This window comes from Amblyomma mixtum, chromosome 10, assembly GCF_055824585.1.
Source record: "Amblyomma mixtum isolate Tamu chromosome 10, ASM5582458v1, whole genome shotgun sequence".
NCBI lineage: Eukaryota > Metazoa > Arthropoda > Arachnida > Ixodida > Ixodidae > Amblyomma > Amblyomma mixtum.
The window spans coordinates 149,567,719-149,637,567 of NC_143021.1; the positions used below are offsets into that span (position 1 = coordinate 149,567,719).

General features: G+C 48.3%; 2 protein-coding genes across 2 annotated transcripts; one reads left to right on the forward strand and one right to left on the reverse strand.

The window, feature by feature from the left end:
* The first annotated feature begins 29,767 nt into the window (after nucleotides 1-29,767).
* Nucleotides 29,768-48,139, forward strand: LOC149327336 (putative serine carboxypeptidase CPVL). Its single transcript, XM_089564845.1, has 5 exons — nucleotides 29,768-30,010; nucleotides 30,355-30,453; nucleotides 37,979-38,195; nucleotides 42,827-43,150; nucleotides 47,298-48,139. The coding sequence occupies exons 1-5, from the start codon at nucleotides 29,768-29,770 to the stop codon at nucleotides 48,137-48,139; spliced, it is 1,725 nt and encodes a 574-aa protein (XP_089420971.1).
* Nucleotides 48,140-49,960: 1,821 nt separating this feature from the next.
* Nucleotides 49,961-57,366, reverse strand: LOC149327337 (uncharacterized). Its single transcript, XM_089564846.1, has 2 exons — nucleotides 53,493-57,366; nucleotides 49,961-49,983 (listed from the first exon to the last, which is right to left on the reverse strand). Exons 1-2 carry the CDS (start codon nucleotides 56,782-56,784, stop codon nucleotides 49,961-49,963), a joined length of 3,315 nt encoding a protein of 1,104 aa, XP_089420972.1. The 5' UTR covers nucleotides 56,785-57,366.
* Nucleotides 57,367-69,849: the final 12,483 nt, after the last annotated feature.

A 69,849-nucleotide genomic window follows, 5' to 3' on the forward strand; every position in this document is an offset into this window, starting at 1 on the left:
GATAAAAACGCGGGGGTACCATTTGTTTGGCAGGCAAGTAGTCGCATTCCAAACGAAAGAAAAAGAAGGTAGAAAGCAAAACAAGAACCTAGCCTACTCTTAAGCCCGTCCAGGCGTCGTGAGCGTGGCGGCCCTTTTTTAAGTGCGACAACTGGAATACCCTACAATCCCGTTCTTAATGTATCGGCTCACCCATTCAGCCCAGTCTTTGTTCAGCACATTCTCACACAGCATTTTGATACTCGTATATATATGTACGACTACAGCAATGCTTGTTCGTTTCAGACGATTTCCAGGAAAAACATTTCCTAGTAAATTTCCAGACCTGTCGCTGCTCTTCTTGGAAAAACGTAACATGTGCTTCTGACAGCTGTAATAAATGAGGACATGTTATGTAGAAAACCAGCGAAAAGGTCGCATTCACAAGGAGAAGTACACAGGACAACGCTGGAAACAGAACTGAAAATTCTTTACTTCTCCAACATCAGAACAGGGCGCACATGCGCGAGAGCACCACAAACTCTATCAAAACAGCAAACACAAAACTGATTAAACGAGCGAAGAAACATGTGGCAACCTATGCCCCATTCATGAAAGTGTACTCTTTTGCCGTGAACCTGACAGAGCTGTCGCTGACGCATTCAGTTCCTAACTGCTTGATTTTAAAAGCTTCTAATATTTCTCGTTCTATCTGTGTTTTGCCGCGGCCGATGATTTTGACATTATGGAACAGAGGGGTGCAGTCTTTGCAGTGGTTGCAGTGTCTTGGAAGATTTGTTGTGTTGCCTGGCTGCAGCGAACTGCGGTGCTGCCTCATACGGTCGTTGACTCATTGACCCGTTTGACCTATGTAGGCCTTGCCACAGGACAGTGGGAGCGAGTAAACAACATCGGTTGTGTATTTGGAGAACATGCTCTGGTGTTTAACATTACATTTCTTTTTTGTGCTGATTTTGGAGATACGTGAACAAAGCGACGACAGTTTGGTGGGCGCAGAAAAGACAACCTTAACACCGTATTTCATGGCTACCTTTTTAACGTTGTGAGACTTTATGCACGTATGGCATTTCAGCAGGTCTGGATTCCTCACTAGGTGTTTCATTTCTTTTATACTGTGACTTAAATTTACTTGCCAAGGTCTCAGCAATAGAAACGAGGACGTCCTCAGGGTAGCCCGCTGACCTCAAGCGGTCAAGTTGCGCTAAGAAACTCTTTTGCATATTGTGTGCACAAGACCTGCGCAGAGCATTGCCGAGGCAAAGGTTGTCAATGCCTCTCTTCACAAGTTTGGAATGTGAAGAGGAGTAGGGCAGCAGGCTTTTCTTGGTCCGTGGAGAGTAGCTCCAGCAAACATGGCTTTCATCAGAGAAGGTGAGAGTCAAATCTAAAAACTTAATTGAATCATCAAGGGGCACTTCAAGAGTAAAACTCAAGTCAGGACAGGTATCGGTAAAGAAGGTCAAAATGTCATTTGCGGCCGCTTCGACACAGTCACGGGAAGTTAGTTTCAAGAAAATTAAGAAATCGTCTACATACCTAAAAAACTTTCACTACTCGATCGTCAATAAGCGTATCATGCAACAAATTGTCAAAATGAGATAAAAATATGTGGAACAAAATAGGAGGTACACACGAGCCAATGGGAACGCCCTGCTTCTGTATGTACCTGCAGTTTTCATGTTCTACCACAGTGGAAGAAAGGTAGCAAGTCAAAAGTTCCAAAAAGGAATTCACCGATATGCCCGAGCTGTTCTGGAAGGCCACTGCACCTCGGTTTTCGATGAGATCCCGCACAGTAACTAACAAGTCCTTTTGGGGAACTGAATAGAAGAGGTCTTCGATGTCCACGGAAAAGGTGGAATTGGCACTCACACTGGTATCGGATAAGTCGTCCACGACGTCCATCGAGGTCCGAGCGCTAAAAGGGTCGTCAGGTGCCAAGGGGTCCAAGGATCGTTTCAGAAACTGGCCCACTAATTTCTGCCACGAACTGTCCTCTGTGACAATGGCCCTAACAGGGCAGCCAGTTTTATGCGTTTTTGTTGAGAAAAACATTCTCAGCACGTCGGTATTAACTTTCTTATTAACTTCTTTAAGCAAGCCATTAAGATTGAGGTTCTCCAGGAGCTGTAGGGCGTGCCTTTTTATCTGAGAAGGCTTTGTGTTGGCAGGCTTGAAATTATTGTTGATAGCCTCGTGGGACTTATTGGATAGAAGGCTGTTAGGCATAACCACGAAACCACCCTCCTTATCCGATTGGGTTAGGCTTAGGTCGTGGCTCTGGAAATAATCGCTGACATAACGTAGCTTAGCTTGGCTGGAAGCAAGATTAGGCCGAATTTTTGAAGACAGTGAACGCTTTCTGCGAGGCAAACATCTCTTTCTTCGGAGGGTGCTTTTCTTGCAAAGCGGCGGAGTGAAGCCAGTAGCTCGTGCTTTCTGATGGAAGGTTCGAGGGCATACTTAGGGCCTTTCCTCAACAAGGCGTCAATCTTCGGAGGAACCGCAGCGCCTTGCAGGTACGTCACAGCAGTGCCAGTGCCTCGGGTGTCCTTCTTTCTTGGCAAACATTTCCGAACAGAAGACCAATAAGTTTCGCTAAGTTGAGCTGCAAGGTGACGATGTTGTCGGAGTTGCTGGTAGCGATCTGTCCACTCCCATGCTGAAGGCAAATGATGGTAAGCATTTCCTGCAGGTGACCCACCTGTCTCCCCATTTCAGCCGTGAGGACGCGGCAGATTCGTTTCCGGTGTCCTATGGAAGGCTTCTGAAGACCAAACAAAGCAATAACATCCTGCGGCGGAAGATTGTTTTTTATGCAGTGGGAATAAAACCGGGCTTTGCAGGAGAGGTAGGCAATGGTGCTGACGCAGAAGGCAGCCTGGTCTGATGGAGGCTGGACATGTAGAAAGATGCCCAGAAAGGATGCATAGTATTGAAGAAGCGTAGTATTGAAGAAATGAGGACAGCGCCGATAGCATGCCACGCAAATGGTAAGGGTAATATTAAGGATAAGAAGAGGGCAGCAAAGGTTAGGGAACAGTCACGAGTTAATCACATCAAGGCCAAGAGGGAGAAGAGGAAACGTTGATTGCCCATGGTAGATAATCGCTATCCAATGGTCGGTTGGGTTGCTGATATGTGTTTTGAGTGTGGGAGAACGTAGTAAGAGGATTGTCTATGGTTTATGCGGGTTTAACGTCCCAAAGCAACTCGGGCTATGAGGGACACCGTAGTGAAGGGCTCCGGAAATTTCGACCACCTGGGGTTCTTTTACGTGCACTGACATCGCCCAGTACAGGGGCCTTTGGAATTTCGCGTTCATTGAAATGCGACTACCGCGGCCGGGATCGAACCCGCGTCTTCGTCTCTCGGGTCAGCAGCCAAACGCCATAACCACGGAGCCACCGCGGCGGCGCCATATTGCCGTGAATCTTTGCAGTGTAAGTTGTTTGCATAGCCCTTATAAGGAAATGCCGCCGTGGACGGTGGATCAGCGATCTGAAGCTACTTCTAAATGAAGTATTTATTGGGCTAACTTGCACCAGAAACAGTTGAAAAACTTGGCGTCGGCGATAGCAACAAACGTGGCTCGTTCTTGTCGAAGAAAAAAATCGCCGCTGTTCTCAGCTGCGCTGAGTTTAATGCTGACAAAGAACTTCCGAAATAAAGCGGAAAAAGCAACCACAACATTCTCGGTCAACATAAAGGTAGTTGTGCGTGCCCGCGATCATTCGAAATGATTCTCGTTGCATCTTTCCTCCCAATCAAAGCGATAAAGCCGCTTGTCGGCATCATTGAACAAGAACAAACAGATATTACAAGCTTCAGCGGCAGTACGAATGCACCAGATTTTTCTGTCTTCCGATGTGAAAGAAAATGAGCCACGCTGCTAATGCCTTGTAAGCATTGCACTCCCACCCTCTGCTATTGCGAAGTTTTTAGTGACAGTGACCGCCAGTCGAGATACGGGTTTTCATTGAAATAGGGAACCCCGACATTAATGCCCACCTTGCAGTTCAGTGTGGAAATGTTTGAACGCTGGGCGCTGCCCACAAGTGGCACGTGGCAAATTGGCTTTGTGCAACCACTTCGTGGTGAACTTGGGTACTGCAAGCAGCGCACGATACAGATTATACAAAGTACTTTGGGCATTTGTCATGTTAATCCAATTTCTCCTTTAAAAATTCATGAAAGATATGGGGTCACTCGCGTGCAGCCGGCCGGGAAGGCGCGCTTCCGTGCCAGCTATGCGCGGGCGTTCTCGTGTCCCCAACCCGTGGCGCAAAGTCACAGCCACGGCGGGTTCGGACGAAGTAGGCAACGAACAGAGTACGCTAGGAAACCGTTTATTAACCTAGCGCCAGGCAGAGCACACTGCGGAAGAATGTTCTATCCGATAATAGATGGTTCAGCAGCTTACCAGGTCGTCGTCGACCGGCGTAGGATAGTCCGGGCAGGCGCGGGCAGAGCGGGGTCGGAGGGGCAGAGCGGCAGTAGCACCGCGGCGAGAGAGACCGCTTGGAGAGCCTTTGTTCCCGCGCGAGCTCTCCTTAAACCCCTACGACAGTGCACCCCCTTGAGCAACCGGTTGCAATCAAGAGTCGTTCACCCCGTCCCTAAGGCGCCAGGGCGTAGGCGTGATGTCACGTCGAGCTGGGAGTGAGGAGAGTTGCCGGGTGCCCCCCTCTCTCCATTCCCTGCGGCGCGCGCTCTCGTCTCGTGACTCGGCGCGAGGGCGATGAAGGATATCTGTATATCCCACAAAGTGCGCACGCAAAAATTCGCTTGAAGTCGCGTACAGTAAACAAAATGGCACCGACCATCGAGACTAAAGGGTCCTCTATTCAATGATAAATGAGTCATGTCTGAGAAGAAATATTGAAATATGCAAGTGAAGTTCGCGGTGCTGTTTTTTGTTTGCCGCATCCGGTCGCGTGAGTGGAATGCCCATTACGTCCTTTTTCTTGGACCCTCCGCACAACCGCACAGAAAGGGGTCAGCAACCCAGCGGGAGAACGGGGGGGGGGGGGGGGGCGCCGAATGGCGGGGGATTACGGGAGACGTCAAACTCTCCTCATGGACGGAGTCGTTAGGTCGCATCCTGGGTGCACGTGTTTACGGAGAGGCGAACCCGCGTCACAGTGCATGGCTTTGTGCCATGCCTGCAGCGACGTGCTTTGACATATTGTCACGATAGCTGCAGGCATGAGGAGCGACGATGAGAAACAGATGGATTGAAGTGGCTTTCCTTGAACTTGGGGCAACCGGACGTTGGGAAAGCGAGTGTTCGCGATGCTCGCAGCAGGAAAGCGTAATTCTTAAATCGTGATGGTGGAAAGTGTACATATGTGTATGGTGTCGCGATAAGCTACCTTCTTTCCCCAATCATTGATTGGTTGTGTTTTCCTTTACCCAATAAGTTATTGGGTGGATGTTTGTACAGTACCTGCTTGGTTATTCTCCCCACCGAGGGCGGGGACATAGGGTTTAAAACCAGCTGCTTCAGCAAGAACAGGGGCTGGTTTCGTCACGTAGAATTACGAGCCAGTCAAGTGTAAATATGTTCTCTCCTTGCTTGTATCTTCCTTTGTGCTTTTAATTGTTCTAAAAAGTTAACCTCTCCAGAAGTGTCCTCTTGCAATGTGATTGAGCAATTCGAATCCGCAAGACGTCAAGAATCCTACAATTATCATCTTCAACAGCAATTCCCCTCTACGAGATCTTAAGAGAGGATTTTAATTGGCGCAGCCGTAAGAGGGGACATTTTTAACTATGAACTTTCACAAACAATATTGTTCTTCTGATATATCGACCAAATCTCCTTTGAGCGAAAAACGATAAGTCCAAGGTAAAACCCAGCATCGGACCTCAGGAGAAATCCGGGGGAAGAAAGGAGCCGCGGTGAACAATATCGTTCAGTCAGCGTAGAAAGGAATGTAAAAAAAAATTGCTAGCGATACAGCACGCGGGCTCTCTAAAAAATAAAAATAAAAACAAGAGGGCAGAAAGAAAGTAGAAGTACTAGCACATTCTAAGCCAATCTAGGCATTGTGACAGGGACGGCACATTCTTGAGAGCTTGTTCCTTTCTTCTATTTTCTATATGCAACAGGCGTACTCAGGAAACCCTGTTTTCGATCATCGAGTTTGCACACGACTTTTCCGCGCTGACATAGATTTATGAGGACGGCGATACGCGTTCCCTCCAGACAAATGCCATCTTACAGTTGCCATTGTAGAGCATTCCGACTTGTCGCCGTTCTTCGGCGAAAAATAACAAAGTTGTTACCAACATAACAGTTTTAATAAGAGGACAGGGCCGCTGGGCGTGCTATGAAAATGTTAAAGGTACACTTAAAAATAAGAAGAGAGCTTCAGGGGTTAGGGAACAGCCACAAGGTATGTGACATGATAGCTAATATGTTGAAGAAGAAAATGGGCCATATTCGCAGCAGACCTACCCCCCTCGTGGATATGGGCTACGCCACTAAGGGAACAGCAACAACACTCTCGCAATAATGGTCGGTTAGGGCGTCCATGTTGATTCTCAGTTATTGGTATAGTTAGGTATGTATGTCAGATTAGGAAATGTGCGTGGATATGGCGGCTGCAATTTGTGCCCAAAAAGGCTAATTGGAGTGCAATAGGAGAGACAATTTGCATGCAGCGAACGTAGTGGTGCTGCCGGTGATGATATCTGAGGGTCAAAATTTTTCTTCGAAGGGATCGTGCAAGCAATGGGACTCTCATTGCCTATCGGTAATCAAATCAAATCAAATCAAATCAAATCAAATCAAAAATTTATTTTCAACATTGATACAATGTTGATGGCTTCCGTGACAAAAAGCTGTGAGGACAGCTTGACTAGGTCAGGGAACCATTTTGGCAGCAGCGACTTCATATACACTTCAATAATTCAAATACAAATGAAATGTGCAACAGAATACATACATTGTCCTACTTACTGAGTACAATAGTTAAAATGCAAGTGAATATTGTAATGGAATACACGGACTTCATTCATCAACTTAACTACGCCACAAAAGAACAATGTGCCCTACAATAAAACTACGCAACAAACGAATAAAAATTAGTACCATAAAGCGTTTTACACGTGAGACCCCGATGAGAAGGCAAACACACACACTCACTCTGTATGCCCAATTTCACAATCACCACTCAAAATCATAAAACACTCTTAGAAAATTGCCCAGAAACAAACATGCTGCGCAATGCGGTGCGCGTTAGGCCAATGGAACCAGAAAATTGTGTTTTAATCTTGTTTAATAGAAATGGTACGTTGTACGTTAATGTTTGCAGAAGATAATTAGTGCGTGGCCGCGGTACAAACCATTCCTCAGACGCTCTGGTTCGATATGTGCGAGTTTGCAAAGTAAGAGTACACAGCTCCTTCAGGAACTGCTGGTAAGATACACTTGAGAAGTACAGCAGGTATAGTAGACGGTAATCGTAAATCTGTTGTATACTGACCAACTTGAGCTGAGTAAAGAGGTCATGAGTGTGGTGAAAGTATGAAACATTAGCAATGCAACGAACAGCTTTCTTTTCGAGCCTATGTAGTATAGTTATGTTTTTTTTAGTAGTCGTGGCCCAAATTAATGTGCAGTAGTTAATGTGGGACCGAAAGACGGAGTGAAAAACTTGAAGTTTAATGTTAGTTGGAAAAATATCTCGAGATCGACGTATTAAGCCAACAGCGGAAGAGAGTTTTTTCACCAGTTGCTGTATATGCGCATCCCAAGTCATACGGTGCGATAGTACCACTCCTAAAACCTTGTGCTCTTTGACTATATCGATTGTAGAGCTGCCCAAGCGGAGCCCGCCAATCAAACTGACTGGTTTGTTTTTTGAAGCAAACAGAATGGCTTTTGATTTTTTAGGGTTTATTCTTAAACAGTTTTTGCTCGACCAATCAAGCAATTTGGAGAGAGTTTCATTAGCGGTATGCAGTAGGTGAAAACTATTGTCTGATGTGAAAAACAAGCTGGTATCATCAGCGTACAAAACAAACTTGACATGCTTATCAATACGAACCACATCGTTCACATAGATATTAAACAAAAACGGTCCCAAAACGCTGCCTTGAGGGACGCCGCCTTGAGTGTCCACTATTGGATACTTATGTGTCGCTGTGGGCTCAGACCAATATCGATATCAGTTTGCTTACCCAAAACAAACCTTGAAAGTTTTGGGTTACGGTTTACTGTAGTCAAGCTGACTCAGCATACAGACCAGGTGATTCGTCACAAAAACAATGCTGAGTGACGATTGATAGCGGGGTACTGTAAGTGGTAAGAGAATACGGGCAGGTAGTGACCGCAGGTCCGGATGACGTGAGTGAAAAACTAGAGGGATAAGAATTGGGTGGAGCATATTTCGCAGGTTCTCTCAAATCATGAATCGAAGTTTACCAATATGCCTAAACTGAAAAGTCTACAGCAGCTGTATCTTACCAGTATTTAGCTATGGAAGAGAAACCTGCAGGCTAACGAAAAGGATTCAACTCAAGGGCAGCACAGCAAGCTATGGAATGAAAAATGATAGGTGTAACGTTGAGAGATTGGAAGAGGGCGGAGTGGGTGAGGGAACAAACGCAGGTTAATGACATCCTAACCGAAATCAAGAGGAATTAGTTGGCTTCGGTAGGGCATGTAATGCGAAGGCAAGATAACCGATGGTGGTTGAGGGTAACAGACTGGATTCCATGGGAAGGCAAGCGTAGCAGGGGCCTGCAGAATGTTAGGTGGCCGGATAAGACTAAGAAGTTTGCGTGGATAGGGTGGCTGCAGCGGGCAGAGTACTGTTCTGTCGTAAGAAGGGTTAATTAGAAATTAAGAAGCAGTACACGCGGTATACGGTCGAGCCGATCTGTATTCTCTCTACTTCCTCCTCTTCTCTCATGCGCGCGATTGCATCAGCGGACTTCGTCCTCATCATGTTTCCGCCGCACTTTAAAATAAAATTCTAGTGAATGTTGAATGTCCTAACCAGTAGTCTAATATTGAACATATTCTTTAAACTTTGCGGCCGCTTCTTTTGACGTGTACTTCTGCGAGAAGCGCAGGCAATGAAGCCGCAGTTGCCGCTGTTGATGTAAACGAGGGTTGAGGAGTGGCTGCTGGTTCTGGAGCGGGCGAAGCCAGCTGCGGTGAAGGGCCCGGGCTAACATTAGCGGCTGACATCAGCTGGGTTGAAGGCGCGTCCCAAGGTGACATTAAGCGTAGAAAGTTGGGCTGGTTGGTTGGTAGTACTATTGTGAGACATTCCAGCGGCTAAAAAGACAGGGACGAAGGTAGACGAGACAGGACGAACGCCAAGATGAGCCCTGACCACGGTTCCGGAATGTGGACTCGTCGGCGGCACTCAGGTGCAGTCGATAGACGGCGAAATGTCAGCGAAAAGGGCCGCTGGAGCTGGGGGGGGGGGGAGGGGGAGGGGTAGTTGCTGCTGAACCACTTCTGGACGAACCGCAGAAAACTTTGACGAGTGCCACACTCGTCTATCATCCGGCAGATATGATGCGGGTCCACGTTGCTCCTCGGGTTGCCATCTGCGCGAGCGCCTACTCATGGAAGGCTCCTGCTTGACTGTCGCTCGCCGTGCTCCTTGCTGGACAGTGCGAGCAAGCTTCCCGTGAAGCCAGGGAATTGGATGAGGAGGTCGCTTCAGTACAGCGTGTTGGATGGGAGCGCGGATCGGGACAAGCACTACCTCAGGCCCAGTGCTGCAAGTGCCAAAGCCACTCATCGCAACCTTCTTCTGCAACACCAGAGCGAATGTGGTACCGTTGCGGTTCTACGGTCCACCTGACGAACAACCCCCCCATGCCAAGCTCGCGACCGCAAGTGTCGTGGGTGCAGCAAGGTGGGCCATTTAGACTCTCTCTGCAAGTCATCCGAGCGTCGGGTTCAAGTTCAGCTAGTCGCAGATACTACTGACACAACGTCGATGCCGGATGACTCTAGCAGTGCGTCTGTTCTCAAGGTTGAATGTCAAAAACGGAATTTCTGCCTTGGTGTTGATTGAAGGCAATTCCATCCGCTTCCTGACTGACACCGGCTCATCCGTGTCTATTCTTTCTGGAGACCTATACCACCGATTCTTCGCCGATACTTTCCCGCTTAAATCAACCGCAGTTCCACTCTTGGACTATTATAAGTCTCAGATTATAGTCCAAAAGTTGTTTTATTGCCACAACAAAGTTCCACGACCGTATCGCCTGCATCATGTTGTACGTGTTGTACGCTGCTGGGTCGGGATTCCATTGCGTCCCTACAAATGAAGATCAAAGAGGCATCGTTGGAATGTCTATCCATGACACCTGATACGCCTCTGTTACCTCCTGAGCTACGTCCACACTTCGAACATCTTTTCTCCAAGGAACTCGGAGTTGTCCGTGGCTACGTGCACAAAGTCAGAGTACAGGATTCCGTTTCTCCTGTTGCTTGCAAGCTCCGACGGATGCCGTGTGCCACTCGACAGCAAGTGTCCGAGGAACCCCAGGAGCGTGAAGCTCAAGACATCATTGAACGGGTCGACGCTCCCAAGTGGATTTTTCCAATAGTCGTTGCTCGGAAAAAGGACGGCACCATCGGAACGTGCGTGGATTTGCGGGGGGCCGAACAAGACTATTGTAGTTGACAGTTTTTCCTTGCCTCAAACGGATGAACTTCCACATAGCTAGGGGCGGGTCACAGCGTTTTCGAAGCTGGACGTCGCCTCGGCTTACCAACAAGTACCGCTCAGCCCTGAGAGTCGGAATTTGACCACATTCATTACCTATGATGGCCTCTTCCGCTTGAAGTGAGTTTGTTTCGGCCTTGCTTCGGCGCCATCGGCTTTTCAGAAGATGATGCACTTAATTCTAAAAGGGTGCAAGGGTGTCCCCTCTACACCGGCGACATCATAGTCCATGGCACCACCCGACAGGAGCACCTGACGAACTTTCGTGCTGTTCTCGAGCGCCTGTCACTAGCCGGACTCAAGCTCAAACAAAAATGTATCTTCGTTGTTCAGAAGCTCACTTTCTTGGGGCACGTTGTCAGCGGTGAAGGACTGTTTCCGCTTTCTTCTGCCATCGAAGCAATTGCGAAGGCTCCGGCTCCCTCTAACATCGGTGAGCTTCGCTCCCTTCTTGGACTTGCGGGTTTCTACTCCAAGTTTATCCCGCATTACTCCGAGGTCGTTGAGCCTATGCGCGCCATACTTCGTGGAAGCGACTCAGCCTTCGCTTGGCCCGGAACTGCAGATTCAAGCTTCAAGCTACTGAAGTCCATGTTGACGTCATGCGACGTGTTGCACTTTTTTGACCCTGCCCTTCCCGTGGTCGTAACCACTGAGACTTCCGGATATGGCCTTGGGGCGGTGCTTCAGCAAGACAACGGCCATTCCCTGCAAAGTGTTGCGTTTGCCTCCCGTACCTTGACACCCCAAGAAAGAAAGTAATCTGCTGCGAACGTGAGGCCCTAGCTTGCGTTTGGGCGTGCGAACGCTGGCACGTGTACTTGTGGGGCTAGCCTTTTGTTCTACGCACCGACCATAGTGGACTTGTCACTTTGGTGTCGTCGAAAGGAACGGGACATCGGCCGTTGTGTATTTCACGTCGGGCGGCTCGCCTGTTGTGCTACAACTATACTGTAGAGTACCGTAAAGGTAGGAAGGAAGGAAAAATGTTTGTTTCAAGTATGTGTACATACTTGAGGGGGAGGGCAAAAGGCCTACAAGCCTGACGAGGCCCATCCCCCTTGGTGCGCCTGGCGTAGTAACACAGCGTAACATGTGCAACAGTAATAGAACATGTGAAATGAACACGCACGAATTTCAAAGGCAAGTTACCCTAGGCACATCAAGATATGATAACAGAAGTATAAAAGACACTTTAAACATTCAATAGACACGTTTTCATCAGTGTACGAATATGAGGGTTCTGCTAAAAGCATGTCTGCTTATTGTTTCCTGAATAAGCACTCATTTCTGCATTTATGGATAAGATCTTTTATTTCTTTGCTAGAATTAAGAAGAGCTGTTGTCTGGTACAACGTAGCTTGAGAGCCATAATTTGTTCTTATTCTGGATGGACTGACAGAATAATTTCTTAGTTGGTAGTTCTGGTGTTCGACAGTGTGCATGATGTGTGGAAGTGTCCCCCTGTAAAACAAGTGGTGAGCATGACTGGCAAGCCGCAGTGTGATTAGTTTATAAATACTTAATATCTTTAAGCTACTCCAATGTGGAACTGTGGTCTCTAGATATGGAATACGAGACACCACTCTAATTGCTCTTTTTTGTAACAGAAAGAGTGATTTAAATTTTTGTCAGCTGTGCTACCCCTAACCAGAAGGCAGTAATGAAGATGAGATTGTAGAAGCGCAAAATAAAGTCGTTTTTTCAACCAGATTGGGAGAATAGACCTAAATTTATTGATGATACCAATGGCGCGTGCGACGTTCAACCACACAGAATTTATGTGGTCATTCCACAACAACTTTTCATTAAATATGACTCCGATGAAACACAAAGATTCAGCACGTTGGATGACATTATTTCGAAACATAATACTTTGTTCCATGTCTATGACTGTTTTTAGGTTTAAAGGTTACAAATTTTGTTTTGTTTACATTTAATTCTAATCTATTAACGTTTAACCGAACAGAGCTCGTCCAGCCAAAGATGGCATTTGTTAACTATAGTTTCAATATGTTCCCCACTAAAAAACAGGTTTGTGTCGTCTGCGTATAGTATTATTTCAGGAGTGTTGGGTATGTTAACAATGTCATTTATATGTACCAGAAAGAGGAGTGGCCCAAGAATGGAACTCTGCGGTACGCCAGTACGTGTTAGGCCATATTCCGAAGGAACACCGTTAACAATAGTACATTGCTGTCTTGATTTTAGATAACTGGTAATTAATTGGAGTGGTGTACCACGTACTCCATAAAACTGAAGTTTGCTAAGTAATATGCTGTGATCAACTGAATCAAATGCTTTCCTGAAGTCTAAGAACAAGCCGAGCGTGACCAATTTATTTTCAATATTACTCAGTAATATTTAATAAAGCAGACTCTGTTGATTTTCCTTTCTGCTTCGAGCAGCTTACTGCTTCGTCAGCGCCACGTGTGCCCTCTTCCACCCTGCTCATCTTATCACACAGCGTCACGGCCAAGCACAGCTTTCCTTTCCCTTACCATCTTAGCAGGCGCCTGAGGATTCGGAGGACGTCGCGGAGTACGTATTGGCCTTGGGCGCACAGGACGTGCCTCTAAAGGAGCTGCAAGCCCTCACCCAAGCAGACAGAGTGCTCTCAAACGTCTGTAGGTATGTCTTGGAGGGTTGGCCGAGGCACGCGGTTGTGGAAGGGAAGGAGATGCCGGAGTACACGAAAAGGCGCCACGAGCTGTCCGTTAGTCAGAACGCCCTCCATTGGGGCCACCGTGTTGTGACTCCGGTAGCAGCCAGAGAAAGATTTTTGAAGTTGTTACACGCTGCGCACCAAGGTGTTTCGTCAATGAAGACCATTGCGCGGTCTACGTTCTGGTGAGCCAGTCTCGAAAAATATATTCAACGGGTAGCTGCTCGGTGTCAAAGCTGCGTGCAAGCGCTTCCAATGCCGCCTAAGCACGCACCTGTTAGCTGGCTAGAGACTCGGAAAAGATGGTCGCGGTTGCACATCGATTTTGCGGGAGCAATTCAAAGGATGATCCTGGTCATCGTAGACTCACACAGCAAGTGGATCGAGGCCATACCCCTATCCAACGCCACCTCCCGCACCACGGTCGAGGCACTTCGGACGATTTTCAGTCAGTTTGGCCTGCCCCGCACAGCGGTCTCGGACAATGGGACGCCTTTTACGGGTTGGGAGCTCGTGCAATTTATGGAGCGGAACTGCGTGACGCATCTTCGAACGCCGCCATACCACCTACAAAGCAGCGGTTTGGCTGAACTGGCTGTGAGAACCATTAAGGACGGACTAAAATAGTTAAATGGCGTTGAGCTGGTCAAGGATGAGATGACCGTGCTTGGGTCTGGAGAGCCGATGAATTTGGGCTCTCTTGTGTGCCTCTGCAATTTTTGTTAAAGTGTTCTCAGTGCCGTGTTGGAGGAGACTTTATGTGCTGGCATATTAGGGACAACTTTAGTCTCAAAGATTCGTATCTGGGCCTCATCCTTTATTCCCACGGCGCGCACGGCGACACCATCCAAGCCCTCCAGACCCAAATTAAGCAAGTCACCCGTCTTATGTGGCGCGTGGCGAACCGGCGCACAGGTCTGCGAGAGCGGAACTCTCTTCGCCTCACACAAGCTTACATCACGAGCCGCACGGCCTTCCTACCTCCCTCAAAACAGAAGGAGCGGGACCGCATCAACGCGTTCCTCAGGAGCTGCGCGAAGGTCGCCCTCCGCCTACTCCCCAGCACCTCTACTGCCCGGCTCCTCAACCCCGGTACACACAACATATTTGGGGAGCTGGCAGACGCCACTATAACAGCACAGCCGACTCGCCTGTCGGGTACCGCGACAGGCCGCACTCGGATCTGTCAGGTAGACATCGCCATCCTACCGAGGAGGCCCTCTACCTCCATTTCATCATCCATCCCATCCCTAAGATTATGCACCCCGAGCACGACGGAGTACGCGGGGCAGCCCGCGACAAAGCCCGGCGCAAGCTGTACAGCGACAGTTGCGAGGTAGCCTAAGTGGACGTGGCAGCGTACTGCGGCTCGCGTATGGTCCTCGCCGTCGCTAACAATCAGGCCCGATTACTCGCATCAGGCTCCATCACCACACACTCATCAGAAATTGCAGAGGAAGCAGCCACTCCGCTCGCTCTCATCTCCACCTTTGCCACCAACATTCTCTCCGATTCAAAATCCACCCTGTCAAATTTCTATAAAGGCCTGATGTCCCGCACGTGGCTCGGCTTCAACGCTTATTGCACCCCGCCTGCCCCGTAGCTTTTATCTGAACCCCCGCACACGCAGGCCACCCGGGTAACGAGGAGGTGCACTCCCCCACCCGAGGTCTCACTTTCCGGGCTGGAGTTAGACCTCCTCCGTCATCCCAGGAGTGTCTGCTTACCTTCAGAGATATTCTTGCCCACTACCGGGATACCCACCGCGTCTACGCACCGCCGGTTTCCTCCCTAACCCAGGCCTCTCACTGAAGCCGGATCCAGACTCATACTGCTCCCTACCCTATTCTTCATGCCCGCTACCCCCCCCCCCCCCCCCCCCTCCCGTTCTTTTCTTCCTGTAAGCTCTGCGGAAAACCGGGAGACTTTATTCACATCCTCCTCATATGCCCTACCTTCCCACACCCTCCATCCCCAACCACGGCGGAGCCATACTCGTAGACTTTCCTAGCCAGCTCCGCTGCTGCTGACCAGCGCCGGATAATTACCGACGCCTTGAAGCAGATAGCCCTCCATGGGCTGTCCTTTGCCCTTTAAGAGCAGCCTCCTAAGGGTGACCTCGTGCCACGTAAGGGTAGGCAGGGTGGCCCCCGGTGCATTGCTTGGCAATAAATGTTTCCACCCCCATCACCTAGGCAGCCTTGTACACCGAGCGAATAATGCTATTGATTGCCTCATCATATTTTCAGGATGAGAAATGCCTCTGTTAGCCGGCAGAGGTCGTCTTTCTTTATGCCTGCACGCGGTTGGAGATGCGGCAGATAATGCCAATTAATCGGTGAGCTGTGGTGCGGAGGTGTTGTATTGGTTCTGAGTTATGTATACTTTCTCTACCAGCATGCCCTGCACCCGATTGGTCTGGATGGAGGTATGGAGTGTGTGTCGGTGCGGAGCGTGATGACATCGCTTGTTTCGAGGGCGGGTCAGCGCACTCTCTTGTCACCGATTACAAGTAGTGTTGGGGGACACGTGAGGCTGTTCGCCTGTACAAAGGTGTGGATGGTGTCAAATGCTTTCTGGAGGGACCTCTGGATCTCCCCGTCTTAGCCAGAGTTGGTCCAGAGAGAGAGACACTTTAATGAATAAAGGAGAGGCCTGCCTGGTTACAAGCCTAGCATGCTACTCCAGATGAATGTGAATGAGTTGGGTGAAAAAGAGAGAAAAAGAGAAAAAATAATGTTGACGCCAAGCTTACTCAACACACATGCACTCACAAACACACATGATTATCAAAGTATGTCCACTAAACCCATGTCCGTAAGAAAAACTAATAAAGCTTTTGGCCGTCCCGCAGCCAAAGCCGCATCACGCTAGGTTCCAAGAACATGCTCCAGGTGCACGGGGCCATCCTGGCGAAGTCCTAAAGTGCTTCACAGTGCCTTGCAACGGGGATTAAAGATTTGGCAGCGGCAGATCAATTGCTGAAGATCTTCGCGCACACGAAATGTCAAGCACAGAGGGCTGCTCGCTGCACCAATTTTATAAAGATAGAATTTAGTGAAAGGAAGATCCAGACGAATTCGATGCAGGCAATTACGGTCACGTCTATATAAATTGCGTGCAATGCGGAATTCACAAGTGGGGTCGATGCGAAGAAGGGGTCTCTATTGACGCTGCTGATCAAACAACAAAGATCGTTGGGTCTGCCAGGGTTAAGTGGCCAGAAGTCTCACGCCATCACTACGCGAAATGGGCATGAACAGGAGCAAGGAGGTGTCGCCATACGCCGACCTCGCTGCACCGTCTACACGATCGTTGCCTGCGAGCCCGCAGTGACCGGGTAACCACTGAAGCACAACACGGTGACGTAGCTCACAGGTATTGGTGTGTAATCTGTTCAAGACAAATTACATACCGTTCAAGGCTGGTGCCTTTCCATCTCCCAGCTCGGTCACGTGCGTCTTTAGTTTGCTCTTTCCAATACTCCTCGCTATCGCGATAAGCATCGAGCGGAACGCCCAAATACTTGCTCGGGGTCGTCGCCCACGGTACGTTGGCGAAATGGTCCGGGTGGGATGGCCACCATCCATGCCAGAGCCCAAGGCACTTGGACCAGTTAACCCCGCTACCTGTGACTTCGCTGAACGCGCGTACACATCCGACAGCTTCACTTATGCTCCCCTGATCAACCGTAAATACTGCAACGTAATCTGCATAGGCCAGCAGCTTAACTTCAGCTGCTTGTAACCTAAAGCCATTAATACTATTGTTTTCTATGATTTTCATGCACAGCGTTTCGATGTAAATACAAAACAAGAGAGGGATGAGGGGGCAGCCCTGACGCACCGAACGCTGCACGCTAATGGGGGCCCCCAGACTCTTGTTAACAATCAGTCTTGTCGTGCAGTTTCGATACACCAGGGCTACACCCTTACGGATAACTGAACCAACGTTCACATGGTCTAAAACGGTAAACAAAAATTCATGGGAAACACAATCAAATGCCTTTTCAAGATCAATCTGAAGCATCGCTACTCGCCCATTGATGTCGTCACAGCTTTCAAGCTCGGTGGTTTGGAATGAACGAAGGTGCGTCTAGTGAATACGGTGTCTTCGTTCACTCTCATCTTCCTCCCTTCCCGTTACGGCGAGGTTTAGGTGTCCAACGAGATATGAGATCCAGATACATTTCCTTTCCTCAAAAACCAATTTACCAACAAGCAAGGCGTATTTGTCCGCGTTTCAGATTGGTCCAAATTGTCGTGACGTCACCGCGCGCGAATTTTGACGGGTGTCCACCGAAATATGTGAGACAGTTACTGCGCAACTTCCTTTCCTCAAATATAATTTTCGACTAGTGTCTACTGAGATATGCGAGACAGTTAATGCGTAATTTCCTTTCCTCAAATACAATTGTCATTTTCTTCATTACGGCCCCTCTTTCTTCTTTCACTCACACTTCCTCCCTTCCTGTACTGTGCGGCTCAGGTGTCCACCGAGATGACAGAGAATTACAGCCCCATTTCCTTTCCTCAAAAAGCGTTGCGTTCAAAGGGCAAAGCATCCCGCCGAACGGGTGGTGGCGTTCCTTGGACTCCGTGGCAGCGCTACAACACGCTGTCGCGTTCCACTCCTACAGGCGAAGCTTAAGCGTCATTAATTGGCAGTTAATTAATGCAACAACAGAATGTGAAGTGAACAATCGCGTAGCAGAATGCAACTCTCAGGCTTTCGCCTTTCAACACTTTAGCCGCTAAAGTTCCTCGTAATTTTGAGTGAGGCTGGGTACCGAGGTGCTGTAAGTGGCAAGAGAATACTGGCAGGTAGTGACCGCTGGTCCGAATGACGAGAGTGAAAAACTAGATGAATAAGAATAGGGTGCAGCAGATTTGGCAGGTTCTCTCAGATCATGAAAGGCAGTTTACCGAAATGGCTCAAGAGTAAAGTACATACCAGTTGTGTGTCTTACCAGTACTTAAAAGATTCAACTTAAGTTAAGGGCAGCGCAGTGAGCATTGGACAGAAAAATTTTAGATGTAACGTTAAGAAGCAGGAAGAGGGCAGAATGTGTGAAGGATCAAATGCGGGTTAATGACATCCTAGTCGAAATAAAGAGGAAGAATGGCTTCGGCAGGACATGTAATGCGAAGGCAAGATAACCACTTGTCCTTATAGGTAACAGACTGGATTTCAAGGGAAGGGAAGCGTAGCAGGGGGCGGCACAAAACTAGGTGGGCGGATGAGATAAGATTTCGGGGCTAGGGTGGCTGCAGCTGGCACAGAACATGGTTAATTGGAGACATATGAATAGGCCTTTGCCCTGCAGTGGGCGTAGTAAGGCTGATGACGATTCTGATGAAACTTCGCAGCCACTATCAAAGAAATAAGTGTCGCTATTGAAGCCCATTTGAAGGGGTACTTCCTTCCATTTGTTCTTCTTCTAGCTTAGATATGCCCTTAAAAAGATTTCGAGCCGAATTCTCTGCGTTTTAATTTTATGATATTCCTTACCACCTGCTCTCTATTCCCTTCTGCTGTGTTATTGTTTTACTCGATTGCGTATAGAGCTCGTTCGGTCAAAAAGCTGTCGCCGTGACCTAGGATTGAGAGGAAGGCCTCAGAAACGTGACGGAAATATTCCCAGCAGCTGCAAGTGAAAAACAAATGCAGCGGCATTGGGATTTTAACCCATGCCCTCTGCGTGCCAGACGGCCACGAAGCGCATATGCCACAATGGGTTCCTTTTAAACGTAGCATTTATTAGAGTGAAGCTGTGTGCTATGTGCATGAACAATGTGCAAACCCTGAAGAAAGCAAGCCCAAATGAACACAATGCATAATACAACACACACCTAAACAAACACGCACGGGAAATGACGCAACACAAGGCGCATTACTAATGCGTCATAATAAGACATACCTAAGCAACGATGCACTAGAAAAAAGAGGAAATGAAGAGCACAGCACGAATAGTGGTTGCCATTCTGGTTCAAACTCAGTCTGGGCATACAGTTTCTTTAGATGAACAATAGTTCTGCTGAAGTGGTCTTTCGTAGGAACAACATATTGGCAATGTCGGCCCGTTCTGCGCATTTTCCAGAGGCAGGGTAGTCCGATTGGACAGAACATGTTCAAAGGCTCACCAACAAATGGCAATACAGTGAGACACCGCACATAACGCGCCGTCAAAATGTATTTTATTCAATGTCTGTTGCAGGATATCCCGAAAGGGTAACACATCTTTGCAAACCAATGTAACAATGCTCAATCGTTTCTGGAGCACCACAAAGGTGGCAATTTAGCCCGGACAAAAAATGCCTTGTTTTTCTAACCATGCTTTTAAGGGCCATACCTCGATATGTAGCTTTAAAGAAAACTGTCCTAGTACACAGCGAGATGTGCATTTTATGTACTCTTCTCAGTACGTCGTGTCCCGATGAGCCGAAATACACAGAACGGTATATGGGCGGAGGGAAGAGCACGCAGATTAAATCCTTGTGCAAGCTTTCCCTCGACACTGAAAACAGGAACTCAGTGGAGAAACGAACAAGCACGAAACGAACAACCAAATACACTTCGATCATTAACACCTCTTTTTGGGCTAGTTGGTGCGTACTTGCAATACAGAAAAAAAAAAATAGCGCCAAACCATGCACACCACACGAGAAGAACGAAGACGAGACAAAAGCGCTAACTCACTACTGGATATTTATTGAAGCCAGAAAGCACCTTATATAAGGTGAAGTTTTAAGGAGAAAGAAGGCTGACAAGGAGGGGAGGTGAACAAAGGCAACCGTCTGGGAACGCAGAAACAGGCAGGCAGCCAAAAATCACAAGAGAAAAATAGCAGTTACTTGATAGCTGAATCTAAATATTTGAACACGGGGGCAAAAGAGATAAACATGGAGTGCTGACACACCTACAGCCAAATTTATTTATGTAAAAAGCCTCCAGACTAACATGTGCAGATTTATCTGTGCTCTTGCCAAGAATCTTGGTCTCATTTAACGGCGCCTGCAAAAGTCGCATCTCATTATGTGCGCAACCAAATGCGCGTACTTATCTTTCAAATCTGATAAATTTCGAGCATGGTTCCTCAAACACTCTTTGACGCAGCGGCCAGCCTGGCCGATATGAAACTTCCCGCACGTTAAGGGGATAGCGTAGACCACTCCTGCGCAACATTTGGTAAACGGAGTATCGTGCTTCATCTGGTAACCCCGCTTTCTTGAGTTGCAGATTCAGGGCCAGAACTTTTTTAGTTTGCTAGGGGCCGAAAAGACGACACAAACGCCATGCCTATTGGCCGCTTTCCGCAAGTTGTGCGAGGTTTTTTGTACGTAAGGCACAACTAGCGGTTTATGTGTCCTGCAATGATCCTCTCCCATATTTCTTCGTGTTCCGTGCTTAAGTGCTTGAACGAGGGTCTCGCAAGCATCAATCAAAACAGAGCAGCGGAACTCCTGGCCGTGGTGGTCGAATTTCGATGGAGGCGAACTTCCAGAGGCCCGTGTACTGTGCGATGTAAGTGCACATTAAAGAATCACAGATGGCCGAAATTTCCGGAACCCTTCACTGCGGCGTCTCTCATAGCCTGAGTTGCTTTGGGACGTAAACCCCCATGAACCAAACCATACGTTCAAAACTTGGCGGCTTATGTTGGGACCCAGCGCGCTCTGCTAAGTTTGTGGGTAACTAAATTACGACATTATTTAGAAAAAAATTAGAAAGGTGACGTCATAGCCACGTAATGTTTGACGGGAGAAGTGTATGTTCGAACGTCTCGAGGTTCAAGACAGCACACGAGTCAAGGACGAAGAAAGAAGACAGGATGACCCCAGACTGCCGAGCCTCTTTTTAGTCGTCCGCGCTCGCTGTGTCTTCTCCCTTTGTCTTTGCGTCGTATGTTGCGCTGAAGCTGAAGGCGTTAATATACGAACAGGTCTAACTATTTGCCTTCAATGCTGAGAGATAGAGCTATAGGTACGGGGATGGCTCCTGGTTCGAGAGCCGTTCTTGAGCACCCAAGTTTGTGAGCAATAGGTTGTGACGGAATTGTGGCGATTGAGTTTGGCTCAGATAAGAGAAAACTGCGCAGATTTTTAACGACAGTCAATTTATTAGGTGAAAATTCTAAGACACAAAACTTGGAATCAACAAGAGATTGGTGAACTAACTCACGAGACAAGTTTAAACTTTGCACAAACAGAGAACGAGCTAATTGCCTCCTGTGGCATAAGAGTGTTGTAAATTTCCCTGCGCTTTCCAGGTGAAGTCAGGGCTGCGTTTCAGGACAAATGGTGGACAGACAATTTTGGTTGGCATAGGCACTCAGCTCACATGGCATACCATATAACCAAAGCGACTTTAAAACCTTACCGTTGCATATGTGATGCCAAGAAAACAGTTCTCACTTGACATGTTCTTACGTATCACCAGTTCTCACTCTGCGCCCTTCGTCTCTTACCTATCATCAGTTCTCACTCTCAGCCCTTCGTCTCGAACCGCGCAATATTCTGAAGGCAGCAGCGTCAGAACCGCACGAATAGAACTGTTGGAGGTATGGCAGAAAACACGCTGCACACGTACAGGAAAGAACATGGCACGAGGAAAAAAGTAACCAAGCGCTTGAAGTACACGCTGATAAAAGGTAAGCAGCCACACGCAGCGAAGTCACGAGATGCCGAGATACGCCAGCCAAGGCCGGCAGCTAGCGGTACGGTCCCTTGAAAGTATTTCTAGGGACCCTACTAGCGGCTAGCAAGCCGCCGATTAGTCAAGGTGGATGGCATAACAGTCGGTGGCCGCTTCTTTGAGGGAATGCGAACATGCATATTATTTTGCTGAAAAATCGTCTGACTTGCCAATGAAATGCGCAAATTAAAACTTTTTTATCGAGCACCTAAAATTGTTAGAAAACTTTATAAATTATAAATAATTCGCCAGTTGTTTTCGCCTGTTTACGTTGTGCGCACACTTCATTTTGACTCATTAGTTTCGCAGCTTCACTGATATCGCTGGCGCTTGGTTTCAGAGTGCATTCAAGCTCCGCCTTCGCGAACTTTATTATTTGACCTTGTCCTCACCGCCTTGGTTTTAGCGCGAAAGCAATATTTCATTAGCAATCCTGAAAAATGCGAAGTTTTTCTGCAGTCCATCAGAGCCCATCAGAAAAAAAAAATATTGCCGCGCCTGCGCGTACAGTCAGCATCACTGGCCACTGCTCGAACGCACTATGCTGTCACCGCAGTTTTTTTTCTTTCGTGGTATTTATTATACATGGTTACGTACAGAGAGGATATACATAACTGGCCCCCTGGAACAGCGGACACCTCGGCCGCACTTTAAGCTACGTGGAGGTAATGACACAGTGCACTGACGTTGAGAACGTTGCGGCAGAAATTCGGGGGGGACCGCTAGGGGGCCGGTGAGTGCGAACGCGCTACGCATCGGCTCCGTACAAACACGGCGATTTCTTCGAAGTACGAGCCCCGCAGTGCCCACCTCTTCACTACACCGTTCATAAAGGTGAGCACTACGATCAGCTCTACTTTGGTGGCCGACGGTCTCTCCTACGTGGGCCCACGGGCCGCAAACCACCCCTAACCGACCAGCTGCCGCACTAGGCCTCGCGCCACCGTGCGTTCACCTACCACCTCACCCACAGCGAGAGCATGGAGGTCCAGGTGCTCGGGGAGACCATCAACCCCAAGGACTACAATCCCAGGGACTGGACTCATATCCTGAACCTACCCACCCGCCAAAAAGATGCGCCGAAGATCCAGGACAAGGCGAACGCCAGCGCCGGCTCACGACCGACACATTCCATACACCAATCATTCCAGCTGCGAGCGGCGCGTCTCGCGGCGCAAAGGTCGCAACGCCAGCCACCGTTACCTGCGGGCGATTACAAGATTGTCTTCCGCTCGAACGGAGGCCTTTCTTTAACCGACCTTCAACCGCGCCAGCTTCGCCTCGCCCTGATAGCTGCGGCCAAGGACATCCAAGATCCAGACGCCACCCAGTTGCGCATTCACCCCATAAACAACACATGCATCATGAGCACCCCTCACCAAGCTGACGCGCTTCGCCTGGTCGCCATTCAACAGCTCAAAATTCGAAACCAACCCTACGCTGTCAGTGCCTACATCGCCCCCCCGGATGGTGCAGTAAGGGGAGTTATTACCAACGCCTACTGGGAGGAAACCCCGACACAGGTTCTAGAAGACCTCATCGTGGGCAACCCTACGGCCCCCATCATTGATGCACGCCGCATGGGACAGACCCATTCAATCCTCATTACTTTCCGGGGGGGCCCGGTGCCCAGAACCATCTCCTACGGAGGCGGCCTCCACAACTGCACCCCTACAGAGGACACCTCGACGCATGTACAAACTGCCGTCAACCTGGACACCGTTCGGACGTGTGCACCCTTCAGCGCACACACAACTGTCCAAGGTGTGGCGTCCCCCACCCACGAGAGGACACTCCGACATGCACCCCAGCCTGCATACTATGTGGAGGCGCCCACATGACCGGCACTAGAGGATGCAAAGGCAGGGGACGCCGCTCTCCACCCGCCTCACTGCAACAGCACATCTCCCGCACACCGGACCGAGACGCGGACCGCACCGACGTGCGTCGGTCCAGCAAGTCGCGTTCATCATCTCGCCGCCGCCAAGACCAACAGGCTCTTCAACTTTCCTGGGCGGACAGAGTGGCCGACAGAGTCAACAATGCCAGCAAGCCCCCGGCCCCTCCGCCCACACAGGTGGATCCCCGTGACCGGGAGCTCCAGGCCCTGCGAGACGAGGTGAGTCGTCTTACCTCTCTTATCCAGACCCCCACCTCCGTCCTTCCACAGCTTACACCAACCGTCCCTCCCGCCCAGCACACTCCACTACCTCAAACAACAACAGAAAACGTGGAAGAGTCCGTCTCCCAATCCCCACCCTCACCCCCACCCAAGAAAAAACGAACAACAGAGCCCACACCCGTTACCCAGACCGACCTGACATCCCTCGAGGCCCGCCTGGATGCTAAACTCGCTGAGATGGACGCGCGTCTAGAGGCAAAATTCAATCACCTCATCGACCACCTCTCCCAGCGGTTCGAGCAACAAATTGAAGCGGCATTTACGCGCATGGTGCACACCCTAGAGATGAGCCTTGCACAGTACGACGCCCGCCTCCAAACAATAGAGCAGGCCCTTCCCTCGCTACACCTCAATCCGCCGCATCAATCCAGCCCACCTACCCCACAGAACTCCCCAACCAACCCACTTGCCCTCACCCCACCAAAGCTCCAGTACGGCGGGGCTCCCTCCTAATTCCTTATCAATTCTTCAGTGGAACTGCCGCCGCTTCCGGGGCAAGCGCGCACCCCTCCAACTCCTCCTCCCCACACTTCCCACGCCCCACATCCTTCTCCTTCAGGACACACATAGCCCTGCCACACTTCCTAGCTACACATCTGTTCACTCGGACGCCACGAATACACCCAGGGCGTCCACACTCATACATCGCTCCATTACACACCAAACCCATTACATCACCTCCCAGACGCCCTGCGTAATTACAGAAATCATACAAGATACACACTCACTACCATCGATGTTTGTCGCCAATATATACCACCCAACATCTCACCCGATGGCTTCATTGGAAACGCTACTGCGAGATCTCCACCGTCTTGCAGGCAAGCATCCATTGATTATCGGAGGAGACTTCAACAGTCAGCATACTGACTGGGGCTACCGCACCACCACTGGACGAGGCCGGCGTCTCTGGTCCTTGGTACAAGAGCTCCGCCTCACAATACACAACAACTTTAACACCCCCACGAGGATTGGTAACAGTGTCAGCGCGGACACCAGCCCGGATTTGACACTGAGCCGCAACCTTGTTGGTATTACGTGGGCCACAACGCGTCATACATTAGGAAGCGATCATTACATCCTCTCCGTTACAGTACCGTACAAGCAAAGACAGGCCCGTCACCTAACACGCAAAATCACCAACTGGGATGCTGTACGCTCCGCACGGGCGGCCCTCCCTGACGCTTCCATTATAGACATCGACCAGTGGGTGGCATCACTCATGAACGATGTCTCCACACACACGCGAACCCTTGTCACAACAACAGATACGCCCACCCTCGACACTCGCCTGGCCCACCTTTGGGAGGCCCACCATAGCATCCTAGAGCGCTGGAAGGGGCAAAAGCTCAATCGGACCCTTAAAAAGCGGCTGGCCGCACTGCAAACACAAATTACTGAGCACGCTGAGGAGCTCTGCCGATCAAACTGGGGTCAGATTTGCGACAGTTTGGCTGGCAATCTGTCCTCCAAACGTAGCTGGCAACTCCTCCGTCACCTAATTGACCCCACGCAATCCAAAACAGCCACACAACACCACGTCACACGCCTTATACACAAGACCGGCCTTTCTCCTGACGCACTCATTAATATACTTAGAAACACACATACAACTCCCGGTACCTCAAACCCCCTGCCCCCCTATACAGGCGCCCCGAATGCCAACCTCGACGCAGAGATCACGGAGACAGAAGTCAGAGCGGCCCTCCTGACTCTCCGTTCTAACTCCACCCCAGGAGTTGACCGGATCTCTAATGCCATGCTCCGCAATTTGGACGACCAATCGATCGCCCAGCTCACGGAGTACTTCAACAAATGCTGGCAGGAGGGCACTCTTCCCCAATCATGGCGTCATGCCAAAATCATATTCATACCAAAGCCCCACAAACCACTTACACCCTCAAATCTCCGTCCCATTTCACTAACCTCATGCCTAGGCAAGCTTTTCGAACACGTCGCACTCGCTCGACTCACCCAACACATGGCGGAGCAAGACCTCTACCCGCACAGCATGGTGGGCTTCCGTCCCCATCTGTCAGCACAGGACGCCATGCTCCAACTCACGCAGGACATTTTCGACCCCCTCATTCCGGGTCACACAAAAGCTGTCTTAGCCTTGGATCTCTCCAAGGCCTTTGATCGCCTGGACCATCAAGCGATCATGGCGGCTCTCTCCCCCTTGAACATAGGTGAACGTATGTACACCTATATTCAAACATTCCTTACTAACCGCACGGCCGAAATTCACTTCGGTCCCCACATCTCCCCCCCATACACCCTTAGTGGGGTCGGAACCCCCCAGGGGTCCGTCCTCTCCCCTTTCCTCTTCAATGTCACTCTCATTCCCCTTGCCCACAAGCTACAAACCATCCCTCACCTTCGGCATACACTCTATGCCGATGATATCACGCTATGGACCACCCATGGCAGTGATGGAGACATAGAGAACACCCTACAGTCCGCGGCTATCCTCACCCAAACGCATGCGCGGAGTATCGGACTCTCCTGCTCACCGGAGAAGTCGGAGCTCCTCATAATCCGCCCCACAACACGAAACTGTCCCACAGCCCCCATCACCGTGACACTGGAAAACCGGCCCATCCCGGAGGTAAACACTCTCCGGGTACTTGGCCTCCACATCCAGAACAACGGGAAAAACACACTCACCATACAGAAACTCAAGCAGACAACTGTGTCGATATCACACCTAATCCGCCGCGTTTCTGCACACCACCGGGGCATGAAGGAGCATGACCTATGTCGTCTCATTCATGCCTTCGTCCTCAGCCGCTTTATCTTCACGCTCCCCTACCTGAAACTCCAGGCTAGGGAAATCTCCACCCTGGATGCCATGATTCGAACAGCATTTAAGACAGCATTACACCTACCCCAAAATACCTCAACCGAAAAACTCTTTCAACTAGGCCTGCACAATACGATAGGGGAGCTTATTGAGGCCCACCGACAGACACAATACATACGTCTCGCGAGAACCACCACCGGGAGACACATCCTACACACCCTCGGTATACGCCTACCAGTTACCGATCCCACACAGCTCCAGGTATCCCGCCTCATTCACCGCGATTTATTTATTAAACCTCCCCCCAAAAACATGCATCCCACCTACCACGAACCCCGCCGCAGAGCTCGCGCACGGGCACTCCACAAATACTATGGCACGGAACCGTATGCCGTTTGGGTGGATGCCGCATGCACGGGCGAGGACGCGGTTGTCGCCATCACGAACCCCTCCCTCCAACCCATTGCCACACTTCACATAACCCCTACTGCCACTTCGGAGGAGGCCGAAGAGGCCGCCATTGCCCTGGCCATCACCCGCACGGAGGCGCGATATATACTGTCAGATTCCAAAACTGCCATACTAAATTTTGCTCGCGGGAGAGTTCACGTCCCTGCATTTCGCATACTGGACTCCCTCGCCGCGCACCCGCCCCGCCATGTGGAGCTGATATGGGTGCCTGCCCACTCCGGGAATCCCGGAAACGAGGCCGCCAACGCTTTAGCCCGAGCTTCTCTCAACCGGGCACCGGCGGCCTCTGACCTGGGGTTCTCGCGGGAGCGCATGCACTCATTCAGTGAAATGACGCAGGCCTACAAAGCCGAGCGTCGGCTCTACCCCCCACCTCATCCTTCCCTCGACAATTACCATCAGACACTTTGGAGGCGGCTCCAAACACGCACTTTGCCCTCCCCTTATATACGCTCGCGATATCACCCAGTCCACACGAACCCTTCCTGTACCCTCTGCCACCACCCCAAAGCCACCCTCGACCATATTCTTTTCCTCTGCCCGGCGGATCCTCCCCCGCGGGGCCTGGAGCACCTTACCTCATGGGAGGCTTGGGAGACCCTACTGCGCTCCGAGGACCCGGCCAAGCAAGCCATCGCCACCGGCCGGGCTGCCAGCGTCATGAGCCTCCGGGACATGAACGTTTGAGTGCAGTGGGGCCGTGCGGGGGCCCAAGGACCGACGTGTCCAAAACTCCCTTGTTATAAATAAAGTTTTCATCATCATCAGAAACTCGGCACGAGGCCATAGGCCGTCGGCGTTCCTTGTGTTCATTGCCGTTGACGTTGACAGAGTTCTAGACTGCAATCATTTTGAAGAAAGACACGGATGACTGCACCCCATACCAGCTGGGGCTACTTCCTGAACACCCGCAAGGGTCACTCACTTTTGTCTTTCGTCCAGAACGAATACCTTTCTGTGGTTCAAAAGTATCTTCTGGCGGGCTAGTTGGTCTGAATCGTTCATATTTAAAACTGCGCCAACAAAACAAGGACCGGTGTGTATTTCTGTGTTCTTGCTCGGTCCTTGTTTTGTTCGCGCAGTTTTAAATATGAGCCTTTCTGTGCTTATTGACTTCGCTTGCCCCACCAGGATCGGATTCAGTGTCCAACGAGACACCAATCCAGACCTTTCCCTCGCCAAAAATATTACCGATCCCAAATGGATTAATACAGGGGTCTCCCTCGGTAGCGATCACTGCGTCCTCTGCACCACTTTGCCTCCCCCCTCTCTTGCTCGTTTCTCTTCTCGTCTGGCTCAAAATGTTGACTGGCACCGCTTCCGTTCCACTCGTTTCTACTTCCTCTTCTGCTCCAATCACCGATCTCAGATTCTGGTCTGCGACCCTATTGGTAGACGTTCGTAATGCCATCAACAGGTCAACATTTGAAGCTAAATACTGTAACAAATCTACCCCCTATGAACTTAGACAAGATACAGTGCAAATACCCAGATCACGTACGAACTATGGAGACTACAGGTTGAGCAGACAAATTCCAAGACTTTTGCATCAATATCCTGCCATTTCTGAAATACTATCTGTCAATCCATCACAACCCAAAATCAAGAAAACAATGAAACTTATGTACCTTATGGAGGTATAGGTGAAATTTCCATGCATCATATGTATCCAGTTTTTTTTTTGTCCAAATGCAAATATTATTTTAAATGTTTAAAGGCAATTACGCTTTTTCTTATTTTGCTGATTTATTTTATTTCTGATATACATAAGCTGGCATTTTCTTTGTTTGCATTTCAACCTATTGTATGTTTTTGTCTCGTGCAAATATGTTGTACATAAATGGTTTAAATGCACTGTCTATAATTACACTGTTGCAATCTGTTTGTATGTACTTTTTACACGCGTCTTCAAACCCTGTAAATAGTTGCCTCTGCTGTCAAGGGTGGGATGGCCTCGTCAGGCGGGAAACCGCCTTTGGCCTACTCACCCAGGACGGAATGTTTTGAAAATTTTACCACAAATAAAAAACTTAATAACTTACATCCACACTCCCTGCAGCATCACACTCAACTACAACAGACAGCCGTCTGGTGACCCTCTGGGAGGCTTATCACGCTGTCCACCGCCGCTGGCAGGCCCATAAGCAGAATACTCCCCTGCGCCTTTGTTTGCTCAGCTGTCGTCGGACATGAAGGAACACTGCTCCTCTCTTCTTCGGCAACAGTGGGGCCATACGTGCGATCGAATGGCCGGCAACCTGCGCCTCCAAGACACGTGGTCGCTACTCAGGATACTTCTAGACCCTTTGCACACCAAAGCCTCCCAGCGCAAGGATATCTCCCACATCCTTCACTCCTGCCCACTCTCCTATGCTGGCTTCCTGGCGGCCCTCAGGAACCACTACCACTGCACCTACCCTCCTACTCCTCTTCCCACTTACTCCAGCTCCGCCAGCCCCGATCTTGATGCGGACATCTCCGTAGGCAAGGTTCGTGCGGCGCTACTCAAGCTCCACACCACATCGGCCTGGGGGCTGACCGTATCACTAACAAAGCACTCCGAAACCTAGATACTCCCTCCCTTGAAGCCCTTACTAACCTTATGAATACTCATTGGCAGGCTGGCCCTCTTCTCTCCTCGTGGACCCATGCACGCGCCTCTTTCATCCCCGAATCCGGCAAACCTATTGCCTTAGAACAGCTCCGCTCTCTCATCTCCTATCTCGGCAAGCTGTTCGAGCACGTCATCCTGACCCGCCTGCGGACTTATCTGGATGACCACGACATGTATCCGGACTCCATGTTCGGCTTTTGTCCCCAATTGTCCATCTAGGATGCCATGCTCCAGCTTTCAGAGTTTGTTCTGCACCCTTCCCACCGCGAACGCACTCGAGCTATCCTGGCGCTAGACCTTCCCAAAGAATTCGACAATGTACATCACACTGCCATTCTGGACGGTCTCTCCTCCCTTAATGTCGGACCGTGTGTCTATGCTTAAAACACCGCTTTTCTAGTCTTCCGCACAGCGGAAATCTCATATGGCCCACTTTCTTCTCCTTCGTTCTCCCTTGGCAACAAAGGCTGCTGCATAATTTTTCTGCATAATGCTGCTACATAATTTAGTTTTTTTAGGCCTTCTAATAAAAGGTTTTTCACCACCACTACCCTGGGTCAATGGACGCCTCAATCTCGCTTTGAGGTACGAGGCGGTGGTGAGAGAGAGATGTGGGCTGCATGTGTTGGAGCTGAGAAAGTTGTTGCAGACACGTGGCACTGCAGCAATAGGCCGTAGCGTGACTTCACGCTGGTTCGGCAAGCGTGAGTTTCGCTCGCAAATTTAGGGTTTGCTGAGCTAAGTCGCAGCCATTTTTTTTCTACTCTTTGGCGCTGCTATTTATTCACGGGAATGAAAATAAAAACGTCAACCAAGATGAATTAACACCCGCGCATAGTGATCGAGCTATTTTCTTCTTTTTCTGCATAAAGAGCATTCTTCTTGGAGCATAAAGAAGTATAAATAAAGCCCGCTTGCAGTGCGCAGTAACATACTTGTCTCTTGCAGGGATGAATGCACTACAGGGCTGTGCCATTATTTTGCAGGTTTATGTTTTCCTAACGCACTGCGAAAGCGGTGGTGGTCACAGACAGAATGAGTGCTTCTACCTCAAGCAGCGGTAAGCAGTTAATAGCATTTCATTTTTCTTCAAATTTACGTTGATGTTCATGAAATGTGGTACGGAAACCATGACCATGCATGATCTCTTGCTTTTGTATGCTGTCTTCACTTCAAGACGCTAGCATACAACCGGGTTATGTAAGACGTCCCAAATGTGATCAAAGTACTTCAGAAGCAGCATCTGCAAGGTCGTTTAACGTAAATAGTAGTGAGTAGCTTTACATTAACCAGAAAATGGCGTTTAATATTCTGTATTCGAATAATGCAGTAATATTTTTCCGAAGCGCGTAACCACTTTCAAACCGCGAGCGCAGAAAAGGCCTAATCTTCCAGCGATGACACGAAGATAGAAGTAATGTCGAAATGAACATATAATGGTGAGCACTACGAAATAGAAGCCGTGGGCAAACTGTTCGCTAGAATTCAATCTTGAAAGACCGCAAGTCGTATGGAGGAAGTTGTGCGGAGTTGCGTGGCTCCACCTGTGAGTTTAGGACTGCGAGGGATCAGAAAACTTCAGCTAAAGCAGAATCGCGGGCTGATGTTTGATCCAAGTTTCCGACCATCGTACGAGAGTAAAGAAGAGACACGTAAAGGAACCACGGAATATCCTCTCTACTCGTTACATGCGGTCGTCCTTTATGCTGGTGCTTGGTTTAGGTTGGTTTATTGGGGTTTAACGTCCCAAAGCGACTGAGGCTATGAGAGACGCCGTAGTGAAGGGCTCAGGAAATTTCGACCACCTGGGGTTCTTTAACGTGCACTGACATCGCACAGCACACGGGCCTCTAGAATTTCGCCTTCAAGAAATTCAGCCGCCGCGGCCGGGATCGAACCCGCGTCTTTCGGGTCAGCAGCCGAGCGCCGTCACCCACTGAGCCACCGCGGCGGGGTTTTATGCTGGTGCAATGTCTAGAAATTTGACAACACAATTTTGTGCGCAGTGCAACTGGATAGGTTGATTGTCTGTTCTGCTGCCATATTCAATTGAGAGTATGAGCAGTGAGATAACACGTCCACTCAAACACGGCACCGTCATTTCTAAAACTTTGCGACAAGAACAGCGCCGCCTCATCTAGACAAGACCTCATGGGCGCTCACAATTCATCTAATTTACCCTGGCTATCACTTTTCGTGACATTATTTCGGTGAGTAGCACGCCCTTTCTGTTAATTAAAGGACTGCGAGGCTATGGCAGGAGATGGTTTTAAGTGCAGAGTATACTCGCATATGCAGAGAATTTTTTCGGGAGGAACTCTAAACAAATCACAGCACGGGGGGGGGGGGGGGGGGGGTTATAGCTTTCCCCTCCCGCTCGTCAATAATTTCGGCCATCTCCCCCGTTCTTTCGGCAACTTCCTTCTAACGCTGATTAAGGCGAACCTCCTCCTTCCTTTTCGTAAGAATGCGAAAATGCCGTGTGTGAACGATAGTTTTGGGTTGAAAAACATCGTTGCAGAGAAGCTTACTTACAGAATTCTGCAAGTAGTCACATAAGCGTCGTGAAAGTGCCCTCTAAGCCCACGCAGACGCGCTCGTGGTCCCCCATACCCAGAGAGAGGGAGAGAAAAACGCTTAATGCATAACGATTGTGTGGGCCCTCATTCCAGAATCCCATTGGCTTTTCATTTCATTTCATTTATTTTACCCTCAGGGCTTTCGCATTACAGAGCGGGTGGGACAGTGAAATAAACAATACATAGATCAAAAAGAACGCTAAATATATGAAAAATACTGAAAGATACTAGAGAGAGAGGACGAAAACATTGGGAAGAAAAGTACAGAAGTAAAAAATAAAAGGATTACAAAAAGAGAACCTTATATAGTCGATATATGGGTAAGCAACATATCACAATTGGTCTGATTCTAACAGTGTGAGTAATTTGCTTTAAAACGCGCAGTGTCGCTAACACATGTGGCTGTGGTGAAAGATTATTCCAGTAGCGACATGTTTTAGGAAGGAAGGAATTAGGGCAGGTCACTGTGCGGCAGTGTCGAACAGCTACTTTGTGATTGTAGTCTATGAAAGATGGTGCCTTTACACAGATGGCTTTGAGGCAAGGATTATGGTGGTAAATTTTTGCCGCCGCTCTTGCCGGGTTCATCAGCGAAGGCTAGTCTTCTGAATTTGAGCGGGACAGCACCGCCTCCCAGTCCTCAGTTGTTGGGTCATTGATTGTTGATATTGGTGGGTTTCTTTTTATGGAATGCCGGTACCATATCGTATAAGTCAGCCACTTCACTGCAGAAAGCTCAATGCGGATCGTACGAATTTTAAACATACAGCTGAATTTGACGGGATTTATATTAATTTTCTTGAATGGCCCCTTGCTCCCTGTTGAGATTTTTGTGCGGTTCTGCGTATACTTTCCTCGTTAATATCAAATTCTGGAGTAAATCCCTATAGCTTAATAGTGGTTCAAAACAATTATGTTTCGGCGAATGTTGGGGAACCCAGGGTAATGGTGCGCGGGCAGTGCCGTGAGCGCCTTCACTTTCAACATCGACAGAGCGTCCAGGAGTCCGTATGACTGTGGATTTAAAGTCCGTATCTTCTTTAGTTCTGAGCACTTTGTATCCGTGTTTACCAATCCTTCCTCTTGTACAGTTACGACATGCAGTCTGGGAGTCCGTAATTACACAAGACACCTTCCTGGAAACCATTCCCGAAGCTATCCCTGCTTCCTCAGCCTGGGCGATTCCCTGGAATCAAATTGATGCCCCATTAGCTATTTTACCTTGCGCATTCGTGCATGCTATTGTTGACATCCCGTTGAGCGGTCCTGCCGCGTCCACGTAAATTGCCTGTTCAAATCGCACCCCATGTTCTTTTAATGGCGTTCGCCCATACCTGGCAATTCTAGACAAAAACATTTTTTAACGGGAAAGCAGTTATGGACGCTGTTTTTTCATATAATGTAAGATTTCACTTTAACAATAAATATATCCACAGATGATTCAACGGCAGTCATGTATTTTTCTGTATTAATGGATTTGGTATTTTTATAATCGTTCCCCATTTGTTTTTTATAGCAGTCTTAACTGTTCCTTACGATCGTTTGAGACACTTTGCGATAAAGATTTCGCTACAAATCAGAAGAATGTATCACTACATTCAACATTTTCATAACCATTACTTATAACATTGCAATCTTAAAAATATTTGTCTAAGAAAGCTGAACTTCGGACACACCAAAGTCAAGCAAGAAGATGCAGTGTCGTTTGTCTGTACAGAAGAAATGCAGCGCTGACAATGTACTATCGCGATAGAAAGAAACACGAACGCGGCGCCTACGCGTTCAACGGTTAAAATTTCTTTCAATGGAATTTTCACCTCGGTGGTAAGGAAAAGGCGTTACAGTCGTCCTAGAATCAATCACGGACGACTCTAGCGTCTTTTTGCTACCGCCGAAGTGAAATCGTGATGAAAAGAAATGTGAACAGCGTAGCGTCTAGGCTTCGCTCTGTTCGCGTTTCTTTCCATCGCCCCTGTACATGGCGACAGGTGTTTTCATACTTCACTCACGTCTGGACAAAGGTAGTACTGCATTTAATTATTGTCGCAGTAAATGTTCGCAAAAATATGGGACTAAGCGCCTCCGGCCTGCTCCAGCAAGCTTAGTATGAAGTTTATTTTGACAACGATACAGTTGCCAAGGAAGTTGACACTAGGCGTCAACTTCCTGCAACGTCTGACACATCATACAGAGCATGGCAAAAAGGACAGTCATAGAATACAATGTAGAATACATATTCGCTACATAAAGGACGCACAGTTCACCTTACCGTAAACAGATTGCAAACAAAGCTTTTACATGAAGGGAGTAATTACTGATTGAGTAATTACTCATTGAGTAACTACTCCCTTATTACAAATCTACTCCACCTTGGGCGATTCCCATAAACATTTCACCAAAACTTTTAGATACAGAAATTTTGGACATTACAAGATGTTTTATTCAGACACAATACATACTTGTGAAGACTCTTTTTGAATATACCTACCGACTTGCTTTCATTTATAATAGATATAATTATGGTATGGTGATTTAAGAGATCTGCAGTTTGATTGGTTAGTTTCTGTGAACCATCTTAGTCATCTATACCATAGTCATCTACACCATCTATACCATGTATACTATAGTCATCTATACCAAGGGAGGGTGCGAATCCCATGACCCCGGTTGGATTCGTCCACCACAAAGAGAGGATAAACATGAGCTCCTTACCTGATCACTGACATGTGTCGTTGCGTCTTGGCACTTGATACGTGGAAAAAGCGCGGTACCTGCGGTTAATGAGGCTACACCGCAAAACCTTATTAGCGCTTCCCGGCCGGTAAATTGGTTTTTGAGGAAAGGAAATGGCGCAGTACTTGTCTGTCATATCTCGGTGGACACCTGAACCGCGCCGTAAGGGAAGGAAGGTAGGAGTGAAAGAAGGAAGAGAGAAAGAGCTGCCGTAGTGGAGGTCTTCGGAATAATTTCGACCACCTGGGGACCTTTAACGTGTACTGACATCGCACAGTACACGGGGGCTTCTTGCGTTTCGCCTCCATTGAAATGCGGCCGCTGCGGTCGGTTTTGAACCCGGGTACTCCGGTTCGGTAGACGAGCGTTTTAGCACTGAGCCACTGCAGCGCCACTTTCGTTTTCGCATGGCTTGTAAACATATTTGTCGCGCGCTTTCATTATTCGAAGAGCACGAGAAACTGATATCGCTGGTTTTCTGCGCGTGAACACCACATTTCCTTATTGGAACAAACCAGCAGGGTCAAGAAAGTTACAGCCAGCTTTCGATGACTGTTCTCTATAATACTACGCCAGTCGCAAGTGAACAAGTACGTCATCCGTTGCGTAGGCCGGGAGAGATATTTCAGGCTTCAGACCTGTTTGGTGCCTTCCGCGGCCGCAGGTTTTAAACGAGGCGGTTTGTGCGCAGCCACATGATATGCTGAGGGCGCATACGCTTGGCCCAGCCTCTAGTTCAGCACTGCGGTCACCTTCGCGCGTGTTGTCCAAATCATTCCGAGGAGCTTTTCGTCTCGCCGATTTAGGGGCGGTCAATGCACCACTGCTCAGAAATCCTTCCTTCACATCTTGTTTGGGGGCCTATTCTTGGTACATGGGAGGAAGTAGCTAAACCTTGAAAATGGCTTGTAGGCTAGTTGAATACCCTGGTTTTTAAAAAAAGTACACTGGAGAGCTCCTGCTTAATACCTTTCACGCATGCGGCGAATTGCCACTGGCAGCTTGGTTGCATGGGGCAGATGTGTATGGTGTCGATGAGAAAAAAAAGGAAGAGTGGAGGAGGAGGGGGCGCTACTGATACTTGCGAAACAGAGCAGTCCTGCCGGGTGTGCTGGGCTATAATTAAAGACGGCGGTTTAGCCGTTCACCCTCGGGTCCGGAATTCTGCCCTGTCCTCTTTTTCGGTCGTCTTTTGTAATGTAGATGAATTTGTGCTGGGCTAGGAGCGTCAGAAAATACCGAGATATTAAGTCAGTAAAGATGTCGTCGTTGCATCTTACAAGGCAAGAAAGATTTCTGCTGAATATTTTTACCTTCAGGAATGCTCTCAGGACTCATGCATGAATCCGTACAAACTAGGCGAGCAAGGTGTTTTGTTGTGCGTGGAGCTGGTTGTGGTGGCTGGCATAGTTTCTCTCGTCTCTTCACTCACTCCATCGTTTCGTTTATGTTTCTGGCTCAGCTATGACGGCTAGGCAAGAAGTGGAAGGACACGAGCCTTTCTCCCCATGCCGTGGGGTGGGGTTGTTCTTTGTTCGGGTAAGAGGCGCGTAGAGGTGAAGGGGGAAAGTTGACGAGACGATGCAGGGTCACTAAGACTGAGGTAACCCTAGTGCTCGCAGCACGCAAAGGCTCGTCTCTTCCGTTTCCTACCTTGAATAAACAGCGCGAACGAAGACGAGCACAAAAGACAAGAAAATGGACGACACAGCGCTCCATTTTCTTGTATTTTGTGCTCGTCTTCGTTCGCGCTGTTTATTCAAGATGCTTAACCAACTAGCCCGCCAAAACGTGTTAACTTTCCTACCTATCATTGGTAGCAGGGCGAGAAAAAGTTTTCGGGGGGTGTAGTTTCGTCCCTAGCCGTGTTTCTCCTTCCTAGTTCACCTCATCTTTCTTTTCTCTGTCATAAATTGCTACTTCGTTTCCTTCCTTTTTTATTTAGAAGCTATGCCAGCCAACCGGCGAACTTAATGAGCATTATTCCTAGCAACATCATCGGACGCCATATGCTGACTTTGATTGGGGGGTAGGGCTCAAGCCCCCTGAGCCACCCCTTATACTTCCTATTATCTGATGGACCCTCAAAACTTAGTAAGATGTGGGTGCGGGCTAGCTGGCAACCGATGGTAAGCGTAAAGCGCGCAAAACACAAGACTGTAAGAAAGACGATAGACAGCGCTACTTCCAAGTAGTTTTTTTTTAGTAAGTTTGATTAGAAAGACTTATTATAAAGACTGAGTAGCGCTTGTCCGTCGCCTTTCTTACATTCCTGTGTTTGCCGTGCTTTACGCTTACCATTGCCCTCAAAGCGCATGTACGTTCGTGGTAACTCACTATATTATGCAGGTAAAAGCTATAAGTGAACAAAATAAAGTGTGAAAATACGGTAAGTACGGGAGGTGACAGATATTTACAGCAAACCTTTCACTATTCCAACCTTATGAACGCTTTCAGAGGATGCATGGTTGCTAAAAGCAAGTTATGCGACCTGTGTTCTACGACGAAGGGAATGTTTAACTTATGTGCAGTTATTTTTCAGTCCGCCTTTTGAAGACGTATACCTGTATGCCACGAACGATGAAGTATCGGGCGCAAAGCGTGTGGAGATGAAGCAAAGAAGCCGCGTTTGTCTACCAGAACCTTGCCAGCATCTGGAAGCCTACTCCGGATTGATTCCTGTCGACAAAGACAGCGATATATCCTACTCTTCCTACTTATTCTTCCTGCACATAAAGTCAGAGGCAAGCATATCTGTTTTACCGAGCTGTTTCCGGTACAATACGTGTTCGCATGCTGTTAGAGCATTGTGATATTGTTGTGTCTTGTATTATTGATTTGGTTTACCTTGATTCCCGTCCTTGCTTGCCGTCCTTGTAGTCAGTAGCGCATAATTTTTATAACACAATTTTATATTGTTTTTTTTTTTAACAAAGAAGGCTTGTTTGACTTCTGAGCTACTCTGTGAAAAAAGTCAGTGTTTTTTTTCATATCGAAGCTTTGGTGCCAGGCCTGTCTGCCATTTAGTGCACCCGTACGTCACTTTCACCTGACGCCAAATAGCTGATTAATTTTTTTTTGCCCTACAGTGATATTGCTTCCTCGTTCAAACTGCATTATCGATGCAGCCGCTTGTCTAACCAGCCGGTGAGTCCAGTGGAAACAGGCGGTCGCCTGGCCTAGCGCTCGGCTGACGAGGGGTGCACCGCGTGTGAAAGGCAGACGGTGGCTCAGAATTGCCCTGATATGTGGGCAACCAAATAGTTAAAAGTGGTCAAGTCCATGGTGAAAATGGCTACGTTCGGAAGGAAAAAGGTCACAAGTCAGCTTTACCGCACAAGGAGGGTATAAGCCCTTTCTCAGCGCAAAAACCACTTATCTGTCAAGGTGCAATACTCTTTTCTCAAGCATTTCACACTATAAAAGTAAAGAACCAGGCCAAGAGAAATCTGGTACCCATTAGAAAACTGGTGCGCACCGGGTGGAGCTGGGGATCAACCCAACAGCTCCCGAATACTAGGCGGATGCTCAGACATCAGTGAAGTGAATATATATGAATTGAGTGATACGGCATTATGGACAGCTACGATACTCGATCGATATTTAGGAAGTAAAGATTTGCCGCACTGAGAACCGAAGACAAAATCGCTTCAGTGCTAACGCCAATAAAGTGCTAAATTTCTAACCCAGAAACAAATGCTTTGAAGGGATAGCGAAGGCAATTAGAAGGTGCCGATAGGTTACAGCCTTTTTATCATGGAGAGACCGCCCTTACCACTAACAGAGCTTTTATAAGGTAGAAAAGCCCAAACAACAAATTATGCGCCGTTTTATACACAGCAGTCAACGCTGTCAAAGCTAGCACGCCTGTTTGCGGAGGCCAAGTCCACGCCCAAAAGGTAATTCACCGTACAACCAAAGTGAACACAAATATATCTCTTTGCGATAAACCTTTAGGGCCGTGAATAGCATCTCCTAGGCGGCGCTTTATGTTTGCCATTTTCTGCCCTGTGTCTTGTCGAGACTTCAAGAAGAATGACATGTGGCAGTATGATAGGCAGCTTCTGTAGGCCGAATCTCAATGTCTTCGTCGGGCCCAAAAGGTTGTTCACACTTAGTGGGAACCATAGCCAGAGCACCCGAACACTGAGCGGCTCACAGGTTCGACCGCTTTTTTAATGCTACCACTTCGTATAATACCGTTCTTTGTTTTCGTCCAAACACTCACCGAGTCTTCAAGAAGAGCGAATGATGCTTAGCTTAGTAATACGGTTTCGCGAACGCGTTAATTCCGCATTCTCTGCAGCGTTGCTTGATATGGCTGCTATGTGTATGAAACAAGTATAGAGATTTCGGCATCACCAGCCCACTTCCTCGGTATGTAACAAGTGAAGGCAGGCTAGTTGGTGGTTGACAATGGAGTGCATATTGCAGCCGCGCAAAACGACGAGGGACGAAGAGAGGAAAGCTCAGGACAAGACGCGGAACTTCAGCTAAGGTTTACTACAAGGAAAACCACATTTATACAATTATACACATTTATACTGCTACCAGCCTTGCTCAAAAAATGTATTTGAAACCACCAGTCAGCTCATTCAAAGCTTATTAAAAGGGGAATAGCAAAAAACTGCCTCCGCGCTGCTCTTTATAAGTCTTGCCCAAATGAAATGCAGGATAGCGTGCGATTTCAGTTACAACGACTGAGTAGTGCTAGTTTTCCTCGAGAGATGGTCACCTCGGTGATAGAAGCCCTTGCCAAGGAAGCTCGACGCCCACCGAAGCACTGGCCAAGTGAAGAACCGCAACGCCGGTGATCCGTGGCTATACCATACCTCCACCAGATTTACCATCGCCTCAAAAAAGAAGCCATGAAATGTGATGTCCCGGTGGTCTTCACGGCGCCCCAAAAAAAAGCTGTCGGGCATGTGCAATATGGTGCAGTGAAGTGGAAAAAAGAATGAGTGCCGCATTAAGCACGCAGACAGGTTCGTTCCCTGCAAAACTTGGGTGGTGTACCAAATACCCTTCACATGTGGGAATTGCTACATAGGGCAAACTGGACGTTTCCTGAATGTTAGACTTCAGGAGCATCGCGCAGCCGTTGAATCATTGGCGGGGGGCGGGGAACTGGCAAAACATTGTCGCCACTGCACGCCCAGGTTCCGCTACGCAATTGTCCTGAAAAAATTAACGACTCAGCTTAGCAGGGAAATTTTTGAAGCCTACTGAATAGAAAAAGAAAATGACCGTTGCGCAAGCTCCACTTCAGTATCGTGATCAAAGAAAAAATTCGACTATCTAGATGCTAACTTGTACCACGCGCGCCTACGTGCGTGTATAATGTGATGGTGTCTGCGGATTATACGGTGTGATTACGAATCTTGTATAAATGTGGTTTTTCTTGTAGTAAACCTTAGTTGAAGTTCCGCGTATTATCTTGTGCTTTCATCTCTTTGTCCCTCGCCATATTGCGCGGTTGCAATATGCACTCCCCTCCTCAGTATACTGGTATCATTGAGACCAATTTTTTTTTTCTGCCAGGATCCCATCAGCTGCGCTACAATGCAATTCCCTTCCCGTCTCATGGGACTAAACTGTGGGGACTCGTTGTTGAGAGCTTTCGAAATTTTTGCATATCGACAAGCATTTGAACGCATAAAAAGAAAGACTCTTTTAGAGGGTCAAAATACTAATGTGAGAGATCAGGAAGTAGGCTGCTGCGCGGAAAGGAATGCTCGTGGCTAGGCCCGTCGGCCATTTAGAAAATATTATGTAAACGTATGTGTAATGTTGTTTGCTTCATTTCTCGTAGTGTAGCACGATGCTTCTAGTTTTTGCTTCGCATTCTACCGTACGAGTAACGTTGTGGATAGAGGTCGAAATGAACTAGGACATTAAAATAGCTGAGCTTTGAAACAACACCTTTATAACATCACTGAACCTGCTTACGACAGCTTCGGATAAGGGACAAAGCGGAAGCAACGCTCCTTGTGTGTGCTTACCTTTGTAGTGAAAGCTGCATTAGGATAGCAGACGCGCATTTCGTGGTGAATGGCACAGGCCACTACTGCGCATGCGCCGTTACCATGTAAACCAGTACCATGGCAACCATGGCGCCGCTCGGACTGCCAATCATACAAAAAGAAAATTGGGTTCTAGGTGGGAAGCGAACCCGGACCGCCGGCGTGCGAGACGGGGCGCTGCCACTCTGCCACGACATTTCGATGCTTGAAGCTGAAGAGGCGCGTCTAGAGAATGCACAGTTCTTAAAAACTTGTCTTCGAGATATGTACTAAGGCCTACATGAGTAATTATGAGCATGTTAATTAAAGATGTCGCAATAAAGCTAGTACCAAATTTCCTCCGTTTCGGGTAAATATCCTCCGTGCTTAGCGTGTAGTAGAAGCCCCATCACGCGGCACTCACTGAAAACCCCTCTCGCAATGTACGGCGCTGGCCCAGAAGATGGCGCAGGTGGTGGTTCGCGCACTGCTTCCGCGCCTTGTGAAGACGAGGTGAGAAAGGCTAAGCGGGCGGCCGAGATGCCCGAAGAACGAGAGGAACGCATCGCGAAGAGGTGCCGCCCAGCGGCTGAACGACGAGGGCGTGTCGCTACTGAAATGTCAGTAGACGAAACTGCTTTCGCTACGTATATCCTGGCCTAGGTCAACTGGGCCACTGCAAATGTTTTTCGCGTCAACTTTGATAAATGGCTTTTTCCACTGCTCTTTTTAACCCAATTCGTAACCCACTTCAGTTGTTGTGCTGATATTTTATTTTTAACACTAGACCAAGCTACTTTGTAAACCACTAGTTTTCCTTTCACCTCTACCCGCGATACACAGAAGCTGAGAGTAAGGCCCGCTTCTATCAGTTGAATCTACACTCTGTAGGAGTCATTGATGCTCGCGTCACAACCTACATAGGTCTAAGAGGAAGCATCAGCTTGAAATGCATTCTTCATTTGATTCCAAAATACATCTTTAGGCACTGTATTCCCAGGAAACAATTTTTATTTTACGGACTTAATAGGAAGATAAATCGAGTCACATCTGTGGTATATGAAATCAAACAACATAATTCTAAACGGTTTTGCCTTTTATAATAGTTCTTTCTTGAGAGTTGTTTCTATTCTTTTACCAAATAATGTTTCTTCAAATTTCTAAGCGTGTACTTAGCATAACAAACTTTCACTAACTGTAAAGAAATGCTCTTGTCAACATATTTGGGGGTAGCTGCACTGAATGCACCATCAACGTGGATGTCGCTGCACATAGAAACTTCACAGAGAGAACTGCAGGCCACTGAATGCTATGAATAGTGACTTTATCCTTATTTACATACCTAACGTTCTGTCCACTCCTAACGTTTTCAGAAAGACGACTTGAAGAAACCTCTTCTGTTGTGGCTGTCAGGGACCCCCGGAAAATCGTCTCTATTCAGCCAGTTCCTTGAAAACGGCCCTCTAGGTATCGACGCCTCCAAGAAGCTGTATTATAGGAATTACAGCGTCATAAAAGATATGAACGTCATTTACTTGGACCAACCAGCCGGCTCAGGATACAGCTTCGACGAACACAACAACTACACGGGCACGCTGGAGGAGACTGCTGTGCACATCGCTCGATTTCTTAGACGGTTCGTGAGAGTATTCCCGGAGTATTGGAAGAGGAAACTGTACATCGCCGGAGAATCATACGGAGGTAGTATTCCAGTTTCGCGAAGCGATTACCTATTTACAAGGATGTTGAAGCGTCATGTTTTGTCGAAGAAGCTCTGTACTGAACTAGTGACCATATCTCTCCTTTGGGATAATGGGGCAGTTTGCCGTTTCGCGACAGTTTTTGCCTTTGATTCGCACTGAAAGTTGCCCTTTTAGCCGCCAACGTACAGGGAACAAATTTGAATGTCACAAAAAATTGCTTAAGTCGTGATGTTCGACATGACGGAACGAATCCCTACTTCATATCCTTTCTCGGCTTGTAAGAAAGCACCTTTATGACAACATTTTGCAACGATATTCATGCTTTGCGGCTTTCCGCTGCCTTATTCAGCCGCAACTTTGTGCACCTAATCATAGAGTGAAGTAATCTTGCTTTACCACGCGTTACTTGTTAGCTACTGAGCAAAAAATTCTCAAATGCACAAAGCTAAATAGCTTGCCCGTGTTCAGAATTGTTAATTCCTTTTTTTTCATTCTGACGGCATGCATTTTGCGATAAGGTAGTAAGTAATCTGCAGACATAGACGCCGGATTTTTGGTGAGTGGTACATGAATGGGGCCTCGAAATGCAATCTTCTGCACCAGGCGGTTGATCGGGGGCAGGGGGGGGGGGGGGTGGGGGGGCGTGTCCAGTGCCCGAATCGTAGACAAGACAAGGAGAAAAGGGCAGGAGTCGCCGAAGGAGGCATGTAACTCTGCCGGCCACGACCTTGTTACCGCTGGGATGACGGTGACAAGGAGCCGTAACCTCCTAAGCAGGACCTCTAGCCAGCACGCATGCCATCATGAAGGCCGGTGCAATGTGGTGGAAATGCTCGCGTGGCACGTTGAAGGTTCGGTGTTAATTAACGAGATAGCGTTAGTACACCCATGTCGGAAAAAGCTGTTCGCCGTCGGCGACCATTTGAAGCCTCGCACCCGGAGCGGCCAGAGAAGAAGCCTAGGTAGGCCACATAAGTCATATGACCCTGATGCGTCATCACAACCCTCCCACCAGATTGTGAGGAAACTGATCACCGTGGCAGGTGGCAGCAAAATTAATGATTGGTCGCGAGACGATAATGAACAGGAACGCTGCTCACACAAGCATCGCGTGTGTCGGCAACTGCCATCGCAGGCCAGTGCCGCATCGCTTAACCACTGCACCACTGTGCCAGGAGTAGTTTGAGGACTCCAGGGATCGATGAATTTCTGGAACAACCAATTCCGCATGCATGCCCATTAACGCTATTGCGTCGTACGCTTATGAGAAAAGTGTAAAACATCTAAGTCGTACTGGTACTGGTACTCGCCTACGGGGCACAAACGTGAAGGTGAACGGAAAGGGTTCAGCTTAAGGAAGGACAACGCAGCTAGCTATGGAAAGAAAAATGAGAAGTGTTACGTTTAGAGACCGGAAGCGGGCAGAGTGAGTGAGAGAACAAACATGTGTTAACGCCATCCTAGTCAGAATCAAGATGATTGAATGGGCTTGGGCAGGGCATGTAATGCGAAGGCAAGATAACCGCTGGTCCTTAAGGGCAACGGAGTGGATTCCAAGAGAAGGCAAGCGTAGCATGGGGCAGCAGAAAGTTAGGTGGGCAGATGAGATTAAGAAGTTTGCGGGGATACGGTGACCGCAACTGGCGAAGGACAGGGTTAATTGGAAGGATATGCGAGAGGCTTTTGTCGTGCAGTGGGCGTAGTCAGGCTGATGATGATGATTATTGTTATTAAAGTGGAGCTCAAGTGTCACCTTTTTTTTTTGAAAGAAGACTTGCTAACGATCCCAGCTCGTAAAAGTGCGTACTGGGTTGCCACACGAATTTGGCGCTTACGCTACAGTCTGTCTTAGCGCTAACTCCATTCTGACAAGCTTGATACGTAAATTGTACTGTCACGATGGAAAGAAACACGAACAGAGGGGAGCGGAACAGAGCGGACGACTCTAACGTCTTTTCTAACCACCCAGTGCCACCAAAAGAAATTAGAACAGCGGAGGGCGTAGACGCTGCGCTTTTCGCGTTTCTTTCCATCGTGATGCTACATAGAGGCTTCCGTTACGTTTATCTTTATGGGGCCTGTAAGATTACGAGGAACACTCTAGCACTGCTTCGATCGTTCTTTATGATCGTGACTAATGAATTGTAAAACGTAAGCTACAACTTGGTGGAACCGTTATCTACGATGACCGTAACGTAGAGGAGGCTACTGGTTTGTTTTTATTCAAACCACTTGGCTAGATGACTGCTGTCACTGCTTGGAAAGCCAACATTGAGAAAGGTTCGGTAACATCCGACCTGTGAGCCCCGTAGAATCATGGGTTTTCGAAGCTGGCATTTATAATTGATTCAGGCTATTATTAAATGCGGCACCGCGGCTGCATTCAATGACAATAAATGTTCTGACTCAATGAAGCGTTCCGTGGAACCTTACCATGTCTAAAAGGGACGCGCACACTACTTGAGGGTCTGTTATCAATATACCGAAGCTGCCCACATCACAACAAATCGGATTAGTACATTTCTATTCAGCAGCCAGTAAGACAATATATGCAGTGACAGCTATTAGGAAAGTAAGGCTTTTTGACGGGCTAGTTGGTACATATTCATATTTGAAAGGCTGTGCGCTAAAAAGACGTTCACAGGAAAAAGGATAGAGACGACACGAAAGAAGCGCAAGCGTATTAGGAAAATGGGCATTATGGACTCAATCGTGCTATATTTTTGATGGGACATCATTCTCGACAGCAGTTATAGCTTTCGGAGCATATATGTTTAATAAGTACAACAGCATGTAGAAACGGATATCCGAATACAAAACTCTAGATATCGGCTACTGAACGTGGCTCAAAAGTATACCTCACAGGCAAGCCGGCAAGTTTGAAAAATGCCGAAGCCTACACCCTGTTCATTTTAGTATGGCCAACGCTTAAGCCAAAAGCATTTACTGTTTCAACCCTCTGGCGCCCCTTTTAGCAAAATCAAAATACGTCTCCGGCAACTGTAGAACTTTTTGCTGCCATGGGCACATCAGAGTAAGAAACTGCAACTTCTAACATATAATTCGTACGAAAAACTCATCATATAGAGCTTACAAGTGCTGCATATGGGCGCTGAAGAATTAAAAGGGCGCTGAAAGCTGCTCTGAATAAAGGTGCTGTATTCCTTGGATGTTAAAGGATGCCGCTTCTCGAATATCGTCCAGCAAGGACTTTTTAATACATCCTCTAAAAGCTGAGTTATCCGTAGTCCTAATCTGAATTTCAGTGCCTTCGTGCTTTCTCTCTCCTCTCATCATTTTTTGCATGCTGAAAGGTCAGAGCTCCTCCATCGGCCCTACCGCCGGGATTCCGGGAACCGTGGAGCTTCTTGACAAGCCAGAGCGGCACTGCTGACTTTCCACGGCCACAGTAGCTTCGTAACGCTTGAATAATCTGACCAGTAGCCGTCTCCGAACATAATTACGCCGTAGTGTGCGAATGGTGACAGCGCGAGCATGAAAAAGTCCCCGGAAAGAACTGGCCAACTTTTCGTGCGTGATTGTCGGTTTTGTGCTGCGTGTAGAAGCGCATTATTTAGCTCAGGTGTTCATGACGAGAAACTTTAGTTATTGGGTGACATTATATACTCTGCTCGAAAAATTTTGAGAGCCCCTAAATACTAACATTTTTAACTGAAACGAATTAGCACAGCGTTGTTCGCCAATTTCTTGTTGAGTGAATTTGCACTGACACTCTGACTGAACGAAAAATGACACAATCGATTGCTTGAGAAGTAGTCATCGCATCATGGGTGTAATAAAATTAACTCCTGATCAGGAATTTTTGACATTTTCTCGAGATATATCCGAGAAACTGAACAAAGTATACATAGGACGCGTTTAACCAGGCTGCTCTAAACTATTTTAGGCTTTGAGTTGCATTCTTTCTGAACAGGAAAACGCGAGCGCGCGGTCAAAAACTTGCCACATACCTGTGAGCTGTGAAACGTGTGTTCGTCGTGTAACTTCCTGCCTACCAGTGTCCCTCTAAATAAGTAGCAGCGGGCTGGATATTTCTTGTGTGAAAACACCGCGATGCTTGTATGTCAGCACATCGTGGATTCTTTGCTACCAGCTAAAGTGCCCCTTTTTTTTTCGTTTTGCAGCAAGATCAGCTGTTGTAGCGGCCGACCGGATCCTGAGCGTTCATAAACACGATTTTCCACTGCGGTTTAGAGGAGTAATGCTTGGAGTTGGATTTCTTTTCCCACTGTTGGGCATTATCGACTCGACAGATTATCTTTATAACTCAAGGCTGTTGGATGATTATGGCCGGAAAGCATTTGCTGAAAGGTTTGAAACGATCCGTGATCTCGTCAAAGAAAAAAATTATTCAGAGGCTGCTCAGCTGCTAACCACAACTGTTTGGAACATCGGCAAGCCCAAAGAGAAAACTCTGTTTCAAAACCTCACCGGATTCGAGCACCAGGGAAGCATAGTGAAGCAGCAACAGCCCAAGGAAGTGTTAACTTACTGGGAATACGCAAATAGCACTGACTTCAAGAGAATTGTCCACGTTAATTCTTCCAGAACTCTAGACGGCACAAGCTATGATGTTGTAATGAAGTTAGGAAGAAAAGATTTTTTTGAAGACATCGAGAAAAAACTGCTGCATGTCCTACATAAAATACCCGTCCTGTTCTACACAGCCCAATTGGACGCCCTGTTTCCAGCAGTCACTCTTGAACAGTCCCTGATGAATCTCACATGGCAATATTCCCAGGTGCTCAAGGATACTCCGCAAGAGTTTTGGTACCGGAATAATATTTCTTCACAAGAGCTCTTTGGATATCTGAAGAAAGCAGGCACCCTAATGAGTGCCACGGTGCTTTCCGGTGGCCATTGCATCTCTTTGGAGCAGCCTTTGGCTGTTAGAGACTTGTACCGCAAGTTCGTGAGGTTCTCAACACAGGCACCTTTAGCGAAAAAGAACGATGAACTTGCCTGATAGCGCCTCTGCGTTGAAGTTATTTGTACTTAATAAAACACCTAGCGGGGTAAGTTGGTGCATCGCTTTCAGAATTCCAGCGCAACAAGGAGAGCACACAGAAAGGAGAACGATAGGACATGCGTTCCGGTCGGTCTGCTTTTTGTGTGGTCTTTTTTGCGCTTTAATTCTGAAAGTTATTTCTACTCGATTACGAGTAAAAGAACATTGACCAATAAACAATGAAGCCTGTTAACTTGTTGCATTGTGGAATGTCTCATCGGGCATCATTCCATTCTTATTTGTTGAAGTCGTAAGAAATAACTGCTCTTCGGCCACTTCCTGATATGATACAAAGCAAAGCAAGCAATGTGTTAAAGGAAACTAAGAAGTTCGTAATGAGAACAAGCCTAGTAGAAATTCTAGATTCCTATAACTTTCAGGCAGTGTCAGGATGATGTGCACGTCGAAGTGCGACAGTACCTAAAAGAACGAAGTACTTGATACAGACACCCACCGGGATCAATGACAGCCTCAGCTGACTGCATTGTTTTTCTAGAAATTCCAGCCCTCGTCCTGTCTCGCATGTCTTTTCTGTTGGTCCTAATTAATTACTTGTTTCAATTCATCATACTCATTTACTCGTTTTAATTTTTAGGTTAGGTTTCCGACACGCGTGGAGGTCTTAGGGGTGGTTCATTATTATTTAAAGCTCAATCAGTCGTACCTACATTGGGATATGAATTTCATGTTGGAAAATTATATACCACAGATATGATAGCAATTTCGACTATTAGAAGTAAGCACTTTGGAGCGTTTTCTTTTTCATGGATCATTCGAACGATACAGTTTGCTTGCAAGCACTTAGCGGGAAGTCATTATACTGATGGTTCAGCACCAATGGATAAGAATTTTTCAATGTTTAGTAAAAAGAAAGCTTTTTAAGTAAGAAAAATTGCACAAAAGCGAATTCCACGTGGCAGAGCCAATCGTGGGTTCGTACAACTGCGACTGTGACCTATCTGTCGCGCTATCTCGCGAACCACCGCCAAAGCCGTCGAAATACAAGGAAAGCAGCGCGGTGTCATCAGCAAAGAATGTGAAGAGTCCCATAATTACAATAGCGCAATATAGAAGACGGAGAAAAGTAAAGGCTACATGCAAAAATGAGCGCTGAATATTTCGCCTCGATCCTTTGCACACAGGTTGCATTTGACCGTTGTACGCAGCAAATTCCAATGGAAGCTTTCAACCACAATCGCGCTCTTTTGCGTTTGTTAACCAACAGGCAACGCCGTTTCGTTCTCACGCCAGCCGTCGAATCCGCTCCTCTGTGGAGGCTACGAGCGTTCTAAAAGTGCAAAGAGCCTACGTTTCTTTAGTGCGTACTTCTACTTGCCCTTTCCCGAATTTAGCCTTTGTCTCTTTGTCTGTTGTGAGGACACGCCGCGGTGGCTCAGTGGTTATGGTGCTCGGCTGCTGACCCGAAAGACGCGGGTTCGATCCCGGCCGCGGCAGCCGAATTTCGGTGGAGGAGAAATTCTAGAGGCCCGTGTACTGTGTGATGTCAGTGCACGTTAAAGAAACCCAGGTGGTCCAGATTATCCGGAGCCCTCCACTACGGCGTCCCTCATGGCCTGAGTCGCTTTAGGACGGTAAACCCCAATAAACTAGACCAATCATTGTCTGTTGGTTTCTATGAAGCCTACTTTGGGACAGGCTGCTCACCTGCCCTCTGGTTGGCGTGTTCATCAACCCGCACTCATTGTCACCTGAAAGCTCGACTGATCGCGAGAGGCTGCTCGGGAAAAGCAGCTTGGGTCGCAGCTCAACCCAAGCAATTCAAGTCCCACCAATGGCAGCACCTGGCACAGAAGGATCTTTGAGCATCACGTGAGCGCTCCACCACTGCGGCAAGAATGATATAAGACTCTCCGAGGTAAGTAAGTAAGTAAGTAAGCGCTTTATTTTTCCGTTTGCAAAATACATTTGAGAACGGACAGGTTCGAGGAAAAAAGCTGCGGAAGCAGCTTGACAGGTCCTGAAACCCGCTTATTGGCCGCAGCAGCAGTGCGGGATGGCAATGCTTTCAAAACAATAAAGCACAAAGCATGAAGAAAAGAAACAAAGTAACCTCTGTCTGTGATTGTAAAGGGGAAAATGAACAAAATAGACACTAACCCATTATTGCTATCCGAGCAAGTGCCTTCAGTGAACTCTAGATGTGAACACCGGAACAGTAATGAAAATCGAATAGCTAGCGCACCTAATTCCCATTTCGCCTAACTATGCCAATCGACCATAATTTTTTTTTGTACACGCTCATTCAGACTGGCGCTCGCACGCACGTTTTCCACCTGTGAAGCGCGCCGCGAGCGCGTGGTCTTCAATGTTTTCTGCGCAGTGGAAAGTAGAATTTATTTCGCGATATTCTGAAAAATATATAAGTACCATATGCATGCACCATCGCCTCTCACTTTATTCAATAAGGAATAAAGTTTCTGAGCGCGGTTCATCATGCATGCAATATGTATGGCGCCCGCGAACAGGGTCCAATTTTAGCACCTTTGTTTCGTGTGCTTAATCCGTACGGCGAAAGTGGGGCGTACGGATGCGCAATGAGCTGAACTGATTTTATTACAAAAGCATGCCGAGGATAAACGGCCGACGGGGAAAAAAAGTTAGGTAGGGTTTAACCACGGTTATACCCAAAGGTCCAGCAGCAACTCTGGCATGGCTATGCATACGGTCCCAACTCTTCTTCTTTCAGCGCTAATTAGGAAAGCGCGGCTGCGCGTCGTTTATATACGCGCCATACGTTCACGTCACATGACGCGACCTGACAGTAGCGTCACCTCGACGAAGCTCGTTTAAGGTGAAACCTCAAAGATCAAGCCATCATAGTGGACATGAGGCAACGTGAAGCCACTTTGGTAGACGAAAAAAGTTTTAGACAGTCTATAGAGTATTTATAGACTTCTGTCTATGAAGTCTATAGACTGTCTATAGACAAAAGTCTATAGGCGATACAAATGCCATAGACAGTCTATATACAATCTATAGATTTATGGCCATACACTCTTAGTAGACTTTTGTCTTTAAATGGTCTATAGACTTTGAATAGAGAACAACAACATCTATAGGAAGGCGATAGAGCCAATAAGAAGTCTATAGACTGTCTATATACCATTTTTCTAAGAGCTTTTCCAGTGCGAAAGCGTTCCCAAATCGCTAAGGTCAAATTTTGGCATAGACCCGGGCCAGATTTGGAGATCGCCATAGATATGTTTAGTGCACTGTGGTTCGTACCTCGGGATGGTCTCCGAAGTTCTTCTCTCCAGCAACGTGCGGAATAAGATGCAGCCGGTTACTGCCAGACAAGATAGACGATTTTATTTACAAAGCAGGTTATCAGGAGTATCTCTAGAAGCACACTGACGCCACGTTTTATACATTTCCAATTCCCTAGGTACCTATCTGGGGGAAACTTGGTTGTTCGATCATCGCCAATCACATTTCTTGACGAAACCCGCCCACAAAAGGGCGGAACATCACCCTCTCGCCACCGTGACAAAAAGGCGGGACATTCACACTCTCGCCGGTCCTCCCACGCACAGATGGTCGATTTGTGTATTTTGTTCACCCATCGTTCCGTGGAATTAGGAGTCCTTTGGCGGCAACTAAGGTGATATACACATTCTCGCTGTCAAGTCGGAGCCGTTCGCACCGTGATGGACTCCCTTTAGCTGTCGGTCCGCCGTCGGTTTTGAGCGAACTTGAGAATCCAAACAGACGCGTTTCCGCCGACAGCCGATTTAGGGGCCTCCGTCCCCTGGTTGCGCCGCCACGCTTTCCCACCGCCGCAGCCGCCGACAAAGGCTGCCGCAAAGGCTAGCCAGCAGTGTCTCTCGGCCGAGAAGGAGGGGGCGACGGCCGTTTCTCGACCTCGAAGGAGAGGGTAAGGAGCCACCGGCGGGCGCACGTGTGCGCGACCAAAACAATTCCCAGAACGGGACACCGGAAGCAAACGCGTACACAAATACACACACACACTCAGCGTGCTGAAACCGGCCGTTATTCACGTAGCCCAGTCCCGCTGGCGCCAACTGTCGTCGCTGCAGACGGCGCGTCGAGCCCAACACCTCCCCACAAAACTGTGCGGCACAGTCTTCGAACTTGCTGCACACAACAATCACAGGAGCTCGACGCATTGCTCCCACTTCATCTGTCAACAAGTACCCCTCGGTCCCCCGCCAACGCAGCACCCAACAATGCCATACCTCTCGCAAACCGAGGCCGCGAAAACGGACGACGGTATTTTACTCGCTTTCGTCATTGGCGACCATACGCGACATAGCGTCGGCATTTGCGTTTAGAGACCCCTTTTTGTACTCCACTACAATGTTATACTTCTGGAGAGCCAGCGCCCACCTTGTCAGCTTCGCGCTTAGTGGCGTGGTCAGAGTAAGAAATTTCAAGGGATTGTGGTCGGTAATTACCCTGATTCGTGCACCGAACAGCCACGTGTCAAGCTTTCCCAGCGCCCAATTGATGGCGTAGGCTTCTTTCTCGATTGTAGCCCATCGTGACTGGGCCGGGCTTAATTTCTTGCTCAGGAATGAAATGGGTTGCTCTTTTCCTTCGTCATCCAACTGTGCTAGACATGCTCCGACAGCATAATCTGAAGCATCAGTGGCCAGAATGAACTCTTTGTTCAGATCGGGTGTGCTCAACGCTGCGGCCTTTGTCAAACACTCCTTTACTTTTATAAAAGCACCCTCGGCATCCTCCTTCCACGGTATCTTCTGAGGCACGCGCTTTCCAGTCAGGTTCGTCAGTGGTAGCACCACCTTTGAATACTCCGGAACGTAATCCCGGTAATAATTTGCTAGCCCCAAAAAGCTACGCAGCTGCCTTTTTGTTTGTGGTACAGGAATTTCTTGAACGGCTCTAAGCTTTTCTGGATCTGCGCCGTGTTTTCCTGACCCCACGATATGACCCAGAAACCGCACTTCCTTTTGCGCGAAATGGCACTTAGTGACATTAACTGTGAGCCCTGCGGCCGCTAGCGAAGCCATTACCCTTCCGAGGTGTTCGAGGTGCTCTTCCCATGTCTGCGAGAAGACGCACATGTCATCTATATATGCGCACGCATATTCACGGTGTGGTACAAGGATCTGATTGATTATTCTTTGGTAGGTGCTTGCCGAATTTCTCAGTCCAAACGGCATAACCTTCCAAGCGTACTGTCCAGACGAGGTGACAAATGCTGTGTACTCCTGGGCTTTTTCGTCCAACGGAAACTGCCAATATCCTCTTAGCATATCGAGCAGGGTTATGTACTTTGCCTGCGCTACCTCGTAAATTAGGTCACCTGGCAGGTTCATAGGAAACTCATCAGGCTCCGTTGCTTCATTCAGCTTGCGATAGTCACAGCATAACCTGACACTGCCATCTTTCTTAGCAACACACACCACGGGATGTGCATGGGAGCTTTCTATCGGATATATCAAACCCCACGACCTTAGCTCTGCCACCTGTCGGTCAACTTCCTTTCTTAGGGCCATGGGCACCTTGTAAGGGTACGCACGCTTCAGCTGCGCCCCATCTTTTAGCTTGATTTTGTGCACTCCCCAGTTGCAGCGGCCAGGTTTATCACTGAACACCTCACAGTGCTTCCCGATTAGTTCCCTTACCTGCCTTTGCTGCAGCATATCTAAATGGCTGAGAGTTACCCGTTCCAGCTGCTGAACTGCTGTCGTTGTATCTGACCACGCGGGAAGTTCTCCAAACTCCGTGTCGCCTTCAAATACTATGCCTACAGTGTTGACCCTCGCGTTGTATGGCCTAAGCTTATTTGCATGCACCGATCGGCGCGTGCCATCACTTAGCTCAATCGTATAACTATATGGCCGCACCTTTGCCACAACTGTTACTGGACCTTTCCAGTGTGCCATTAACTTCCCATCGCCTTCTTTCTCCAGCCAAAGAACCTGGTCACCTGGAGAAAATTGTTTGTCGGTGGTCCTCAAGTTGTACCTCCCCACATAAGCTTGCTGCGTGAGCTCGCTACTTTTTGCCGCTTCCCTACTGGCTTCCTCGAGATCATTTCTCAATTTCTCGAGATAGTCTGCTGCTGGCACTGCCAATGAGTCGGGAACAACCCAGTCTCCTGACCACGTCTTTTGCAGTATAGCCAGAGGTCCGACAGGCATCCTACCATACATAAGCTCGAACGGTGATTTACCCGTGATGGCATGTGGCACCTCTCTATAAGCCCAAAGCAGGAAGGGCACCATTCGATCGCACTCACGTCCATGCTCGCTTACAATGTGAAACAGCATCCTTTTAAAAGTGCCGTTCCACCGCTCTACCAGTCCATTACTTTGTGGATGATCGGGAGTGGAAAATCTGGGAGTCGCTCCCATTTTCTGCAGCATAATTTGCGTTAAATTTGATGTAAAATTTGTGCCCTGATCTGAGCATATGGTCTCTGGCACTCCCATTCTGGAAAATATCTGGGTGAGCGCGTCACAGGTAGCCTTAGCTGTTAACGACCTCAAACAAACAACCTCAGGCCATCTAGTATGCAAATCAACTACACATAGTGCGTAGCGATGTCCCCTTGCTGATGGTGGATCCAGTGGACCGATACAATCCATGTATACCACCTGGAATGGTGCACTAGGCCTGGCCAATGCCGTTATGGGTACGCGGTCCTGTGTTTTCATAGGGGCCCTGATTTGGCACTGGTGGCAGGACTGACAATGCTCCTTGACCTCCCGGCCCATGGTCGGCCAATAAAATGACATTTTTATGCGCTGCAAAGTCTTTCGCTCTCCCAAATGTCCTGCCCAAGGCGAATCGTGTGCCCTCACTAGTGCTTCCTGTCGTTTATGCGATGGCAGCACCAACTGTGTGCACATCCGTCCCACTACGTGCTCCTGGTGATAGAGTAACTCATCCTGGATTATCATTCCATGTGTGCCAGCTCTAGCCTGCTTCCAAGCCTCCTGCAGCGACGAGTCATTTTCCTGAGCCTCACGGAAAACTTGCCGAGCGCTCTGCCTTTTCTCGGCTTCTTCGTCTGTTCCCGTAACCGCCAAGGACGCACCCGTCTGCTGATTTTTATGCTCTGTCGTCTCCTTTTCACCGCCTTCGGTCTCTGCCTCTGAAACAACTTCGTTTACAACTGCCCTTTCTTCAAGGAGTTGTCTGTAGTCTGCGGGAGTTATGAGCGCGTCTATTCCGGCCAACAGTTTGTCTGTCAGCGCACATAGCAAAGCTGGTTGTGCCCTGTCGAACGAGACAAACGGTGCACCTTCTGTTGCTCTGAGAGGCACATATGCAAGCTCAGCTCTCACTTCATCGCCGAAAGCTCCCCTCAGCTTTATTGTGGAACCAGCTGCCTCATACTTCGGCACTAGAGCTCGCCTGATAACAGACATTTCAGTCCCGGAATTAATCACCGCATTAATGCTTTGTTCCGAACTTTTCAATGTTACTGTTTCGAGGCAATTCCTACCTACCCTCTCTGTTTCCTGCATGCCAACCTCATTCGCGGGAGCTATTTCTTCCAAAGGAGCATTCACTTTAGCCACCACGGCGCGGTCTCCTGGTTTTTCTTGGCCTCGTCTGCCTGCCTTATCCCCTGTCCTTTTGAGAGGGCAATCTCTAGCGAAGTGATTTGGTGACTTGCATTCAAAGCACCGTCCTTTCATTCCTCTTAAAGTAGAATTCTCCCATTGATGAGGTGTTGCACCTGCCCGCTCCTTCTGGTCCCCACTCGGCCTCTTTCGATAGCCTCCCAAATGAGCTGCTGACCCTGGTTTGCATCTCACGCTTTCATCGAAACTCTCTGCCAGCTTGGCCACTTCGCCTGGAGAAAGGAACCTCTGATTCTCATTGACAACAATATGAGCCCGTGCCTCAGCTGCTAAGCAGTCCTTCAACCTGTCTGTGACCATTAACTGCTTTAATTCTGCAAAAGTGGTAGCCTTCGAGGTTTTTGTATAGTATTCAAAATAGTTTCCCAGCCGGATTGCGAATTGGCCCCATGTCTCATCTGCTGCTTTTGCCGATCCCTCAAACATCCTTCTATATTCTGCTGCTGACAACCTCAATCCATCTAGAATACTTTGCTTCATTTTTCTATAGTCCTTTCTTTCTTCGGCTGTCAACGTAGAAAGCAATCCGCGTGCTCTTTCACTCAACTGTGGCAAGACAAGCCCGGCCCGCCACTCAGACGGCACGTCATATGAATCAAGAGTCGCCTCCACATCCTCAAACCACCCGGGCACTAGAAATTCCCGACTCGGCATCGGTGCTAGTACTCCTTTCAATAAGGATGCATATTTTAGGCGCCTATCCTCCTCTGACCTATCCACAGCTAGCGCTCCGCTGTTACCTTCTTCGTGGGACTCAGCCCGCTCTTGGGCTCGCAACTTCTGGCTCTCCAGAATTAATCGTTGCTTTTCTTTTTCTGCTTCAGCAATTTTAAATCGAAGCTCCAGCATTCTCATCTGCTGCTCCGACGCTGTTTCCGCCATGGCGCTACTCAGATTCCCCCCCGCGTCACTGGTCACCGCCAACTCCTGCAAGCTTTCAACCCCGTCCGACTCCGCATCTGTGGTGTTAACCTCCCTGTCTCGCAAGTTATATGGCATTGTCACCAACTGCGCCCGACAGGAAACCAAGAGGCACTCGCCTGACTTCTGAAGAGTCGCTCCGCGGTGCTCTCTTCTTCCACAGGTCAGGAGGGACTCGCTTTGGCAGGCCGCTGGCTCCTCAGTGACGTTCTCGGGTCCGCCGTCCACGCCACCGGTCTCGTCCGCCGTCCACCGCTGCTGCTCTCATTCGCCCATCGCCGGAGATCCTGTCGACTGCGCCAGATATGTTTAGTGCACTGTGGTTCGTACCTCGGGATGGTCTCCGAAGTTCTTCTCTCCAGCAACGTGCGGAATAAGATGCAGCCGGTTACTGCCAGACAAGATAGACGATTTTATTTACAAAGCAGGTTATCAGGAGTCTCTCTAGAAGCACACTGACGCCACGTTTTATACATTTCCAATTCCCTAAGTACCTATCTGGGGGAAACTTGGTTGTTCGATCATCGCCAATCACATTTCTTGACGAAACCCGCCCACAAAAGGGCGGAACATCACCCTCTCGCCACCGTGACAAAAAGGCGGGACATTCACACTCTCGCCGGTCCTCCCACGCACAGATGGTCGATTTGTGTATTTTGTTCACCCACCGTTCCGTGGAATTAGGAGTCCTTTGGCGGCAACTAAGGTGATATACACATTCTCGCTGTCAAGTCGGAGCCGTTCGCACCGTGATGGACTCCCTTTCGCTGTCGGTCCGCCGTCGGTTTTGAGCGAACTTGAGAATCCAAACAGACGCGTTTCCGCCGACAGCCGATTTAGGGGCCTCCGTCCCCTGGTTGCGCCGCCACGCTTTCCCACCGCCGCAGCCGCCGACAAAGGCTGCCGCAAAGGCTAGCCAGCAGTGTCTCTCGGCCGAGAAGGAGGGGGCGACGGCCGTTTCTCGACCTCGAAGGAGAGGGTAAGGAGCCACCGGTGGGCGCACGTGTGCGCGACCAAAACAATTCCCAGAACGGGACACCGGAAGCAAACGCGTACACAAATACACACACACACTCAGCGTGCTGAAACCGGCCGTTATTCACGTAGCCCAGTCCCGCTGGCGCCAACTGTCGTCGCTGCAGACGGCGCGTCGAGCCCAACAGCCATGGTGTTGGGCACGCTCCATTATCGTTGGCCATCGATGTTAGCACAAATTGGCCCAGGGTCAAATTGTGGGGATGGCCCGGCCAAAGTTTGGTGCTAAGCGGCTTTGCAGGTCCACCAAGGAGAAACTTATGCACATCCCGGAGATCGACTTTTTCATCCAGTAGAACTATCACTTTAAAGCATACGAGACCAACACGTCTACGTGTTTGTCCCCGTTGTGCTCTTCCCTGTCTGCCGTTTATGTACGGTGCCTTTTCGCAATAACGTCGAACCAACTAGCGCTATCAGTATGTGCTTTACTAAATTGACATTAACAGCCACAGTGCTTCCGCGAAAAATTACCAACCAGCTGGCGTGTGTTCGTCATGATTTTGAGTGCATTCCCTGCTGGCAGCTGTATACGGCAGGCGGCAGACTACAGTTTGCCGGAACGATACCTGACTGCTTTTCACTTCCAGCCCACAAGAATATATTCTCGAACGTAGGAACCGCAACGACCACAGCAGAGTCAATCACATGTTCGTCTACTGTCATACTGCGTAATTAGTGAACAGACACGTGATAACAGACAGCACAGCGCGCCTTTTGATGAGGAATGCACGTGCAATGTTTCACTCTGGTGTGGTGTTTAATGAAATGCGTTAGAGCGTGACTGCAGCTCGCATGCTCTTGAGGGTCCCCCAAAGCTTACGTTGTAAGACGGGGGTTTATTAAAGGCACTGGGACCTCAGGAGCAGGGCGGCAACAGTCTGCGGTCAGCCAAAGCGAGCCCAAAGCACGCGCAGCGATGGCAGTGCCGCCGCTGCACAGAATGTTCGTCTTCGTCTTTACAATTGCCCCCGGGGAGAAAAGGAGCCAACCTGGCGACTCGGCGCAGGCAGGACGGCTGGGTCGTAGAATGGCTTGATGCGCTGGACGTGAACAGTCTCGCGTCCACGGCGGCGGCGATCAGAAAGTGGGTTAAGAGGTTCTACAGTGTAATTAACTGAAGATGTGCGCTCCAGTACGCGGTATGGGCCATGATACTTGGCAAGAAATTTTGATGACAAGCCCGGAGTATTCGTCGGAATCCAGAGCCACACAAGGGAGCCGTTGGAGAAGTGTGGCGTTGTTTGACTGAGGTCGTGGCGGGATTTCTCTCTGCACTGGGTGTCAGTCATGAGAGCACGGGCGATGCGGCAACAGTCTTCGGCGTGCGGGGCGGCTTCAGAAAGAGGTGTGTACTCGGAAGCATCGGGTTGGTACGGGAGAATGGTGTCGATGGTAGCAGAAGGGTGACGGCCGTAAAGGAGAAAAAAAGGAGAAAAGCCGGTAGTGGACTGCGTTGCGGTATTGTACGCGTAGGTTACGTACGGAAGGACAAGATCCCAGTTTGACTGGTCTGAAGAGACATACGTCGACAACATGACACCGAGGGTACGGTTAACTCTTTCCTGTCCGCGCCTATTCCCATCGATAGCCCGCTATCGATGGTTTCAAGTTCGTATTTTCCCACTTTTTGAACCGTTCCTGGACAACTAGAGCCATCCAGTGTGAAATAAAGGAACTCTTCTTTCAGTTTCGCTTTTGGTTTGACTTTTTCCGCCAAGCGGTGATTTTTGAAGCCCCTCCGGAGTAAGCTGACCGGCGCTCCTTGTTTCCACCATGGCGTCGACGTCGCGCGCTGCTGCTGCGCTGAAACCGCGCGTTTCCGCAGAAATTGATGCTCCTGAGAGTTCGTTTTTGCACGAGAACAGCAGCAGTGAGGATTCAGAAGACGACTTCGGCTCTTCAGTCTTCAGCACCGACAGCGAAACTGCGTCAGACCGACCCGGAAGGTCAACAGCCATGCCTCGGTAAGTTTCGCTTTCTCCCCCGAAATGTTCCGCTTTTGCTGCGCGCTTATCGGAAAAGATCAGAGTGTTCTGAAGGTCATAACTCTTATCTGCAGGGTGTCAACGTCTTTCGGGCGGGATTACTTGCCGCCGGCAGCGCAGAGAGTCGTGTTTTCGGCTCGAAGACAGCCAGGGGTCGACCTCGGCGTTGCGCGCCGGAGTGTCGCACGGCGCTCGGCGGCGCGGTCGTCAACAGCTTCATACTTTTTGACGCGCATCGCCAGGAGCATCCCGAAGCGCCAGAATTGTCGAGGACATCAAGATTTGATCAGTTCGCGTTCAGACTTGAATTGATCGAGCAACTCCTCGGATTTGATGAGCCACATCCTGAGGACCCCAATGTTCGCCCTCTGTTTCCGCCTCGTGATTCACCTCAGGGGCTGTAGCACAAGCCGCAGAAAATGCAAAGTACCGGAACTGCAAATTGTGCTATGAAGAAAAAAATGTGGAACAAAAAACAAATGTTTTCTGTGAGACATGTGCGGCCAGCCTCTGCTTCACGGCAACAAGGAACTGTTTCGCGCGGTGGCACGATAGTCACTAGGACTACTGTTTCCTTTCCTAGCCCAGCTAATACTGTTCGCAGCAAACTAAAATTTGCTGCAATGTTGCATCGATCCCTGTTGTAAAAAATGTATATTTTGAAAATTTTTGTTTTATTTTTGTGACGGAACTGATGTTTTTGTTTGTTTTTTCTTTGTAACTACAATTTTCTTTCTGATAATTTTTTTTTTCATCTCTTACTCAATAAACATGTTGACTGTGACTAATAACAATGTGAAGAGAATTTCCTCCTCTACAATTCGGTACCATACACTCCTGTACCAAGCAAGTTTTGTTAAAGAAAAAAAAATATTAATGATATGACCTGAAAACCACCATTTTCCCCGCGGACAGGAAAGAGCTAAAGCGCTCGGTGAGACCGTTGGTTTGCGGATGATATGCGGAGGTGGTTCGATTAATTATATTGCACTAGGTGAGCAGCGCTTTCACAACATCCGGCAAGAAGACGCGGCCTCTGACGCTCAGCAGATCGCGAGGGGCGCCGTGACGAAGGATGAATCAGGTTTAAAATAAACGAGGCCACCTCTGAGGCTATGACGGCTGGAAGGGCTGCGGTTTCGGCATACCTTGTCAAATGGTCAACCGCGACGATAGCCCAACGGTTGCCGGCCGAAGTGTACGGGAGGGGACCGTATAAGTCAATGCCGACGCGGTCAAATGGGCGTGGCGGGCAAGGTAGCGGCTGCAATTCTCCAGCAGAACGATGAGAACGTGGCTTCCGACGTTGACAGATAAGGCATGACCGCACGTATTTGCGGACGAACGTGTACATACCACGCCAATAATATCGTAGTCGGATGCGATCGTAGGTCTTGAGCCCTCCGACATGACCACACTCCGGGTCAGCATGAAAATGGGCGCAGACTTCCGAGCGAAGGTGACGGGGAATAACGAGCAACCACTTGCGGCCGTCTGAGGTGTAATTGCGGCGATAAAGGAGGTTATCACGAATTGAGAAATGGGAAGCATGGCGGCGAAGAGCGCGCGAAGGCGAAGCAGCCATAGGGTTTTTTTTTATTTAAACATACTGTCAATTCCCAGAGGGATTGTAACAGGGGTGGGTACAGAAAAACAATTTTACAGTATTATTAACAAAGAATTATACCAGAGAGAGCGACACAATCGACTGGTTACATTAATACAGGACGTGTCAAAGTATATGTACAAGGAATTCAAGAGGCAACACAGAAAACTTACTGTGTTTTAAAATACATAAATAACAATGGTAAGTACACAATTTGTAAAATTAGGATCATAAAATACATGCAAGTAATGCAGCACCAAACAATGAAAGCAAAATGATCAATGTAATAATAACACAGATATCATACAATAGTTTTACTCTGTGTTTAGCCACAATAGCGCTTCTTCTACAAGCTGGGTAAACTTTTCAGGCGAGCTTTGTTGTGCAATTATTGGATCAAGTTTGTTCCACTCGCGCACTGCGAGAGGAAAAAAGGAGTAGTGAAAGGCGTTGTTTTTACACGAGAATTCCTGAATTGTGAGAGCGTGTTTGTGGCGTGTGTTTCTAGAGCGGTTGATACTAACAAAGGCTAAGGGATCAATCTTGAAGGAATTGTTAAGCAGTTCAAATAGGAACTTCAAGCGGTGTCCCTTGGCTCGGTTAGTCAGCGTCGGAAGGCCTGCGAGATGTAGTAGTTCAGTTGGGGAATCGGTGCGGCGGTACCTGTTGAATATGAAACGAACAGCCTTGCGCTGCACGCATTCTAACATGGTTACATCATTTTTCACGTACGGAAACCAAGCTATGTTGGCGTATTCAAGAACTGGACGAATAAGGGTGACATATGCGAGTTGCTTAGTGCAGGGAGCAGAATGACGCAGCATACGTTTGAGAAAAAACAGTTTGTTCGTAGCTTTTTTTGTGACGTTTCGAACGTGCGTTGACCAGTTAAGATCTGGGTTGGTGAGGAAGTCAATAAGAGAAGAGATTCATGGGTCGGCACGCTGCGAGGAAGGCATGGTGCTGATGTGAAGCATCGGTGAGGAGGCGTCGAAGGTAGAAAGGCTGGAAATATTGGCTGGAAGTGGGCAGTGGGATAGAGCATCGGCGTTTTGATGTGTGCGGCCAGTACGATACACGACGCGGATATCGTATTCCTGGAGGCGAAGGGCCCACCTCGCGAGGCGACCGGATGGGTGTTTCAGAGAGGAAAGCCAGCATAGCGCATGGTGGTCGGTCCCGACTTCAAACGGGCGGCCGTAGAGGTAAGGGCGGAACTCGGTAAGGGCCCAAACTATCGCCAGACGCTCTTTTTCAGTGACCGAGTGAAAGCTGAACGCTGACGGGCCACCTCCTCACGCACAAAGTCTTTGACTTGCTGCAGCAGAGAGGAGTTATCAGCTGCGGGTGTCAGTCCAGCAAGTGACTCTACATGAGCTGAGTGCTGACGAGTTAGGAACCTCTGCTTACGCAGCTCCTCGAAGCTCTGGCACAGCGTGATGACTTCTGAAACGGTGCGCAAGTCCCGAGCTAGCAGCATTTGAAAGGCGTCATCATCAATGCCTTTCAAGATCTGCTTTAGCTTGTCAGCTTCCGGCATGCTGACGTTCACTCGGTTGCAAAGGGCGATTACATATTCTATATAGCTAGTGAAGCTTTCACCAGCCTGCTGCGACCGTTCACGCAAGCGCTGTTCGGCGCGGAGTTGTGTGACAGCCGGGCGACCAAAGACTTTGGAGAACTTCGTCTTGAAGGCCGACCAAGTTCCAACGTCCCCTTCATGGTTGCGGTACCATATATTGGCGACACCGGTAAGATAAAAAATTACATTGTTGAGCTTAGTCTCGTCGTCCCATTTGTTATACAGGCTCACCCGTTCGTAAGATGCGATCCAATCTTCCACGTCATGTTCATCTGTCCCGCTGAAGATAGCCGGGTCCCGCTGGCGAAGGGAGCCGGCACAGATGACAGTCGGCGGGCCTGCTTGCACGGCTTGACGTTGGGTGTCCACAGGCATCGCAGGTGTCGGAAGAGTGCGGTTAAGGAGCTCCAGAGCCGATATCGTTACCCCGCACCTCCACCAAATGTAAGACTGGGGTTTATTAAAGGCACTGGGACCTCAGGAGCAGGGCGGCAACAGTCTGCGGTCAGCCAAAGTGAGCCCAAAGCACGCGCAGCCATGGCACTGCCGCCGCTACACAGAATGTTCGTCTTTACAACGTGTACACTTTAGGACAGCACACAAGGTATCGAACACCAAGTGCTCACGCCGTCGTCGCTTAAGTGTAGTACGTGCGTTAACGTTATTATCAGTTTGGTCTGCAGTCTTCGCCTGCCCTCGTTAACTGCGCGTAGGCTGGCTCCCACGGAGTTAATTTTTACCGTACGCGTGCGTAACAACGCGATGCCGCCGCACGCACTGACGCACAGGCAATCTGCATTTTGCGGATAGGGGCTAATGTAGCCTGCACGCTATCAACTTGGTTTCTGGGTCGGCTGACTCAACGAGCGGGCTCGAAGCAATATTTTTTTGTCCTTTGAGGAGAAAAGATTAACCTGTCAGGGACGGGCTGCGTTGCCATAAGGATTAGTCTTTTTGGGATTTAAAATTTTGTCCTCTATGAACGATCCCTCAGGGCGCAACTGTTCGTCCGAAACGATCAACATAGCACTGGTACCGCGCATCCAAAGAGAACAACAATTGAAAGGAGAAAAAAATTTCTAAGCCTGCGGTGGGAATTGGACAGCTCTTTTGCACAGTTAGCGATCGAGTGCTTTCCCATTGACAACCGCTGCTTTCATTTTTTTATTGCCTTTACCTCATGAAACAAAAGACTTACTCGACTGTGAGAAAGTGCAAAACACCGACTTATGCAATGGTTCAAGTTTGCCAAGTTCTCCAATACACATATACACTCAGGTATACATGACTGACTTCCAAACAACCATGATTTGGCGAACAGAATCACGAAAACACTCGCGAATATTTATGGCATAAACATCGGCGTGGCCAACAGCCAATCCGCGTTTCCACAAAAATCCAACACAATTAACACATCGCAGACACCACCACCACCACCAGAATTCTCAAGAGCCAGAAACGGAATTTTATGCACATCTAAAATGAAATTGTTCAACAAAGTCTGGATTAAAACGGCCCGAAACAAAGCCCCATCCCAATAATCTCTAAAAACATGTTCAACAGTCTCCAGGTTTTCCCCATAAAAGGCAATGAACATCCAATAGTATAAAAATTTTCTTTTCAGCCATCTTTGTCATTGCAAGCCGAACCTGCAACACTGTTATAAATGTTTGCTGAAAAGGCAGAAATTTTCGCGCAGGTGCGTTTCCAGAAATTTCATGTAATCTCCTATTTTCTGTTTTGAGCTTTTCTGTTTTAATTCTTTCTTTTGAGATTTTTCTTTCTTGCCGATATTTTGTTATACTGTTGTTGGCCTTGTATTTTGTTTATCGCGTGCTTTAAGCGTGCATTATGCCATACAAAGAATAGGTTGGGGCAACCGAAAAGGAAATAAAAATAATAAGCCCCTGCCTGCACCGCATACGTACAACAGGCTTAACCCAATTCGAAAATAAAAGAATAGGCCCGCGGGCAAATGGTAATTTTAGCACCCGTAGGTGGAAAAGTGAAAAGAAAAGGGAAAAGCTACCATAACGACCCACAGAAGAGGGAGCGGGCCCGGGGAGACACCCCTGATCTCCCCTGGGAAGTAGCGGGAAGGATGGGTAAGAGGGATGGGATGAATGGTTGTAAGGAATGGGTTGGAACAAAGGCTGGGAATGGGGACAGCGAGATTTTTGTTCAGATCCTTCGATTATCTCGACTCCATTTCTGGCCTGCCTGGCCAGGGCAGGGAGAGCATCGAGATTGCCCAATGGTGCGGATCCACTCACGGGATTCCCGACCACCCACCAAACGCAACGGGCTCCGACCGCCGGAGACAGGAAAACCTAACACGGGGTCAGCAGCTACTTAGGGGCCCCTCTACGACACTAGGGGGTGTTTCCAACCAGCCAGCTACTTACCGTCGAGTGCTTTTCGCGGTTTTTCAAACACCGGAAGTATGTGTGATGTGATTCAGCCAGTAGAGGCTAAACACCTCCGAGGGGACTCATCTGTGCTTCCAACCAACCAACCATGCACTTATTTTCTCCCCTAGCTTGCTATTCTCCTACTGAGGAGGGAGTGTTGAAGGCCGCGCGACCGGGCCGCAAACTAAGAACGTGGCTGAGGGTGAGATGGCCCGGGCCTACTCCACCGGTACTCCACAACATCGACAGTTTTTGCTGTACGCTTCGAGCTCGTACTAATCCCCCATCCTCCGGCGTCCTGCAAAGCCATTACAGCTCTGCGGCCGGCTGTGAGGCCGCTTCCCTGAGGCGTCGTTTCAGAGCCTGGCTACTATAAACCCCGTGCGGACTTGGTTTCTCTGTAACCAGAAACCGGCGCGTCGGTAGCCAGACTTGCACGCCCCCGCTTGCGGAGGGAAGTAGCATGTATTTGAAACATTTCGCTCTTTGGACATGCCTTCCGGGCCGGATTTCGTGGGTCCAACCTGAGTATAACCCAGGCCTGCCTCCGCTCAGGCATCGGACCTCACGCGCGCGACTGGCCCTCGCAGTCGCCTGGGAGTCGCTGCCACTTCCATGGGGTTTTGTATCCCCAGAGGATGGGTCCCGGTCGTCCCATCCCCACTACTGGCGTTGCACCGGAACAAAGCCTAGTAGCCGAAACTACACCGGCCCGTATCCGGTGGGGGGGGGGCACGAGCAGGCCGCACAGTCAGATCCCCCCCCCCCCCCTCCATTATGCCATTCAGGTGGTTTGTACAATATCATGTTTATTTGAAGAAAACAGCAAAGTAAACCTTCAAAACATGAAGCTTTGGTGTGGTTTTATTTGCGCCGGAGCTTCGCGTGCAAGGCCGTGCTGATCCTTGCAAGTTCCTACTTTGGTGGTTCTGAAAGAAAGCACCAGCTTAAGTTCAGCACAATAAATATATCTAAACCATTTTTGAAGTTTTTTATTTCAAATCTACAATACAGAACATGCTTATATTGTATATAAATAGCAGCTGGAGCCCTAAAAGTCTAAACTCCAAATAGGGCCTCCCATGGGTACCTGAACATGAACAGAGTACAATATAGTAGCGCATTCACAACAATCCGACGTAAAAAAAAGGAAAGAAAGAAACAAACCACAAAAAAATGTTGCAAAAATGTGTGCTCGAAGCGCAGGTCGGTGGTCGTTGATCAAAGAGCGTCACGACAGGTACACTCCCAGAACCAAGAACCAGAACTGCAATTCGTCGATCTTTTGCTGAAAAATGCGCTTTGCTTTTATTAGAAGGCGTATCGGACAAAATATCTATTCCGGCAGCCTTCTTTTTCTCATATGTTTATCCGCTTAAAATTTTGGAGAATATTTAACCTGTGTGACGGACGGACGCACCTTCCGCGCGGAATTCTTATACATTTTGAGGTACAAAAGTACGCTGTTCATGGTCCCACCAAATTTGGAAGATTTGGAGTAACCACATTTATAGTTGGGCTTGTGGCAGCCTGGCAGAACCGGTGGATAGAATAGTCATCTCTGACGCCTTCTGGAGCACTGACTTGATTACAATGCCTAAACACGCGAATCTTGAGGTCTCGACACCTGGGTAGCCGCTGGGCTGATAGGTGGTCGCTTGTGATAGCTCCCGTTTATTTATTTATTTATTATTTTATGTACGTACAATACTCCTTGATCCTTAAGTAGAAGTTGCAGCAGATTGGGGTTTGCATTCTTACACAACTTAAGGAAAAAGACAACGGGAAGAAACAATTGAGAACAATAGTGCAAAAAGCGGCAATATTATAACGCAAGAGCATAGAAAGGTAACGCTGTAACGGTCGTATCATTGTCAAAAAAGCATACTGTAGCAGGTCAAAACACAATCTGAGCCGTAAATTTTTCATTGCCATTGAGGGAACCAACACATTGACCTATCCAAGTGAATCCAAGAGCTCCAGGTAGAGGAAGGAGGGTAATGGAAATGCGGAGCCGCAAGCGCAGCTTCGAAAAGTAAGTACCCAATCCGCGTCTGTACGAAAAGGCGCTTTTGCAAGGGGCGGGCTTTTACAAATGCTTCTTTTGTTAGCAAGCTAAGGCTGTTAGGCGAGGCTATGTAGACCATGCTAGCTATATTAGAGATCTTATAGCCTAACGATTTGATGATAATTGTTTATTGATGCATGCAATGTTTTCGCCCTACACTGAACGAGGGGACTTCCTTGCTGGCTTGGTAAGATGCGCCAGTAGTTTCATCGGCTGCGACGTGCGGCGACATATGTGCCTGATTCCAACATTCCTTGCAATTAATTATGCGTATACTGGCTAAATATTCAGCTGTGGTCGCTGTTTCCAACAAGGCACGCGCTTTGGTAGGCAACGACGTGAAATGTTACAGTGCGCAGGGGTGCCTACAAGTAGCCGATAGTCAAGAGAACACATTGATTTAAATCGTGTTTAAAAATTCAGGGGGCACTTTGGCTCTCTAAAGTGCTGCAAGGCGAAAGCGTTTCCAGGCGCACCGTTTGTTTTTATTTACTTTTTTATTTTGTCATTTTTTATTTTTGTTTTTGCTCCTTCTCTTCTCTTTATTGTTTTTTATTTTATATTTCATATCTCATTTTTATTTTGTTTCATTTTTAATTTATTTTTTACTTTTTTATTTTTCTCTTTCGTGACTTTATACCTTTTATTTTATTTATGAAACCCATGCATTCACTATATACGCCTTTATTCATGCTCGAGCCTTGAGCTTTCGTGGCGCAGTGGCATGAAATCAGGTTCTTACAGGTAGGAAAACAGGACATCCCTTATGACACTATTATGCTCCTTGGCCTCCATAGTTTATGGAAAACCAGGACACAATTCAACTATGCAGAAGTAGTTGTGAGATCTCCACGCGAGCATTTCATTGAACGTGTAATACATCTGACAGAAGTGCGTCAAGCACTGCCTGATCAGCCAACTTGGTTAAATGTGTTGGATGACTTGGTTGAACTGAAAAAAATTTAACCTGCCGTGTCAGTGCAAGTGTTGCTGATATGTTTTACTTCTTTGTACCGGTTGTGAAAATGCGATAAAGGAAAAAGAAGCCTCTACCGTTAATTGCTGCCTTTGTGATGAACCAGAAACAATTGAGCATTGTTTCATCAGTTGCAAAGATGCAGTACTCTTCTGGGATATCCTGCAACGCACATTTAAAAAAAGAATTCTGACTCCACATTCTGTTCGCTATCTCACTGCGCTGCCATTTGTTGATGAACCCCTGGACATGTTCTTTCTGATTGGACTGCACAGCCTCTGGAAAACCCGCATGATGGACAGACACTGTGAACCTGTTGTGTCTACAAAGGATCACTTCAGTCCAATGGTTGTTCATCTAAGAGACGTGTATGCCCAGTCTGAGTACAAACCGGAGTGGCACTCACTATTAGTGATGTGCTCTGCATTGCCCCTTTTCTAGTGCATGGTCTTTTCAATATGTATTGTTTACCACTGTTTTCATAATGGCTTGTATATAGTTCATGTACATAGAACATTACATCACTGTAATAAATACCATGTTGAAGAAAAAAAAAAGAAAAAGAAGCCTTCGTGGCGCAGTGGTAGCGTCTCCGCTTCAAATGCTGAAGGCCCTGGTTCGATTCCCACCCTCGGCGCAGTTTCTTTTTAAGCAGTGACGCCGAAAGGCGGACAAATCTGCCGACGCGGCTGCCGACGCGTCTGCTGACAGTATGAGGCATTAAAGGCTTTCTTTAACAGAGTACACTGTGGGGCCAGTTGGTCATACATAATCTGAACGAACAAACGTAGCGTTTAAACAGGACACAGAAAGATGAGGACAGGACGGGGCTACAACTTAGAACTGAATGAAATCGATAAATGAAAGACACATGCCTTCTCGAGCAAACACACGCATGCGCAAACTTTAAAGAATGACAAAACTGCGATAATCTAGAAAAATCCGGTAAAAGAAAAACAGACGAAAAGGCGAGGAATAGCCACCGGTCATAAAGACTGTTTACAAACATTAGGTGCGTCTTAGAAAGTTTCTTTCTTTTTCCATTAGATAAATAGATGGTGTGCTAATGCACGTGTCACTACCGCGTTGTGATATTTCATGAGCTTCCAAGATTTACCTCGCCAATTGATCTTTACCCCTTCCTAAAATCTTCGTGCGGTTCAAAGGGGGAAAGCAACCTGGGCAGCTCTTGCAATGCTTTGGCAAGTGCTCATCAGTTTGCTGACGAAGGGAAGATGCCTGTTCACTCAGCCTCACGTTTAGGCATCTGCCCGTCTGCCCAATGTACACACTTTCGCAGCGTAGAGGGATCTGATAAACAATATCTGTGGCGCATGAGACGTGCGGCTTCTTGTGTCTTGTGCTACACCCTGAATTCTTGACGCTCTCATGATCTGCCAGAGCGCAAAGCTTTGCAAGCTTGAGGGGAGCTGAAAATACCACATCAATACCAAATTTTGCTGCCACTCTCTTCAAG

Coding starts and splice junctions, on each gene's coding strand:
- LOC149327336 (XM_089564845.1), top strand. CDS start 29,768: ATGGCCGGCAACCTGCGCCTCCAAGACACGTGGTCGCTACTCAGGATA. Junction 30,454..37,978: donor TTCCCAAAGAATTCGACAAT/GTACATCACACT, acceptor ACTTATGTGCAG/TTATTTTTCAGTCCGCCTTT. Junction 43,151..47,297: donor CGCCGGAGAATCATACGGAG/GTAGTATTCCAG, acceptor TTCGTTTTGCAG/CAAGATCAGCTGTTGTAGCG.
- LOC149327337 (XM_089564846.1), bottom strand. CDS start 56,784: ATGCCATATAACTTGCGAGACAGGGAGGTTAACACCACAGATGCGGAG. Junction 49,984..53,492: donor GTTTCCTATGAACCTGCCAG/GTGACCTAATTT, acceptor CTTCTGTGCCAG/GTGCTGCCATTGGTGGGACT.